Genomic DNA, 72,089 nt, shown 5'->3' with positions numbered 1-72,089 from the left:
TCTCATTGTGTTTTTACTTAATATTTCTCTTATGGCTAATGTTGTTGACCATATTTTCATATGCTTATTTATCATTTGTGTATCTTCTTTGAGGTATTTCTATTCAGATCCTTTACTAATGTTTAAGCTGGATCATATGTGTTTTTTTAAATTATTGAGTTGTTGGGCTGGGTTGTAGCTCCGTGGTAGAGCACTCACCTAACATGTGTGAGACACTGGGTTCCATTCTCTGCACCACACATAAATAAATAAATGAAAATAAAGATACATGGACAACTAAAAAAAATTTTTAAGAATTATTGAGTTGTTATTTATACATTCTAGGTACAACTTTCTTATCAGATCCATGATGTGCAAATATCTTTTTCCGTTCTACTGTTTTTCACTTGTGTGTTTGTGTCCTTTGGAGCACAAGGTGGCACCTACTTTTACAAGTTGTATATCATACCTGATTCATATACAAATAAAAGATGCCAGGGGCATGAAATAGGCTGGATTCTTCCCATAGAATTCAGAGGTGTGTTAGTCAGTTTTTCATCTGAAAACACTGGACAAGAAAAACTTAGAGAAGGAAAGATTCATTTTGTCTCATTGTTTCAAAGGTTCAGGACCTGGTTGACTGACTCCAAGATGGAGACATCTTGGCAAAAGGGCATGAGGAAAACTGCTCAGCTTATGGCAGTTGGGAAGCAGACATAGAGAGAAAGAGAAAAAAAGTAGAAAGAAATAAAAGAAAACAAGAGGGGCAGAAAGAAGATATACCCTCGCAGGGTACACCCCCACGTGACCTACTTCTTCCAACTAGGGTCCACCCTCTATCCATTCATTCAGCTACCAATGGATTACTCCAACAATGCCAAAGCCCTCATGATCCAATAAATGCCTAAAAGTCACAGATCTGAACTTTGCTGCATTGGAGACCATACTTTTAATATAAGAACTTTTGAGGGGACATTTTAGATCCAAACCAAAACAAAGTGAAAACTAAGAATTTCATGGCATTTAGAGCAGGATCAAAAGCTTAATAGTCATAGAACATAAATGTAATGACCTTAAAAATTAATTTAGTATAGTCATATATATATATATATATATATATATATATATATATATACACACACACACACACACCATAGAGACTCGCATAGTATGAATTAAGAATTAACTGACACAGGTAGATAAAATGATTAATAGTACACAGCAAGGTGCCCCATGTGTCTCTGATAGAGATATTTTTACTAGGCATCCTTTCCAAGACCAACCACGATTTTAGGAAGTCAAGAAATAAGAGCCCACTCATTTGCTTGTTTTCTAGGTTTAAGTAACACTTCCTCCCCCAGCTTTCATTTATTTAAATGCAGAGACTTCAACATTCAATTTGAAGGAGTGAAAATAAACCAGAAAAGAATGATGGCAAGAAATCCTTGATTACCTACAGTTTTATGATGCCTCAGTTTATCCAGCTTTATTATTGTTTTGAGGCATGTGGATGTGAATTTAACTGATGACATGGTTAGATGCTGTCAAATACTTTTTTTTTGAACTAATAACTTCCTAATTTTGTTTGATACTCAGCTTAGAGAAAGAAGTATTTGAAGGAAATGACATGAAGTTATGTGTCCATTACTTTTTCCATAGAATCTAGCATCCATACTTTGATGACTTCTTATCAGCTAAGATGAGACTATCCAGATTACAATGTATTGGCACTCTATTTTTTAACTGAATTATCTTTGATACATCTTGCCTATATTGAGGGATATGGTAAGGTGTCCCTAATGTGTTTATGTGCATGCGTCTCAAAAAGATCTTTCAGCAGTGATATGCTGGTGAGCATTTTACAACCAACAGGATACAAAAGTCCTGTTTTGTAGCATATGCTGATTGCTATGGTGTAAATTCACAGTGAATGATTTCAAAATACCACTGTGACATCACCAGACTTAGCATTGGAAAGAGATGACCACAACTGTACCCCTTTAGGTGGTGTTAGCTAGAACAAAGCAGAGTTCTTGAATACCAGCTGCAGAAATAAGCATATTTCTCTAGAATATTTCACCTTGTGGATACAGCAAATTTCATACTAGATCGAATTTTAATTTTTCCATAAAGCCAATATTAATCTTGCTTATTACTTTATCTTTTATTAGTAAATTATAATTATACATAACAGTGGAATTCACTGTGATATATATTGCTATATGCACAGAGCATAATTTGGATGAATTGACTATTTGTGCCACACACCAAAGGGTCATATTGAAAGATAATTTAAGGTATTACACGTAGGTTTTCATGACATGCTTTTTGTTGTCTCATTCTGTGTTAGTTTTTCATTACTTCAATAAATAACTGAGATAGATCAATTTATAAAGAGAAAAGGTTGGTTTTGGCTCATAGTTCAAGAGGTTTCATTCCATGTTCTCTTTATCCTATCATTTTGGGCTTGTGGTAGCATAGTACATCATGGCTTACGGAGACCAGGAAGAGACCTGTGTTCGCATATCCCTTTAAAGGGCACGTCACAAATGACCTAACCTCTGTCTATTAGGCTCTACCTTCTAAAGATTCCACCACCTCCCAGTAATACCAAAGGCTGGTGACCAAGCATTCAACACAAGGGCCTTTGTGAACACTCAAGGTATGAACTATTGTACATTCCTAGGTCAATTTGATCTTAATTCAACTTTTGTTTTTATTTCTTCATTACTACTATTTTTAGTTTATTCCATCTTTTAAAATTTCATATGCAAGCTGCCTCAACTATTTTCTGGATTAAGTTACAATAAATTTAAATAAATAGAGATTATCCCTTGGACAACATCATGCACAAAGTGAGAATTATAGATGAAATACTGGAAAATTCCCTTGGCTGAAAGTACAAGAAAAGAAATTGCAGATGAATTCCACCTCTACCCAGGCATGAGCAATTCACTTTTTTCTCTGGCCCTCAGAGTCCTTACCTTTGTAATTAGGGATGTCAGGATGAACTCTAATGTTATTCAAATTATCCATAATTTTGTGACTCCAAAAGCCTCTGGTTCATTGTAAAACTAAATTCTATTGATATTTAACACAATTTGAGTAAACTGTAATTTCATGCCTATGTTCAAGTGATTGTAATATTATATTCAATTTTAACTTTTTCAGATTGCTATTGGCTCATTGATGTTGACAGGCAAACTTATGGGTGCATATTATTAGCTTTTTATAAAATGACATTTCATCTGTAGGCAGAGTAACAAATTTTGAATTTTATGCATGAAAAGATTGATAGCTGGCACAATTATTAATTTCTGCAAGCTTCCTGTTAGTGGTATATGATTTGGAAAAGACATTTGCATTTACACTCTAATAAAAGAAGACTCTATTTTCTCCTTTAATTTTGGGAAGCAAAATCCTTAAAGCAATTCTAATTTAATAGTCCTAATACCCAGGGATTTGTTAGCAATTCATATGAGCAGGTAACTATGACATGGTAGAGAGTGTTCTGGGAGTGTCAGAACTTGAATTGAATTCTACCTATGCTCTGATATCCACTTGACCTTGGAGAAGGTGTGTAACAATCTAAACCTGAACTTCATGCTATACAATGGGTAAATCCATTTGCTTTTCAGGTCTGATTTGAGGATCAAATGGAATAATAGACTAATTATCCTTAGCTAGGCAAATGCAAACATTTTTGAAAATCCTTTCCTTGGTCTTTTATATGTTCTGCATTGCAGAATGCTTAGTCATATGCAAGGAATTAGCTTAAATTGAAAGACCTGGGGATCTTTCTTACCAAATTCCTTAAGGCAGCTATATTCTTTTGTGACTTTTCTCACTAGACCAAATTTAGGTAAAATCTTCTAGTAGTGAATATCCCAAAGGGGGGAAAAAATCCAAATCATGCTAAAAGGCAAGACCTTTGTGCTACAAATATTTGAAATAAAAAGAGCTGTGTAGTTCTGTGGTTTTTTGTTTGTTTGTTTGTTTTTCCTTCTGGTCAACTATAAGCATCTCACACATGGAAAACACATTGACCTATTGAACTTTTGAGATTAATTACCTGACATTCTGATTCCATATTATAAACAAATCATAATATAGTTGTTATAAATCAGAATTAAGAAAAATGAATAGGAGAGAATCTTTTTAAAATACTATGCATGCTCAAAATAAATCTTACTGTGGAAAATATTGTTCTTGCCTCATTTTTAAAAGGTGTTGACAACAGAAAGTGTCAGTGAACTTATAAGAGTATCATGTAATGCATTTATGCAATACAAAATATACCTTATTAAAAAAAATAAAACTAAAGCTATTATACTATTACTTTCAATGAGAAAAAGTTGAATCTAAATTTCAAGTAGAGAAGGTATTAATGATGTAATGTTTGTCTGCAGATTGGCCAAAACAATTATGAAATCCATGACTCATGTCTGTTTCATAAATACAACATGAAAACATGCATCATGAACTTTAGTGTGCATAGTGGGGGAAGAAAACTTGGGAACAGGATAGATTGTGGAATATTATTACTCTATAAAGTACATCTAAAGAGACATAAAAGGAATACATAAATCTAATTGCCACTTTATCTTTTGGTAGAGCATATATAAACACAATTAGATAATATTAACATATGGGCTTAAGAGTCATGGTCGTTATTACTAGTAATATATACATAGTAACATCTATAAAATTATATGCAAAATACATGGGTTTGAAGGGTTCAATAGCCACACTGTCTACTCTTAAATAAACGTTCACCTATTTCATTCTGATTTTTCAACCCCAGTGTTTTGAGTACTTTCCAATATACATAGAAAAAAACCAGATTGCTCCCTTTTCTCCCATGTTCTTAGGTTTACTCGAGTTTCGGGTCAGATAGCAGTCTACTAGTGCTCCAGGTAATGGAGCGCCTGGGATACAACCTCATTTATTGCAACTAAGAGAGAATATAGCTCTGTCTTCCCATGGACCAGGCATCACAGTAACAAATGTAAATATTATTTGTTCTCTTAGGTATCTTGTACATAAGCTCTCTAACCTTTCAACATAGTATGTACTGGACACATTCATTCCTAGGATTGTTAGTTATTCCTATTAATGTTTAATTTTCATTCTCTTCTACATTGACTATACCTAATACATAGTAGTGTCCCCCAGTTATTTGTCTTTTTTTAAAAGACTTGGGAAGATAGCATATTCCCTTTGTTATCTGTATCCTCTGTGAGATCCGTGTAGTAAGTTGTACGAATACGAAAAGACATTGTTACTAAATGGTCATATCACAGAGCCCCGAATCTGTACATGGCTTCATACAAAAGCATGTTTATTATTTTATGAGCTTGTCTCATTGCCAGCTGTCACTAAAAGGTTGAAGAAAGAGGAAATTGTGGGTAGGAGATGATTGAGAGTTTTCACACTTAACGATGGTCTCCATCTGCTTTTGGAACAAATTTTCTCAGAGAGTGTGGAGATTAGAAAATGACTGGCGAAACTATCCCTGCAAGTGATAGATAGACGAGCCCGCCTCGTCAAACCCAGTGACACCTGCGTGATTTCCTCCTGGGCCTGTGTGGAGGCAGTCTCCTGCTTTTCCTGGATGTCTTGTGAATACTGTAGACTTACCATTACCATGGACTTTCTTTGTAGGTAACTGAAATGCATTTACTATTTCATTTTTGTCTACTCAGGTGGCCAGAAACAAGAGCCTGGCATATGAATTATGTTCTACCAGTTGTTAGATTATTCGATGATTAACTAATCAATTAAAAATAACAAGGGATGTTAATTTAAAAGACTTTTCTTCAGGCACTGTTATACTTGCTGGGGACATTGAGATGAACAAGGCAGACATGTGTCCTGTTCCCAGGAAGTTAACCTTCTAGTGGGACAACCAGTCATTCAAAAGAACTTCAGATGAGACAACCTTTCCACACATACTGCATGCAAGGACCCTGTGTCTCCAGAGTCAGTTTGATTAGAAGTGTGATGTTTCCATTTATTGCTTGATTTTAAGGGAATTACATATTGAATGTATTTATTCAACACAAAATTTTTATGCAGACAGATACATTAGAGGTTATCAGGCCACATCTTTCGTGTGATATGTGATGACACTGATGATCAGAAAGGCTAACTGACTTGCCTAAAGTCACACAGCTCATTTCTCTATAGTCATACTGAATTTTCTCTGGTCCTCGTATTAGTATGTTGAGTTCCAAAGAGGTACCCGCCCTTTCTTATGCTGCTGGCATTAGAATGGGCCGTTGTATGCCAACTTCATCTCTTTCAAATGACTAAGACAATATGACAGAGATGAAAAAAAAATAGGCTCATGACACTAATTCCCTGGGTTTAGTTTTGACCATTCACGTCTTCGAACAAATTACTTAAACTCAACCTATCTCTGTTTTCTTATCTGAAAGAAGTAATAATATAAAGATGAAATAAATTAAAACTCTTAAACACATACAGTAGTGTCTGGCACAAGTAAATGATTTATAAATGCTTTCTTTTATTATTGCTATTACTTTAGGGTAATGTATAGTGTTTAATATTTGACTAGTTTTCCATTATTTATAAAAGTTGTGTTTTATAGAATGGAAGAGGGACCTGGATTCATTATCATCTTGTGCAGTTTGACACTCGGAGTATAACATGCTAAGATAGATAGCCATAGACTCTACCTGGGACTCCCATTTGTTATAATTGAATAAATAATGATATTCACTAGACTAGAGAAGACACAGCAGGTAGAGAAGACATTTACAGATGATGAGATGATCTGGGAAAGTTGACTGCTCTTTAGTTACCCGAGGCACTGCAAACAATTTTGATAGTTGGTGTGTAGATCTTTAATTTAGGAGGGAGAGACTTAGGATGGAGGAGTAGAAACATTAGCCTCACCGTTTGCCAACTGTCTGACCTAGGATTTGACTTTCAGTTTAATCTGTTTACTACTTTGTTAAAAATAGATGAAACTTTCCTATAAACATAGACGAATATACCACAGTGAATCACCACATCACATACAACCAAGACTGGGATCCTAATTAGAATAAGATGTATCCCATGTTTGTATAAATATGTTAAAATATACTCTCATGTATAACTAAAAAGAACAAATCAAAAATAAATGGAACTGATGATATCAAATTAAGTTGTAGATATTTATGAATAATGAAATACTCTGTGAAACTGGCTGGCAGGGCACATATAGTTTCAATTTTAACCTTTCTCTGTCTTCTTTTCCCTTGCATTCCCCCTTCTCTCAGTCCCATACTGCAGAGGGGAAACATCTTAGATGTTCAAAATGGAAAGATCTTGTTTTGAATCCTGATTCAATCACTTATAAATAATATGACCTAAACATGATACTTTTGCCATGAAATCCAGTTCTATCACCATCTATGACATAAGCACATAACTGTGTTGGTTTTACCAGGTGTTTTGTTATGGGGCACAACTTAAGAACAAACTGATCACTACTGAGAAGTCCAAATTTGAGAGTCTTTATTAAGCCAGCCGGCTGACTGTCTCACACGATGCCTCAAAAAATGGCTATTGGGAGAACAGCCCCGACCTTAGGGTTGTAGGGGTTCTTATACCAAAAATCACATCCATCATAAGTGTCTGCTGCTATGATTCAAAATTACAAACTAACATCATGAGATCATCAACAGAGGGGGTCAAAATGACCTTTACCTAGGTACAAACTAAAGAATGGTTACTAACATCCACGCAATCACTGTTCATATGGTACATTGTTGAGGAGCAACAGGAATCAAAAGAGAGCAATGTTTCTTTACATAGGAATTATCATTCTGTATTGTTAAACATGTCACACTAAGCAACTGATGATGGGCACAGAGGTGGGGTGTTCCCATGGGAGAAGCTTATTTCCTACATAACATGGAGTCTCAGAGCAAAATGGAGTCTGTTTAGGCATTTCCCTTAGAGTCTGGCCTATAACATTCTCATGGAGCCAGATCTATCAGCCCATCACATTCCCCACTGGTTTTTTGTACATAATCAAATCATTGATTAGTTAACATTTTTTCAGTCTTATCTTTAGATGGTGGTTGGGGTCTCTGAGGGCTGTCCATTTTTCTGTTGTCTTAACTCAGATGTGATGAGTCCATATTGTGAGTAAGGTCTCTTCCATTTCAGGCAGGTGTTAGTCCTTTCTGGAACAATTTGATGTAAACATAGTCTTCTGACTGAATTGGGTATTGGAAATCAGTGGTCTCTTGGGGCTGGTTCTCTCATAAGTTGAACCTGTTAGAGAGACTTAACAACAGGTTAGAACAGGAGCAGGTTCTTGGTAAGGGTGGAGGAAGGGCTCTGGAAGCATTAACATTTTAATCTCTCAAAGGTCATATGCCTCCAACTTTCTGGACCCAAACTGACCCTTATTTTGGGGATTTAACCCAATTTACCTATGTATATTGACTGTCTTTTTAAAATTTTTATTATTACCCCTCTAATTTTAGGGACTTTTCTGCTGTAAAGAAAAAGAACGATGACCGCTCTTGCTGCTTCAAGCTGAGAGGGGGCGATGTGGGGTGGGGCAAGCAGTAAAACGTTCCTTTTTAGAAATTGGGTCTTTCTAGGGGTTAAAAGTCTTGTTTTATGAAAGAAACAAAAAATCATGAGTACAAAATAAATAGCATCTGGAACATGTCAATGAATATCATGAAGATGATAGAAATCAATAATCTCTTACCAGGAGGTGGAAAAGCTGAGATGTTTACATAAAAAGGCCTAACAAAGTCTAACAAGGCTGGAGAGAATAAGGCTTTAATTGTAAATGTTAACACTGTTGGAGTTATCAGAAATGTAAACACAACATTTAGTTAAGTTACTTGCTGTCACCTGATTTTTTAAAAATATCTTTTTATTGGCATGATCTCTTTGTTTAGTAGAGATCCCTTTATTTTTGTTACTTAGGGTTAGAGAATCATACTAGCAAACATTGATTAAGTCTACCTGTATCAGAGGTTAGGATTATCTGTAGACCTTAAACTGACTAAAAACTTACAACTCTAACAGTTTCTCTTGATAGTTATCAGGCATTTTTGTCTAAGAATCTTTTTTGTTCTCTCTAGTTTTACTTATTTTGGGGGAGCTAACACAAGCGTACATCTCAAGTTACATTAAAATAACTATTGTTTTATTTTTAAAATGTCCAGGAATGACTGTGTTTTGGTTTTAACTGTTTTGCTAGGTGTTTAAGATCAAGCTGGTCAAATTGACCTTGTTCTTACCTGCTGTTAAGAGTCAGCTGAGTTCATACAGGGGTCACTCCTGGGAAATCTGAGAACAGCTTTAGAGCTCCTTTAGTGCTAGGTAGGGTCTCCTTGATGAGGTGGCTTCCTTTGGAAGCATTAGGGATGTCTCCCTTTTCCAAGGATCCTCCTCTGCAGCAGGTGCACTGATTGACTTCTTATCCTCTAGTGGCCTCATCAGTCTCCTTGATCTGAAGTTTGTGTGGCCCAGAGTTGCAAAGCTCCTTAGAGACGTTCTCTTATTCCCTGGGTTTAGGCTGACTTTGAGGACAAGAACCAAATATTGATTCTCTTGACCCCTTTATTTTAATCTCAATCTTTAAGTTTTGATCTTAAACATCCAGCAAGTCAGTTTCATCAGTCATATAGTAAGAGTACTGGGTTTAACTTTAATGTCTATGACTTTATAGTTATTTACCAACTTTTATTAAACTGGGGTCTGTATTATCTGTCCTATAGGTGATGGCTTATTATCTCTAATTTTGATTGTTCTTGAAGCGGTACCTCTGTAAAATATTAGTCAGTTAACAGTTACAGAGTTTACAAGGAATATACAAAATGGAATTAACAACAGTAAAAACATATTTAGTTGTGTAATAGCTATCTTAAATTTTGACTGAGCTATATATTATATCCCCTGTTTGAGATTACAGTAATTTTACAACAAAAAAACAATCTTTTGAATATAACTTTAAGTGAACTGAAGTCTGACTTATTTTGGAGCCACTGTAACATGTAGTAAGGTGGGAGGCAGAACCTTATCTCAGGTAAGGCAGAGCTCTTCAAAAATCTTAGGTAAGTGGTCTAGTTCTGAAGCTGATCTTTATATTTTTTTAATATAATTTTATAAAGTTTATATATATTATTTTCTAAGTTTATATGAATGTTAGTTAACACAGTATGATAATTACACCCAAAGTATGAATCAAAGAGAGCTGAGAGAGCTTTCTTTTTGTGTAGGAAAGTGGCAAAATGTTTTCCTGTTTCATGATATTAACCTTTAAACAGATCAGACTCTCATTATCTTTTAGAAATACATTTACATTTTTATCCCAGTGCAGAAGGTAACATAAGATTCAGGTCCAGTTGCAGTACACTAAATGATATAAATAAATCCCCAATAAAATTTCTTATTTTGATAAGTTTAAATTTACCATTACAACTTTAGGTTGGAGAACATGAAACACCCTTATATAGTTGAAACTTTTGGACCCTTTATAGAGAATAATACCTGTTACGATTTTTAGTAACCATGTTTTCAGTGATAACACAAAGTAAATTTAAATCCTCTTTTTATTTACCATTTTATGAAAACACCAAAAATGTTTTAAGTATGTTACCCTGTGGAATTTAAGGAGTTAAGAGTACTTGATGTTATATTTAAGAGTTAGCATTTTAACTCTCTAAACCAATCAGATGTCTCTAACAAACACATCCATGATCAATCCCATATATGTTAAATCTAATTTAGTTATTTTTTTAAAAACCAAGATATCAGAGAATTGTATTGAGCTGTATCAGTCATTTCTTTCCTGTTGAAGAAAAACCTAGAAACAATGGATATTAGACATTTTATAAAATTAACATTTTATTTATTTTTTGACCACCTGGAAACAAAACTGTGTTAGTAACTTGAAAGCCATATTTTTGTTTACTCAATTTAAAAACCTTTTAAATCATGTAAATCAAAAGCATTTGGATTCATTTTTTAAAATTAATTTTTGAGCTCATATGTCAATTTTGGTACCAAATATGTGTAGACATGACAATACACTGGTGTACATATATATAAAATAAACAGATGAGCAAAGACCTTATAGCTTATTTTTTAAAACCCATTAGATTGAGAGTTAACCCTTGTAAACTGGCCTCTGAATGAAACAGAGCATTAAGAAAACTTTATAGTTGGATAAAATAGGTCTGATAAAAAATTAACCTAGGCACACCAGATCAAAATCATAAACTCAAAAAATAGAATTTTTAAAAGTCTTTGACCTCCATCCTGATGTGGTCCCTCTCATTGGAGATGAAAAGGAATTAAGAGAATCTAGACAAAGATGGTGCCCCATCCCTCCCTGAAGGAGTTTCCCAAAGAGACAGCAAAGGAGCTGCTTCCATTGGTCTCCTTGGGAGAGCCCCCTCAGGTTGGGGTCTTGTTCTAAACTGTTTTCCTGGTCTCTTGGACAGCAGCCATCAGAATTTTAGCCTGGCATTTTGGTGGACCAACTCCAGTAGTTGTAAGTTCCAATTGCCAGCAGTTTATATTTTAATGTAAGCTTTAGTGAACATGGTGAAAAACCTTTTTAACCATTTTTTTCCAAATTTGACTATAAAACATTTGATCGGATTGTTCAGGCTGCCCAAAGACAATTTGGTGGTCCCCTGAGGGGGCCATCTGACCTCGAAAGTCGGTCATTCTCTCTCACAGAATTTAGAGAGAGAAAAGATGTCACAGTGGGTCCTGTCATCAGTGGCCCTTCTCTGGAATTCCTGGAAATTTGTCAGTATGTATTGAAGGGTGTATATGACAAATATGAGGGAGACTGACCCTCGTCTACACTCAAGGGCAACAAAAAACAGGAAGAGATGAACACAGAACAGATAAGACACCAAAGACACTGACAAGTGGACACTCCAGATTCCTGACCAGAGGGACTGAGCAAGGTCTTGCCAGTCCCAGACTCGGGAAGTAATGCTGTGCCCAACCTTCCTCAGAGTCCCCAGATGTGGATCCACCAGAACAGACTTACGGGTCCCCCAGGGGTGCAGAAACAGGTGACTCTCTCCGAGAATTTAGTTCAGTCCTGGGGCGGGGCTCCACGGACCGTGAAGCCTGGGCCTGAGGAACACCTCTCAGAGGCTCTCCCCTAGGAGCAACGCTGTGGCCTCTCCCCTCCTCAGGAGTTCCCAGGTCAGTGGTGAGCGGTGGTTGCCCACCAGGCAGCAAGGATCTCGCTGGGGCCTCCAAATGTTATGGGACGCAACTTAAGAACAGACTGATCACCACTGAGAAGTCCAAATTTGAGAGTCTTTATTAAGCCGGCCAACTGACTGTCTCACACGATGCCCCAAAAAATGACTATTGGGAGAACAGCCCCAACCACAGGGTTGTAGGGGTTCTTATACCAAAAATCATATCCATCATAAGTGTCTGCTGCTATGATTCAAAATTACAAACTAACATCATGAGATCATCAACAGAGGGGGAAGTGGGTCAAAATGACCCTTACCTAGGTACAAACTAAAGAATGGTTACTAACATTCACGCAATCACTGTTCACATGGTACATTGTTTAGGAGCAACAGGAATCAAAAGAGAGCAATGTTTCTTTACATAGGAATTATCATTCTGTATTGTTAAACATGTCACACTAAGTAACTGATGATGGGCACAGAGGTGGGGTGTTCCCATGGGAGAAGCTTATTTCCTACATAACATGGAGTCTCAGAGCAAAATGGAGTCTGTTTAGGCATTTCCCTTAGAGTCTGGCCTATAACATTCTCATGGAGCCAGATCTGCCAGCCCATCACAGTTTTAGTCAACTTTCTCTCTACTGTGGCTGAAAAACCCCACCAGAAGAACTGAAGAAGGGGAAAAGTTTATTTGGGGGCTCACAGTTTCAGAGTTCTCAGGCCATAGACAGCAGGCTGTATTCCTTGAGGCTCAAGGTGAGGCAGAACATCATGGTGGAAGAGTGTGGTGGAGGGAAGCAGCTCACATGAGGATCAGAAAGCAGAGAGAGAGATCTCCACTTGCTGGATACAAATATATACCCCAAAGGCATGTTCCAATGCCTACCTCCTCCTGCCACACCCTACCTACCATCAGTTACCACTCAATTAATCCCACCAGGTGATAATGCACTCATTCATTTAAGGCTCTTGTAACCCAGTCATTTCTTCTCTTTGTCTCACATGTGAGACAAAACCTTCTTGCTTTGTCTCACATGTGAGTTTTGTGGGGAACACTACATCCAAACCATAATAACAGGACTAAATGAAGTTATAATTTATTATTGTTATTTAAATTATTTGTATTATTTAGATAATATGCCAGGAACTAACAAGATGTTTGTGCTATGGTAGCTTTCATTATTATTTCTTTTTATCATTTCTATTTTCTATACTCATTTTTTCCTTAATTTTTTCTAAATTACTTTTAAAAAGATCTAGAAGAAGTGCACCCTTCAGGACTCTACATAAGATCTTGATGTGGTGTTCTATTCTTTACTTTTGTGTGGGCTTTCTATTATGGGCACAGCAAAACTTGTGTCTAAATAAGGCCTTCTATTAGTAAATGAAGGCAACATAAAATGTTATGTATGACTCACTTGGCTGACACATTTTCTTATTTGTTCAAATAAAAGGGAAAAGAAACCTGAGAGAGATTAAACTGTTGATTAGGTTGAAATCTAAGAATTTCTGAACTCCAATTTGTTTTACCCTTTCTTAATACAGTTTTCAGCTGTCTCTAAGCTTTGTGTACCACGGAATGTATTTTAGAAAGCAAACAATAAAAAATAATCATTTTATTTTAGAAATTATTAATGCAGATGTTTCTGAGATTCAATAAATCAGAAGCATCAGTCTTTATTTTCATTCAACAACTCATTCTTTAAAGATAGACATTATTTTAATCTATAAAGCATAAAGAGCAACTGCTATGGTTAACCTCTTGGAGTTTCAAAAATGATAAAAGAATCTTTAAATAATTTGAAAAACTCATAAATTATTCAGGTGTTGATAATAATACTTTAGAGAAATATTAACATAAAACAATTAATACATTAAAAATAATAAGTTTATTCTGTTATATAGCTGGCAAAACATATTGCTAAACAATGTATACAATCTGACAGATTTCTATCCTATTTTTCTTGAACGCAAAGTAATATTTACAGAAAAGAAATACAAATTGAGGAAGCTTTAGAAGGTTAAATATATTGTTTTAAGGAAAAATGTGATGGCTTGTTTTAAAAACAAGATTTTGAGTAGTTCACTTTCAAAGGAAACACGTAAAATTCCAAAATGCCTACCAGTTGCATAGAACTAAAATAAAGCTATCCTTGTTTTTCCAAATTTTATCAATAACCATGCAGCTGTGAACTACACATGCTAAATTCAGTCAACATGTTGGAAGAAAAGGAGTTGATGATGGCACTAATCACTGAGTATTTAAATGATATAAGAGCTGTGAAGACAAAAAAAGAGGAAGGAAAAAATAAATCGTAGAGAACAGACAGTTTGTAACTAGGGCAAGCCAGTGGCTTTAATGGACATATTCTATAAAATACCACAAAGAGTGAAGCTTAAAATACTGTGCCTACAATTAGTTATTGCTGCTTCTCTTCTTACCCAGTGAATAACATTGAATTCACATTTTTATGATTCCAAACAGTGTTTTTGTACCTAATGTTGACAAATTATTTTAAGGTCTTCATGAGAGCTCAGTAGTAGATATGATCAAGTACTGCACATGACTAGGAAATAGGTTAACTGTACATAATTAGAGTACTAAAATATCATTGTTTTTAAGAATACTCCATTATTTAAATCCTAAGTTAAATACCTGTAAAAACATGGTGATTTAAAAATTAAAAACAAATAATCTACCTATTCAGTAAGTTAAAGAAGAGAGTTTTTAATGAAGATATTAAGAAAAAATAAACAACATATTTCTAAGTTATCTATAAATGCAATAAGGAAGTTATAAGATAAATGAGAAAATACTTTTAATTAAATGGAAGTAAAAATACAATTTCAAAGTTTCTAGGATACAAAAATAGCATTGCTATTGTGGTAAGCGTATTTATCTTTAAACCTAAAATGACTTTAAAATGCTTTTAAATGGTTTAACGTTTGAAATTTAACCTTTGCAATTTACTATAGAGAATAAAACTATGTGATCATTTCAATAGATACCAAAGTATTCAACAAAATTGAATAGGTAAAACAAAAAACTTTCAGCAAACTAAAAATATAAAAAGTTTCCTAAATTCGATATAAAACATTGATCAAAATTCTACAACCAAAATAACTAACATTTAAATATTGAATATTCCTTAATAAAATCAGGAAAAAGGAATATCATGTCCATTTTTACCATTTCTTTTATGCATTGTAGTGGATAAAGCAACAAGTATAAAAAGAAATGAATAAAGAAAAAATGTCATTTAAAATATCATCCTTAAACATAAAATGTCTTTGAATAAATATAACAGATATAGGATACCTCAACTTAAAATATACAAAACATTGCTGAATTAAATGAAAGACCACTTAAATAGAGAGTTTTATATGATTCATGGATTGAAAGATTTGGTATGGTAAGTTATCAGTTTTGCCCAAATTGATTCATAGATTCAGTACAACCCAAATGAAAATGCCCAAAGAATTTTTGCATAAGTTTAGAGGTTGAGTCTGAACTTTATATGCAAATGCAAACATTAAAATAACCAAAATTATTTTGAAAAAGTAAACAAACTTGAAAGATTTACATTATGTAACTTCATTATCTAATTCAAAGCTATGCTAATTAATGCAATGCAGTACAGATGTAAATGTCAGCAAAAAGATTGAGGTAACAAAATAGGCAAAACATACATCTACCTTTACATAGACATTTGACTTGAAAAGGGCATCAAGTTTGCTAAATGTGGGAAAAAAAAGTTTCTTTCAACAAATTGTGCTAGACAAACTGGTTATTCATGTGGGAAAAAAAAGCAGAACAAATTTAACTCTGATCTTTTGTGAAGCACAAAAAATGATTAAATATAGATCAAAGATTTAAAGATAACAAACAAGAGTTTTTAGAATAAAATATAAGCAAGTATCTTCATGATTCAGGAGACAATTTTTCTCTATTATGTCCCATAAAGCAATAAATTTGGAATGTAATATATAATAATAAACTAGACTTCCTCAAAAAAGTCCTCAATACCATTAATCATCAGCGAAATACAATTAAAACCAGCATGAGATAAAACCTCACATCTGTTAGAATGACTATTTTATCAAAAGACAAAAAGTGACAAATATTGGCAAAGATGTGAAGAAAAGGTATATTAACCTCCTGTTACTATAACAATTTACCTGATATAATCAACTTAGTAAAGTAAAAGTTAATTTTGCTTATAGTTTGCAGGGATTCCAGCCCTTGCACAAGTAAACACATTGCTTTGGGCCTCTGGTGAATGTGCTAGATAATAATTATAATAGAGATTGTATGACTAAGCAATACCCTATATCATAGAGAGGAAGCAAAAGATAGGAAGAAAGTAAGAGAAAGAAGAAACCAGGATCCAACAATTTCCTTTAAAGAAATACCTCATATGAACTAAGGTCCTCCCATTAGTTCTCACCTCCTAAAAGTTCTACCACCTCTCAACACAGGCATTCTGGAGACAAAGCATTTAACACACGCACTTTTGAGGATCAGCAAACCAAAACATAGCAAAAGAGAACTCTTGTGCACTCTTGGTAGGAGAATAAACTTGTGCAGTTATTGTGGAAAATAGTATGACAATTCCTGAAAATTAGAAATAGAACTACATGTGATCCAGCAATCCTATTCTGGGTATATATTCAAATAATGAAATCATCATTTCAAAGAAATATCTGCACTCCCATGTGCATTGCATCATTATTCATAATAGCCAAGATATTTAATTAACCTAAGTTTTCATCCATGGATTAATTCATGAAGAACATGTGGTATGTGTACACAAGTAAACATTGTTCAACTATAAAAAAGAGGAAAATTCTGTCATTGGTGACTACCTTGGAGAATATTATATTATATTAAGTGAAATAAGTCAAAACAGACTGCATGATCTCACTTATGTATGGAATCTCAAAGGTTGAACTTACAGGAACAGAGAGTAAAACGGTGGTTATCAGGGATGGGGTGGAATGGGAGTTGGAAAGATATTATTCAAAACATACAAAATTTTAATTAGCAAGGGTTAGTTCAAAAGATTTCTTGTATCACTTGGTGACTACAGTTAATAACAAGGTATTATACACTTGAAAATAGCTGAGAGTAGATTTTAATTGTTTCCACCATAAAAAAAGAATAACCATATAAAATAATGGACATAGGTTTAGCTTAATTTAGCCATTTTATAGTGTATACATATTTCAAAACACCATGTTGTACACCACGTTTAAAAATATATTTTTAAAAAATTTGTTCAACATTCCCAAATGCATTCTATGAAACCAGTATAACCCTGATATCAAAACCAGACAAAGCCACATCAAGGAAAGAAAACTACAGTCCAATATCCATGATGAACAAGAATCTGATGCAAAAATCCTTAAAATATTAGCAAAACACATTCAAATACATATAAAGAAGATAAGAAGATAATACCCCATGATCAGAGGGGGGGTTATCTGAGGGATGCAAGGTTGGTTCAACATGCCCAAATCAAAAAATATAATTGACTACTTAAATAGAATTAAGGATAAGAATCAAATGATCATCTCAATAGATGTAATAAAGGCCTTTGAAAAAAATCAAAACTCACATTGAAAATACTGGAGAAACTAGGGATGGAAGAACTTACCTTAATGTTATGAAGAATACATGACAAACCTAAAGCCAACATCAAACTGAATGGAAAAAAAACTTTTTGAAATCATTTCCTTTAAAATTAAAATCAGGAAAATGATGCCCACTCTCAACACTCCTATTCAATATAGTTCTTGAAATTTATCCCCTGGAACTAAGGGGATACAAATAGGAAAAGAAGCCAAAGTATCTCTGCTTGCTGATCATATGATTCTATATCTAGAAGACCCAAAATCTCCAAGCGAAGACATGTAGAGCTGATGAATGAATTCAACGAAGTAGCAGAATATAAGATCAACATTCATAAGTTAATAGCTTTCCTATTCTCCAAGAGTTGTTCTGGTGAGAAAGAAATCAGGAGTATTATTCCATTCATGATAATCCCCCCAAAATTGGGAGGTTAAAGATCCTATAACATGAAAACTATAGAACACTAAAGAAAGAAATTGAACAAGACCTTTAAAGATGGTAGGACCTCTCATGTTCTTAGATAGGCAGAACTGATATCGTCAAAATGTCCTTATTACCCAAAGTGTTTTGCAGATTCAATTCAATTCCCATCAAAATACCAATGACATTCTTCAGAGAACTAGAAAAAATAATATTCCTAAAATTCACTTGGAGGAATAAAAGATCCAGAATAGCCAAAGCAATCTTAACAAAAAGACATCACAATACCTGATTTCCAATTATACCAGAGACAGAGCTATAATAATGAAAACAGTATGTTATTGCCATCAAAATAGATATGGAGACCAATGGAATACAACAGAAGACACAGAGATAACCCCCTGCCTAGTTGCAGTCACCTGACACTAGACAAAGGTGCTAAAAATGTATGTTGGATAAATGATAGCCTTTTAACAAATGGTGCTAGAAAAACTGGATATCCGCATGTAGAAGAATAAAATTATATCACTGTCATCCTGTGCAAAAGTCAAATCAAAGTGAATCAAAGACAGGAATTGTCAGAAACTGAAACTCCTAGAAGAAAATATAGGCTCCACATGTTAGCATCTTGGCACAGGCACTGACTTCTTCAATAAGACTGCTAAAGCACACACAACAAAACCAAGAATTAATAAATAGGAGGGTATCAAATTAAAAAGCTTCTGCACATCAGAGGAAATGATTAAGAGTATGAAGAGAGAACCTACAGAGTGAAAGAAAATCTTTGCCAACCACTCTTCTGAAAGGAGATTAATAGTCAGACATCGAGAATATATAAAAACAGACAAGCAAAAATAAAAAATAACCCAACAAATAAATGGGCAACAAAAACCCCCACTAAAGAAACATTTCTCAAGAGAAGAAATACAAATAGCCAACAAATATACCAAAAAAATTCAGCAATCAGGAAAATGCAAATCAAAACTACATTGAGATTTCCCATCTCACCCCACTCAGAATGACAGTTATTAAGAACACAAATAATAAACATTTCTGAGAATGTGATTGAAAAGGCACACCCACTTATAATTGGTGGGACTTTGAATTAGTACAATCACTCTGGAAAACAGTATGGATATTCCTCAAAAACTAGAAACCACCAGATGACCTAACTTTCTTACTCCTTGATATTTATACATAAGAAGGAAAATCAGCATACTATAGTGATACAGCCACATCAGTGTTTATAGCAGTGCAACCCACAATAGCCCAGGCACCTGTCAATAGATGAAAGGATTAAGAAAACATGGTACATATGCACAATGGAAGTTTATTCTGCCATAAAGATGAATAAAATTATAACATTTGTTGGTAAATGGAGAGAACAGGAGAACATCATGCTAAGTGAAGAAAGCCAGACTCAGAAAATCAAGGGTTGAATGTTTTCTCTCCTACTTGGAAGCTAGAGCAAAGTAAGGAGAAAACATGGGACAGTCAGATTTCATATAGATAGAGGGAAGATCAATGGAATAGAAGGAGATTAAGGGAGAGAGTGGGCATAGGAAAGAGGAGGAAAAGTGGAATAAATTTGACAAAATTATACTATGTGTATGTTTAAATATACCACAGTGAATTCCACCTCTATGAATATCTATAAAACGCCAATTAAAAATAAATACATAAATAAAGGAAGTCCCATGGAGTAGAGGAAGGGGAATAGAGAGAGGGAAGAGGAGGAGAAGGGAAGAGGAAGCACTGGGGATTGAAATGAAGCAAATTAAATTCTGTGCATGCATGATTATGTCAAAATCAACCTAAATATTATGAATAATTGTAATGCACTAACAAAGGCACAGAAATGTAATCAAGTCACAAATTAAAAGAAATATTCACAGAAAAAATATTTAAACAAATTTTGATCTCAAGAACTGATAAGAAACTCCAACAACTCAAAACAAACCAAAAAATTGAAAAAAAAAAAAAAAAAGAAGAAGAAGGGGGAGTCACTATTGGGAAACTTAATCCAAAATAAGAAGAAGTTAAAAATGTATAAAAAATTTTAAAAACTAGGCTTTTTAATTTGCTTGTTGTTTGATAGATTCAAAATTATTTAAAGTTAGGGTTGGGGAGATAACTCAGTCGGTAGAGTGCTTGCGTTACAAGCACAAGTCCCTGGGTTCGATCCCCAGCACTTCAAAAAAAAAAACAATCAAAATTATTTAAAGTTAGATGTTTCCTAATTATTATTTTTGTCTAATCAATGAACTGTTTCCTTCAACATAACTCATTTATGTTGGTCATTTGTCCCTATATATTTTATTCAGCAGGTATTTTCAGTGGACTCTTGATACATTTTTATTATCTCCTCTCAAGGTATTAGTTGAGAAACATAGACAAATGGTGGTGTGTATTTGTTTTTTAGCAGAGGGTGTGGTGCTGAGGGTTCAACCCAGATCCCTAAGCATGCCAAGCAAGGGCTCCACCAAGGCATCCCTACACGCCTCTGTAGTTTCAGAGATTAATTTGCCAACAGACCCTTTGCTGAGTCACTGGCTGGCCAAACACCCAATCTGTGCTGGGCTGTCTCATGGGCAGGCAGGTGTGTTTTTGTAGTAAGTGGTGATTTGTGGGCAGACTGCCTAGTCAGACGTTGCAACCTATAAACAAAGGATTAATCCAGGCATGCACATTTTATGTGTTTCATAAAGATATACCCTTTAGAAAATAAGAAGGAATATTTTGTATTTGGGAAATGTCACATAAAGTCAAAGAACAAAGTGAATTTTTTTTCTTATTTGCATATCAACTGTTTTTTCCAAGTAGCATTTCTCCTGATCCTCAGCCTAACCCTCTCCCACTGATGTGAATAAGGCTTTCCCATCAATCCTGGAGAAGCAGATTCCTCAGTATTAAATTTAAAAGACCTAATATTATTCAATAAACACAGGGTAAGATTTAGTCAAATGAAATTTCATTCCTTCTAAAAAACAGTTAATTTTGCTAAAACTTCTTTCATTTAAATGTAATTTGATTTAAATAAATAAGGCAACAAGAGGGAGAACAAACATGGTAACAGCTTAGCAAGTTCAATTTTTACCAGACTGGTAATGTGGGGCTCCTTCTTGGAAACTAACACAGTGATGCCTTTGGAGAGGATAAGGTGCCACCTGATGTCCCTACATCATCCCAATCCCTTTGACTAGAAATGCATCATTTTTTTCTCTCCATTTATTCAAACTTTCACTATTACTCAAAACCTAACAATTTGTGCTCTTATTGACTATGGTTTACTAATCCTCTCAATTTCTCTCTTTCCATCTTGTATCTCCCATCAAGTTAAATTGAAAGTTTGACACTTTATATTACATAGAGAATGTATAATACACTCATACATGGAGAATCTTAAGAAAAAAGGTTTTGAATTATTAAAGGTAAACAGATTGTATCTGTAAACAACTGGAATTAATGTTCAACTGAACATTATCAAATGATCTCATAGGTACCTATGTTTTCGTAGTCATAGAGTAATTTTACTTCTTTAGTGTTTGATCTTCCAAGCCTTGCTAATCAAGAAAGCAATTGTGGATTTAAAGTAACATCATTTCTTGCTGAATACTCATCATTATCTTTGATGTGCCATAATTGTTAGAATAGGTACATATTTTATCTTGATAAAATATTCATTTCCATTTCAAAGTAAAATGAATAAAAAACAAAAGGTTTCCAGCATTTGAGAAGAGCATACAATGATGAAAACAGTATGCCTTTTAGGAAAAAAAAATCATGAATGAAAGTCACCATGTATATCATCAACATTTTTTATAACCAGATTATATACAGAACTCCTGGCATCTCTTTGAAAGCAGGCACTTCATAGTCTAGAATAGAAGAATTTTGCTAAAATTATGCAAACACTACTCAAAATTCAGATCTGTAGACAAAGCATAATTTACTTTTTATTTCCTAACTCAAGAGAAGATGGATGAGTCATACTTATGAACAGTTTTAACAATTAGCATGTAAACCAGGCCTGGAAGACATTTTGACCAATATAGTAAGGGACTGTTCTGATAAATAATAATTTGAACAAGAAAATACTATACCTAATTCTTTAAATCATCAAATGCACAACCATTATGGAACAGTGATGGATGGAGATAACAAATGAAAATCCTGGCCATGACTCACCCTGCACAAAACTCAACTCAAAATGAATCAAGGACCTCGGAATCAGACCAGAGACCCTTCATCTTATAGAAGAAAAAGTAGGTACACATCTTCAACATGTCAGCCTAGGATCAGATTTCCTTAACAGGATTCCCATAGCGCAAGAATCAACAACTGGGATAGATTCAAACTAAACAGCTTTCTCTCAGCAAAGGAAATTATCAGCAATGTGAAGAGAGAGCCTACAGAGTGGGAGAAAATCTTTACCACTCATACTTCAGATAGAGCACTAATTTCCAGAATCTATAAAGAACTCAAAAAACTCCACACCAAGAATAAAAATAATCCAATCAACAAATGGGCTAAGGAAATGAACAGACATAAGAAGAAGATCTACAAGCAATCAACAGATATATGAAAAATGTTCAACATCTCTAGTAATAAGAGAAATGCAAATCAAAACTACCCTAAGATTCCATCTCACCCCAATTAGAATGGCAATAATCAAGAATACAAGCAACAATAGGTGTTGGTGAGGATGTGGGGAGAAAGGCACACTCATACAGTGCTGGTGGGGTTGCAAATTAGTGCAGCCACTCTGGAAAGCAATATGGAGATTCCTCAGAAAACTTGGAATGGAACCACCGTTTGACCCAGCTATCCCACTCCTCAGCCTATACCTAAAGGACTTAAAATCAGCATACTACAGAGATACAGCCACATCAATGTTCATAGCTGCTCAATTCACAATAGCCAGATTGTGGAACCAACCTAGATGTCCTTCAATTGATGAATGGATAAAGAAACGTGGTATATATATATATATACAATGGAATATTACTCAGCCATAAAGAATGATAAAATTATGGCATTTGCAGGCAAATGGATGAAATTGGAGAATATCATGCTAAGTGAGATAAGCCAATCTCAAAAAACCAAAGGATGAATGATCTCGCTGATAAGCGAATGATGACACATAATGGGGGGTGGGAGAGATTAGTGTTAGGGCTAGGGTTAGGTTTAGGGTTAGGGTTAGGGAGGGTGGCAAGAATGGAAGAAGGAAGGACTGTATAGAGGGAAAAGAGGGGTGGGAGGGCTGGGGGGAAGGGAAAAAATAACAATGAATCAAACAACATTACCCTATGTAAATTTATGATTACACAAATGGTATGCCTTTACTCCATGTACAGAGAGACAACATGTATCCCATTTGTTTACAATAAAAAAAGTTGAAAAAAAAGAAAAAAAATAGAAATGTTTTGAATTATTTAATAATTTATATTCACATGTATACAGCATATGATTTATAGCTAAATTACTTTTTCATAATCATGTTTCAGAAAATAAGAGTATGTTATTTATATATATGATTGAATGCCTCATATGCAATTTATTATCTGCAATTGTTGTGGACTGAGTATTTGTGTCCCCTCAAATTCATATGCTCAGATCTTAACCCCCAAAGTGGTGGTTTTAGGATGTGGGGCATTCACACTGAAGTATAATCAGAAGTAGATTTTTCTCTTCTACTATAAAATTAAATGAGCTGTCTGAACTTAAGCCTTCAAGAGTTCTTTTTTTTTTTCTGGAATATTCTCAAATGTCATATCCTCAATGTATCCCCCACTTTCCTTTTTAGAACTCTGTTTAGAGGAATATTAAATGGTCTCATTTAAAAAATATATGTCATTAACTCTCCTCCATACTTCCCATCTCCTTATAACTCTATACTACCTTATGTAAAACTTCATGAGGATATCTTGTGTTTCAATAACATTTAATCAATTATGAAATCTACCACATTATTCATCCAGTAATCATTTTCATTATTATGTTTTGATTAAAATATTTTCAACTATTTTTGATAACCATTTTATCATCATTGTTTTATTTCATATTTGTTTTGTAATTTCTTACATAATTATTTTTTAATAATTTCTTCACAAAATCTCAAGTTTTTCTACATTCATTCATAGTGTGTTGTTAATTTTTAACTTTGAGTTCATTTACTTAAACCTTAGCTTGAGTCTTTTCTTGAATAGGTTTATGTCCTCAAAATATTCGACCTTACCTCTGTGTATATCACAGAACACATTAATTCTTAGTTAAGAGTTCACCAGCCCTATGGATACTAAGAATTTAAATGAGGTAGGCCTCCACTACAAAATATTAAGAAAGATAATTCTAAATTACACCTTGGAACTAAAAAATGAGTTTCTTTGGGGTCTATTTGCTCACAATTGTTTTTAAATTCCTTTACTTGAAATCTTTCTCTGAGGTAGTAGTTCTTCCTTGTTTAATCTATTAAATTATTTGTAAGTAATTAAATTCTTCCTTCTTTTACCAAATAAAACAAAAGCATGTTGTTATTTTGACCTAACACTGTTTCTGTTTATTATTTCTTTTTTTTTTTTTTTTGGGTGGTTGGTATTGTTTCTTAAAGATTATTCTTAATATTTTGAGAAACATTGAAGACATTTAAAGTTATATATTTTTTCTAGCTTATAGCTAGATGTTTTTTAACAAAATATACAGTCTAAAATTCTGACAGCAGAAGTTAATTAAGTAATATTGTCATTATTTGAGATTTTTGATAAAGTACCCTAATTTGATAATGCATTAAAATTAATATTTTTCATCTTTTTTTTACAAGGATTCTAAAGAAAAACATCTATTAATATAAGTGGTACCGTCTTTAAAACCAGTTTATACAAAAATGACATTATTCCTCTCATATAACATCAAATTAAGTAAGACTTTCTTTTTTCATCTTACAGTCATTCAAAAGCACACAACTGACATTTTAGAGAAAACATTTAGTCATTTGTTTTACAGGGAGACATTGGGCTTCTTCATGAAATTGAAATAAATGTGAAGAGTAAGGCAAAAACCTGCTTTGGGTAAGAAAGGCTGAGACAAATTATTTTTTTCAAACAGTCTCATTAATTGGGGCTCAAGTGAAGCTATGGGAGAGGCAAACATTTTCTTTGATAGGATAGGCAGAATGAAAAATGAGAATTTTCATTTCATATGTAACTGACTGATGGGGATTAGAAATGACAGCTGGGCAAAATAAAAGATTAATTTTTAGATATCTTCCAAAATAAATTCCTGCTTCAATTTGAGCAGAAATATATTTAAAATTAAAGGAAAATGATCAACTATTTTAAGTAACTTTTAAATTTTGTTCTGCTGACTTAAAACTAAGAACTGGTTGGGCAGATTGAAATTTATGCAGTGTCATTCATAAACACCCTCATTTTGAGTGTGCATCACACTTTTTACATTTAAAATATAACTTCCCCAAGACTTTCATCAACATGGTCTAAGAAAAAATCCATGCCTTGTATGACATGTAATTTATAGATGTTTTTCTCTTGTTATGATAAACCTGAAAGACAATTTTTATTTGTATTGCCTTCATGGGTGCACTCTGAAAGCTATTGAATAGTGGATTGATGTTATTGCAGTGACCAGTGGATTATTGAGAAAAACAGTTGAATTTTGCCATTTAATAAGCAAAGTATTGACAACTAGAGCACAATTGATTCCAGGGGCCAAACCTCAGCAAAATGTCACACTCTTAACTACTTTGCCTACCAACTGCCCTGAGTTTCACTGTCTCTGGTGCTGAGAACTGACTTTGTCCTAGAGACATCACCTGCTGTGTGATCATTTACTCATTTCTGGCTCTAGACTGTATGGGTAATCAGGTTTGGTGATTGTCAAAGCTTCTGATATATACCTTTAAAGAAGTCGAAGATACTGTGGTAAATATTATTTAAGTTCCCAGTACCCATAGATCCAACTATGTAGACTGCCTAAGAATATGTATTTTCTTTTTGTTTTTGAGAAGCCAATTTTTTTAATTCAACATATTTTCACGGATACATTAGAAACATAAAAAGTAAATGTATTATGAAGTGGCCTGATGTTTTTGTACATGCACTTATTGTATAATGTTTAAATTAGGTTATAAAACTATCTCCTCAAACATTTATCACTTCTATTCAGTATGAAAGTCTCAAAATGCATTTTTTTTAGCTTTTACAAATATAAAATATATGATGATAGTCACCCATAACTTTAGAGATGCTTCATTAGATGCCCAAATTTCGAAGTCTCTACAATTAGGTCATTTTCTTTAGTTATTTTAAAATTGAAATGAATCATTCAAGATTTTCTTTTTTCTTTCTCCCAAAAGATTTGTCTTTTCAAAGAAATAGTATTGAGATCTTACTTTCCCCCCAAAGATTTGCCTTTTCACAGTCTCAGTAGATTTTAAATAACATTTTGATTCAGAAGTTAAATTAAGCACATCAGTCATCCATATATGTGGATTCTACATCTGTGGATTCAACCAACCACAAATCCAAAATATTCTGCAAAATATACTGCATCTGAACTACACATCTACATTTTTTGTTATTATCTCCTAAATAACCAAACATAGCAACTCTTTACATAGATTTTTATATGCTAAAGTAATTAACGTTCTTGTGTAAGTCATCTAGAAACAATTTAAACTACAGGTGTACCTCTTTCTATTGCACTCTGATTAATTGTGCCTCACAGATTTTTTTTTTTAACAAATTGAATGTTTGTGAATACCCTGGGTCAAGTAAGTTTATCAGTGCCATTTTTTTCTAGCAGCTCTTATCATTACTATTTTTAGCAATAAAATATTTTTAATTAAGTTATGTACAGTGTCTGTTTCAAACAAAATGCCATAGCATGCTTAGATTATGGGATGTGTAACCATAACTTTTATATTCCCTGGGAAACCAAAAAAAAAAATTGTGTAATATTCCATTTATTACAGTAGGCTACAAGAAAACGTTCAATAGATTCAAGGTATGCCTGAATATGGGAGGGTGTGTATAGTTTATATGAAAGTACTATGTCATTTCACGCAAGGGATTTGAGGAGTCTTAGACTTGGTTATTTATGGGGGTCTTGGAAGCAATCCTCTGAATATGAAGGATGACTGACTGCATGTGTTCACGTGATATAGACACCAGCGAAACTTCCTCAGAAGATGGAGCACAGGCTTTTTAAGATTCTGGAATAAAATAACAAAAACACTTGGGAAAGATGTCAAATCAAGCTATACTTCCCATCTTTTCGTTAACCCAGAGTCAGATTGAAATATAGAGAGATGTGTAAGTGTGTGTATGTTTTTGTGTGGACACATAGATATATATTATGTGTGTGTGTAAAAATATACATGCATATATTTATGAGGTGTTCATTTGAGTTTATGCATGGTTGGTCGGTATGTGCACAGCTGTAAAATAAGTTGTTCATGAGATTTACAGTGGAAACCATTGAAAGTAATTGACTAATAATAAAGAAACTATGTTCAGAGTTCAGAAATAGTATTGTCTTTTCAGTCACCAAGGTAAATCATAATAATAAATTATTATTATAATAAATAAATAACATTAAAAATTATAATGATAAATAATAAATTCTTTTACATGTATGTGCCTACCAATGACTACTTACAACATTCTAATTTAACTGACATTTATTAGCAAATATTAATGCTAAATAAATATATATATATATACATATAGATCTAAACACATATGTGTCCTATATGTATATGGCATTTCTGGATATAATACTTGGAAAATTGCAAAGCTTCTCAACTATGTCTCATAAGAAACAGTATCCTTGACTCAGAGAATTCAGAGAAAGTACTTCAATCGTGTATTTTTTTATTCTTTTTTTTTCAAACAAATACCTTGTTAGAAAAATATCCTAGGAGCTGGAAATACTCTAGTGAAAAAGATTAATAAGGTACCTGCTTGGGGAGTAAGCAAGGGGAAACAAGTAAATGCTCAGTTAATTTCAGATGGTGAAAGCTTCTTCCTAAGAGATTAAGGCAGTGGAAGGAAATGGCAAACATGGTGATTTAGGGATTGGCCAGTGAGCTGGGGGTTGAAGCACAGAAGGCATTTTAGAAGAAAGTCCAGTAAAGCAGAGGTTGAATAAAGTGAAGGAGGACAGCATACAGCCTTGAGGAGGGGTTTTTCTTGAGGAGGAGAAAGTACGGATTGAGTGTTGGAGGCACCCAGTGTGGTAAGAAGGCATGTGAGGAGTCAAGGGATCTTGGCCACTGTTTTAATATGCTTAGTTTAGAAAGAGAGCAGAATCATTAATTGCTGTATTGCTTGTGAATTGTATATGGCAACTTTAGTATTTTAATCACTGTTTTATTTTTATCTGTATTATCATTATTATTTTAGTTGTGCATATTTGGGGGGTACGCTATGATCATTTGAAGTAAAATCAAATCAAATTAATTAGCATTCCATTTCCTTATCAATACTTCGTGTTTGGATGATTCAAGCTCCTCTCTTCTAGATATTCATAAAATATATAGTAGTTTATTATGAACAGTAACCACTCCATTGGGCTGTAGAGCACTAGAACTTGTTACTTCTGTCTTACTCAGTTTGAGTAGCCATTACCCAGCTCCCTTTTGTCTCTTCTCACCCTCTCCCACCTCTAGTCATCACAATTCAACATTTAGATTAACATTTTAGCATCCACACGTGAGAGAGAACATGTGGTATTTTCCTTTATGTGTCAGACATTTCACTTAACATAATATCATCCAGTTCCATCCATTTTACTGCAGATGATAGGAAATCATTCTGTTTGTGGCTGAATGGTATTGCATTGTGTATATGTGACACATTTTCTTCATTCATCCTTTGATTGGCACCCACCTTGATTTCATATCTTAGCTGTTGTGAATAGTGCAACAATGAATATGAGCTTCATGCAGTTTTCTCTTTGATATGTTTGTTTCACTAAATAATAAATTCTGAAAGGATTGTGGAAAAAAGGGAACACTTATACACTGTTTTATGGAGGTTCCTCAAAAAACTTAAAGAAGTTGCCATAAGATCCAGCTATCCCACTTCTGGGTTGGTCACTGTTTTAAGCCCATAGAAAAACAAACTAATACATAGACTGAAAGTTCCACTTCCTCGGGTGGAGCAGAAACTGGTCCAAGAGCTGATCACATTTCCACTCAAGTAACTGAAGAGGCACTTCCCAGTGTACCCAGTTATTTGGAAATTATTACTAAAGATAAATTGTATCCACCATACATGATATTGTAAAGTATAAGTGAGTATTGTACTTTTCTCTTGTATTTAGAATCTTTTGGCTATTTGCTTCAGTTTGGGAAGAATTACACATATTTTATCAGATAACTGATAGTTTAATTTGTAAATATTGTAAGCATATAAGAGATTATTTTTAGCAATTAATAAATATAAAATTCCTTCAGAAAATATTGAGAAGATCCACATATTCTCAAATGAAAATTTCAAAATACGTATCCACTTTCTATCTGAAGGACAGGATTATTTTGTTTTAAGAGACTGATTAATTATTCAACTATTATTGTGTTTGAAGGCATTTGAGAACTGACAGGGCAAACTAGACCTGTGGGTAAAAATTTCAGGAGAAAGAGCAATACAAGTCATCATCTCCGCAGTCTTCTAACTTCAGGACATCTTCAAATTTTGAAGATTCTTAGCCAGGAACTAAGATCCAGACAGATGCTTAGTCTGAGTGGTACTAGCAAAAGACAGAAACAGAGTGTGTTTGGCAGCTACCAGAGATATATAAAGGAAAACTGAAAATTGTAAGACCAGACTTTTGGAGAGAAGAGAGTGTCCAAGATATGAACAATACATTACTTTTCCTGTATAAGTATTTATTAAATTTTGAAACTGCATTAAAAATTAGGATAAAAGTGAAGAATTACATTTTCCAAACACTCTGCATGAGGAAGAGGGAGACTAATTTTAGAAACAGACATGAGGAAGACAGGTGAGCACCCCAAGTTTTTGAATAGAGATTATGGTAGATTATGCCCCAGAAGCAGAGACAATACAGAGAAAAATGGAACATGGTCACTATCATAATGCAGAATTCAGACAGCTCTGCCCTGGGTTTTATTGAAGTGATCAGCCCCAATCTATCTTCCTGAAGTACATATACTCTAGAAGAAGAAAATGCCATGTAGACCCCAGTATACAGTACCCAACATCCAATCCTCAAGTTTTAGCTATGCCAAGGAAAAAAACCTCTGAATCACTGATTAATTAATAAACTCAACCAAGTCACTAAATACATGTTCAGCTGATAAAGTTCTTATAATTTAATATTCCAACATAGGATATAGAGAAAGGAAAATTTTTTAAAGGAAATCATATTATCATAAAAAGAACTTTATTAATTAGCAATAATTTTAAAAACAGTTGTAAATTAACTCTATAGTGAAAAATCCAGACCATTCTTTTTCATTTATTGTATAAAAATTCAACAAATGGAGAAAACCATATAAATTTCAATATTCATTTTTAAATATAATTTTTTCATGTTCATCTACACATTCAATGCAAACTCTGTAAAATCTCAAGAAGTTTGTAATATGAATGTAAATGTAATGTGAATGTAAAATAACTGACAGACTGCTTAAAATTAATTTGGGAAGATCACAAAAGTTCAAATAAATACAAAAAAAGTTGAAGAACAAAGCTACAGATTTTTCCCTATTTGATATTAAGAAACACACAAAGAATAATTCACAGTTAAGACAATGCATGTGGACAAGCAGACTCATGGAATGAACAGAAGATCTAAATACATCCATACAAGGCAATTTGATTTGTCATAAATGTCATAGATACAATGAGGGAAAGGACAGTCTTATAAATCAGTGTTTGGGGATAACCACATAACTGCATACTTACAAATTAAACTTGCCCCATAACACAGTCCATTTGAAAAATCAGTCCTAGATTGACAGATGTCTATCTGAAAAGTAGCTACATAAAACCGTAGAAAAATATGAAATCTCTTCATAATACTGAGGTAAAGTTTTCTTCCATGGGCACTAAAACACTAACTATACAAAAATCAATAAATTGCTAAATCCATTAAAATTAAGAGTCTATGTTTATAAAACAAATATCATAAAGTGTGTGGGGGAAAAAGGAATTGAGGAAGGTTATCAGCTGCACATGTATCTAGCAGAAGTCTGACATCTAAAATATGTAACTGTAAGTCAGTAAAGGAAAGGATGAATGACTGAATAGAAAAACAGGCAAAAGACTTTTACAATGTTAAAACTTGACAATGTCATTAAGGTAATAAAAATGAAATTTGTTTAAGAAATTAATTTGCTCTAGGGAAATGGAAAACAAAGTGAAAATTACTATTTCTACATACTAACAAGTTTAGCTAAAATTTAAAAATATAATATCAAGTGTTGGCTATAATGTGGGACTCTCAGACACTAACAAAATGCATTGGTAACCATTTCTAAAAACTGTTTAACAGTATTTAATATAACTGAGTTCACAATGATTCCTCCCCTATGTTTATCCCAATAAAATTTGCTCATTAATAAACATGTTTATAGCAGTATTACTAATAATAGTTAATGTTTTGAAATGCAAATATAACGAAAAAAGTTACTACTCATAAAAAGGGATAAATCTCAAAACTACAATTTTCAGCAGAATAAAGTGCAAATGAATATTGGTACTACATGATTCTATTAAGAAAATGTCATTAAGTGGCAAAATACATGGAATGAGGTGTTAGAATAATCATGACCCTTTTTAGGAAATAGTGACTGGGATGTATGTAGGCTTTTGGATAGTGATAGTGATCTCTTTTTATAGCAGTGTAAATTGCTGATTCTATTTGTTAAAGTAGTTTGTGGACACCTGCAATTTGTATGCTTTTGGTCTGTATATTTTATTTTCACAAAATGTTTAAACAATATGATTTAAAAATATTTTAAAATGAATTAGGCCTATTTTTATCTCACACATCTGACTGGTAAAAAGTTCATTTCTCCTTCAAAAAATGAAAATCGTAAGAATATTGTGTTATTAAATACAGATGACTTTTTCCTAATAAAAACATGAAATGTGTTGTATAACTGCAGAGTGTTATGTTAAGTGCACCTATTCTAAAATCTGAAAAGAATTTCATGGTTGATAATGAGATTAGCTTTTCTTAAATGTGTACATATACTGGTTTATATATTCCTCATCATTTCCCCATAGGAACAATAATACTTTGCTCACTTATAAGAAGACTTTAATTTATAAGTCTTAAGTGAAATACAACTGGTTGACTTACTAGCACCTTGGAATCAACTTGTAGTGCAGGATGATCTATTTTAAAGTAAACTCACACAGTCTACTTGGCTTCTGTAGAGCATCCCAACCTAGGGACTATCACTTGAATTGGTTCTTTTCATTGTACGTGAATACATTATTGAATGCTCCCTTTTTATTCTCCAGGTTTTGAAAAAAATATTATGCACACGACAGTGCACATTCTTTAATTTATAAGAATATAAAAAAGAATTATTTTAATAGCACAAAAGTAAGAGCAGGATGATTACTGCAGATGCACAGTTTTCTACTTTTTATTTCTGGAGCCCTCTTAAAATTGTTTTTCTGCAGAGAAATCATCATCCTTTCACTCTTACTGCAATCAGAATGAAATGTTAGGGCCTTTTTCAGAAAATATTAAGTAGCGTTTGAATTTTTTTAAGCATGGGTGCATGACATAATTAGAACCGGAGAAAACTAGCCTGGAAGCAGATTGTAGGCTGGATTAAAGAAAAAAATGACTGGAAGAGGGAAGGCCAGACAAGTTATAATTAGTAAAACTTCAGCAAGAAGTAAATAGAACTTCAACTAGGCTGCCGGTGGTAAAATTAGAAGGTAAGAAGTAAAAATTGAGAAATAATGGTGCAATATAATCAGCAAATATGCAAACTGATTGGATGTTGGGAATTAGGCAGCAGGGTGCATCTGGGATTTGGGGCTTGGCTCACTAGGAGAGTGAGGCTCTTTCTGTTTACATCATAAGTCATGTGTGGATTTGGAGTCTACATTCAGATTTCTGTTCTTTTTATTAGCTCACGCCTTATAAACCTATTTCAGCCCCATTAACTTTCTAAAATTTGTTCACATGTTCCAAGATACCTGAGGCACAGAACCTAAATCAGGTTGAGGCAAGTGGAAGGTTTCCTAGGGAAGCTGGAAGTTTCCTACTTAAGCAATGAGAGGGAGAGGGAAAGGGAGAGAGAGAGGGAGAGAAAGATTGAAGTTGGAAAAATTCATTTCATGTGAACTGACAATTCAAGGGCCCCCCTCTTCTCACACCTGTAATTATAATGCCACAGGGTGAGTATTGCTGATTGGAGCAGGTGGAACTACCTATGAGGATCCTTAGGAAACATTGACTGTAGATTTATGACCTTCCCCAAGTCCACTGGAACCCTAATGCAGTTGTACAGAGCATAGCAAGAATGCTACTGAAAGTTGTTTAAAGAATAAGAACATTACACCTTTCCCCCAAATCTGTTCCTTCTCTCTTTTTCACAAACCAAGATTTCTGGCTCTATTAACATGATATAAATTCTCTTATACTGAATCTGACATTTCATGTTGAAAGGCTTTAAAATGTGTGATTCATAGATTGTATATTCAGGAGAATCAAAATTAGAATGTGTACCTGAGATAAGAAAAATATTAATCCAAGTGCCTGTCCAAATTATATTGTTAATTGAGCATTTGAAATGAAGAATTTAATTGTGGATAAAGTCAAGGCTCTTTACTGCAAAAATGTATATTTTATAGAATTGTGACACAGGAAGAGTGAAGCCATAGTGCCAGGAATTTGGGAAAATTATATCCACTCAGTACAAAACAGCATTATTATTAAGAACACTGTGAAATTTATGACCCTGATTTCATCCGGAAGTGTGGTTTTAATGAAGTTGTGGACAAAAGCCATGCCTCAAATGGTCTGCAGAGAGGTGACACGCTTAATAGTAGGAGAACAATACCAAATGCAGTGACTGTATCTGCTAAAGATCATAAGAGATTGAGCACAATTCAGTCTCTTAGAATTACAGGATTTTTATGGCATAGGGAGTTCTGAGTTGTCCAGCAGCAATTCTTTGCAAAGCAAATATTGCTTGCTTGCATGATAGTTTCCTCATTTTCCAGTGCCCCATTCCTGACAGGAAGATTTATAAGTATATATTGGTAGGCTTTTACATAGAAACTCATCTACTTCCTTATTTGCCTATGGATGGAACCTTGATGTGATTAATCTGATGCAAAAATTAAAAAAAGAAAGATAAAAACAAAACAAAACACACACACACACACACACACACAAACCTATAATCTCTTTGTACTAACTTTTATACTCATACACAAATATTGATTTAAAAAAAGCACAATGAAAGTTTATAAATCTTATCCATCAAAAGACATCATAAACCAAAAACAAGAATATATATATATGTGTGTGTGTGTATATATATATATATATATATATCCATGAAGTATTAGCATATAGAATATAAAGAACTCCTAAAAATTAATAAAAAAAAAATGTGAGATAGTCCAAATGAAGAAAAGACCAAACAAGACAAAAGAAGAGGAGGTAAGGCTAGCACCTAAAGAGCTGCCACTAACCAGTGTTAATCTAAGATACATAAATAAAATTGAGAAAAATTTCATATACACTCGAGGTTTTCAAAATTAAGAAGTCAAATAATACAACCATGATTTTTTTCCATTTCTAGGGAAGATGTAAGATGGTGCTGCCATTTTAATCGGCACCATCCTCTAAAGCTAAATATTCGCATACTCCTTTACCCAATAACTTCATTCATTGCCCTCCACTCAAACTCTGGCCTGGGTGCACCATGCCCAAGATCATATTCCCACCAATAACTTGCTTAGAAGAAAAAACAAAAACAACCCTAGTTCACAAATTGTAGTATATTGGCACAATACATGTTATACAGCAGAGAAATAAATTAATTACAGTTTCACAGAAAAATATGAATGAACCTTGAAAATATTGTGTTGAGGAAAAGTAGTAACTCTAAGACCACCTATAACATGTCATCATTTATTCATTAATTTAACAAGAAAAACCAAACAACTCATTGCAAATATGCACACTAGAGTATATAAAATATATAGGGAGATAAGAGAAACTGCATAAATAGGTAATATAAGTAATATAATTACATTAAAATAGGTAATATAATTATATTCCAGTTCTTGAACTGGTAGGTAGATGTGTAGTTGTTTCTTATATCATTAGCTTATCAGTTACATTTATAATATTTTTGTACTTATATTTGTTGGGAATTTGATATAGCACAGAAAAATTTGAAGTTATATATTACTATTGTTTTCTTAATAATGGGACAACATCTGCTTGCTTCATGTATTTCATATTGTGTATAAGTTGATACTCCAATATTGTTTTGACAGACTTATTTTGCAGTTTCTAATTATTTTTATTAATCAAATAGTAAAACAAATAAGAATGCTTTCATTCTAGGTCTAGAGTTCATTACTTACTATGAACTTCATATCTTTAATAATAGTTTGAAAAATCAGGCATTTATTTTTTTGGGAAGAGGAAAAGATAGTTGATTGTTTTTAACACATTCTTACAGGCATGGAAAGAAAGAAGCACTTTTAGCATATGCCTACAATTACATGTAGATTTTTATAAACCTAAAGAATACATTGTTAAATATCAAAATTGGTCAGGTGTGGTGGCACATGTCTATAATCCCAGCAGCTCAGGAGGCTAAGGCAAGAGGATCACAAATTCAAAGTCAGCCTCAACAGCTTAGTGAGGCCCTAAGCAACTTAGTGATACCCTGTCTCAAAATGAGAAATAAAAAGGGCTCAGAATGTGGCTTAGTGTTGAATGCTCCTGGGTTTAATACCTGGTCCAAAAAAAAAAAAGGCAAAAACAAAAACAAAAGAACAAAAATAAAATGTCAAACTTGAAAGTTCCTCAAATTTCCAAATAATTTTTATAGTCTCAGAAAAGATTAATAAAAGATCTCTTTTATGTACCTCAGTAAGCCTGGAAATTGAATATTGCTTCCATGACTTAATTGGTTTCCTCAGTCATGTATTTATACCATCTAGAAATTGATTGTTTTCCTTAGGAAATTTTACCTTGCCACTTTGATGTAGGAAATCTATACTATTTCCAAAATTGTTGGCCAGGCTTTTTAAAGAAATTTGTCTTTGTTATAAAAGGTATTGCTCTGTCAATTTGGGGTGGATTCTGCTGAAAAGAGGTAGAGAAGTTCCAACTATGTGAACAGAACTGACATGATTTTAAAAGAATGAAGTTCAACAGCAAGACTAACATGAGCATTAGACTATTTTACATGTGGAAAAGGGACTTAATGGCAGAATTTAACAGCAATCTCTAAGTAATCCATCTAAGCAAGAGATTTTGTCTTTCATCATATTAAAGTTTTTCATTTGTTTACCAAACTAATATTTCTGTTCAACAGTTCGAACATATTTTTTCTTAAATGTAATACAGGGATATATGAGCCAAGTAACTAAAATTAGGTTGTATTTTTAATATGCATATCAAATGTGACCTCAATTTTCATGTGATTCACTCTAAGGTAAAATTTAACTATGTTACAACATGCATATAAATTGTTCTGACTTTTTTTGTTTAGAATAACTGCAGCAAAGAAAGTAATTATTAGTTACAAATGATGAATATTTGTAATTCATCAGAAAAAGCATTGCTTCAACTCAATCTAATCAGATGCTAGCAATTTTCTGCTTCCTGCTCTGTTCATTTTCTTGTTTTTTTTTATGTTTTCATATGTGTTCATGGTTTATTACTAAGGATAATAGGAAATATTTCCCTGCTTAACAGCACAACAAAACAGATCTTACAAACATCCAGAAGATGGGCTCTAAGCCATAGTTACACACAAAACCAGTATATAACTGGTTAAATTATACTGGGAGGATAGTAATACTGAAAAATACTCATATAACGGATATTAATAATTGATATTTGATCATGTAACAGAAGTAAAACACTTAGTACCTAACACATATTAAGATCAAAACTATATAACTAAATAGAAACCTAAGTAACTAAAGAAATATTTGTTTTTATTGCTCTTGCTACATTTTTGCCTTTGGAAGTAGAAGAAGGGAAGTTGGGTTTAGAATTCTGGGAAAGAAAGGAATCCCCATAAATAAGAACAGAATTAAAGGATGAGGCTGAATCCAACTTAGCAAGTTTGCATAGGGAGATGAGTGAACTGGCAGATGGGAGTGTTTCAGGCACTTTGTTGTACCCTAAACTAGCAATACCCAATTTCAGTCTGTGGTATTTTATAAATTATTTATAATTCACTATTGCAATCTCAAAATCATTTTCTAATACTTTCAAATTCTAAAACCACACATTTTGGAATTACACAAATGGAAAATATGTGTGTTCACGTGCACTCGCATACAACTGAAGTTAACTGAGATAAGTCAGTATCCATCAGAGAAGGACATTTTAAGTAACAAGTTTAATTCATATATCAGAGCAACATATATCTACTAAATAGCTTTGTAATGTTATACATGTTGATCTATACATCAGGTCTAAGTTGAATTAAGGGAAAACAGAATTTCAATTAATCCAATAAAAGTGATTGAATCAAAGGTTGTGCATATGTAATAGAAAAGAAGCAAGGGGGATAAACAAAAAAATACTATATTTGAAAAAGCAATATAAAAATATTTATGTTCCAAATTTTTATTGAAAATTGCCTCAATTTTTGTTCAAAAAATAGTCACACATACACTATATCATGATTTGTCTTACAAGAAGGGTATTAAAATGAGTATATTGTGATGTTCTCCCTGTAGATTCTAATTGTGAAGGTGTTCTGTTAAGTATTCAGCAAAACAGGTTTAAACAATGTAATCGGTACTCTTCTAGTTGCACATAATTTAAAATTCACAATGCTCCAGAGGTGATTAATTACATATAAATTATATCTTTCTTTGTGTGCAATTCAATAGATAATTACACTTAATTGCCTTGTGAGGGAATAGGAGCTGCATGTCAGAGAATAGGAGTTCCTATTATACGAAATTAAGAATTTAAAGAGGTTTCAAAAATAATTTTAAAACAATATTTGACTCGTTAAGATTCCTAATTAGTCGCAAAATTTTGTAATGTCTCTGTCCACATTTTAATAACACATATCTGTTCTTTAATGTAATATTCCTGAATATTTTTATGTTAGCAAAACTGGAATTTGCATAATGTAAATGTATTCACTTAACCTCTCTAACCTTCCCCACCTGTTCCAGGGAAGAAAAAAAAAAAAAAAAAAAACCGCATGGGTATTGAATGTATAAATTGATACTTAATTATCTCAATGTTTTCTCTCTCTCTCTCTCTCTCTCTCTTTTTTTTTTTTTTCCCAGTACTAGGGATCTAGGGATTGAACCCAGGGACACTTACCACCAAACCATATCCCCAGTTCTTTTTTTTATATTTCTTTAGAGACAGGGTCTCACTGAGTTGCTCAGGGCCTCGCTAAGTTGAACACTCTATCCTCCTACCTCAGCCTCCCGAGTTGCTAAAATTATTTATTTCCTTGAGGCCCTCCATGAATTATAGATCTCTATCTTCTAGACCTATAGACAAGTTTTGTTTAGATGCTTTAAGTCTTGGTGACATTTTAACAAGGGACTGAGATAAAGTGAGTCTCTAGCATTCATGTAATATGGAGAATTAGTTTTTCTGCTTCAGTGTCAGAACTCTGGGGTGCTGTGGAGTAGTCACTGTTTACGCTGTAAGTGTTCACCTGCAACCCAGCTCTACCTTTAGCAGGCAACATATATGAATTAATTTGGTAGTGGGGTGACAAGGATAAAGCAGAATGTGAAGTGGTTATTTTCACCTATAAAAAAAAAAATCTTGGTGAACACCTAATATATTTTGGTTTTTGAATTAAATAGCCAATCCCAAATTACATAGAGGAAGCAACTTTGTTATGCAATTAATATTTTCCCTGAAATTGCCAGTTATTATGGCACATACATCTTTACCATTGAAGCTTTTCTCATGCAGGGTTGAACAGGGTAATATCTGTCCCATTATCCCATTGTCTTTATAAAATATATGCAGCCTGCTACCTAGGAAACTTGAGTGTAGGAGGAGCTGTTCTGAGAGATTGCACATGGCTCCCGTTACCAAGGAAACTCAGGCCTTTTCTTCCTGTAAATGTGCAGAGCAGTTTCCCTATTAGGAATTGGGTTAACGGTGTTCTCAAAGGAAAAGCTGAGTGAGGAAGGTAGTAAGTTCTTGTCATACATATAAACTGAATTGTAAACTCTGCATAAGTCACAATGCAATTTTTTTCAATAATAAAAGTAAAAACTAGTGTATTGTCACATTTTTTTACATAATTAAAATAGCAGGAAATGAAAAATCATGATTTTAAAAAAGAATATTATGTGATGACAGAAGAAATAAATTTTCTGAAAATAAATGACAGTCTGACAATATATATGGGTCTAAATCCATATGTTTTGAATGTGTACTTTTGAATAATTTACATAAAAATTTTCCCTTAATATTTTCATACCTACCAATTCTAATTAATTCTTTAAATTTTGCCCTCTTTCTTTATATTATTCTATTACTATTGTGTCCCAAATCACTAATTACATATTCTAACATTTTATTTATTTGTCTTTCTGGTATAATTAAAATACACTTAAATATAAATTATCAAATATGCATTATACATGTTACTTTAGCATGGTTTAATACCACATATCATTTAGTGTTTCACTTATCAACCATATGAAATGTTAGCTACAATCTCCTGGTAATATCTTCAAAAGACCTTTTAAGAATCATGAACTATGGATGGAAAAATATTTGAGACTGGGGTTTTAGCTCCATGGCACAAAACTTGCCTGAGTTCCTGGGTTCTATCTACAGAACCATAAAAACAGGTGAGGGGAGGGGAATGTTTGCATGCAAGAAGACCTTTACTTGGAAACTTTAGCCCTCTTCTCTGTGGCAAAAAGGCATCAAACTTAAATGTAGACAGTTATCTGTAACCATTTTGTTGCAAAAAGAAGTGGAAAGTGTTAAGACTGTTACTCTTGGGAAATGAGGAAGAATTATAATTCAGTGACTATACTATTGAGCAATGCAGGTGGTTCAAGCATGCAACCTCATGCATCACTGACGAATGTGTTGTTAACAGCCTGTTTAGAGTGCAATTTGGAAAAATGTCTTAAATGCCTTAAAATATCATTAGCTTTCATTGGATCCAACAATATAATTTTAAACATTTTTCTAAAATAAACTACATGTATAATAAAGCTAATAATCCCACTTTGTCAAAAATAGCCTACATTCCAAGACTCAGTCATTGATTAAGTCATGGGAAATGCGTAGGATACAATACTGCGATGATATACAGCCATTAAAGCTAATCATACTGAGGAAAAATACGTAATCAAGTGGAAAATGTTCACTATAAAATGAGAATTGAAAAAAAGCTCATACCAAAGATATGAAAAATAGAAGAAAATGCTGAAAACTATGTACACTAAATTATTAAGAATAGATGCCATTGTGTTACATTTTCTTGATCTTCTTTAATTCTTCCAAATTGTTTGTATTGAATGTTTATTACATTTAGAAAATGTTCCAAAGTGTTTTAAAGACTGAAGTTTAAGTGACATAGAGGGTACTTATTATACGATCCAAATGAAGAAAAGTAAATTTACAAAATAGTTTCCAAAGTCATAATGACAGCCCCATTGTGGGCTCGTTCTTGACATTGCTTCAGCGGTCTAGCCTCAGCCCTTGCCCAGAATGAACAGGACCATCTTCAGGAGGAGGATGCAGCTCTTAATACCACTTGTAAAGCTGTGAGCAGAAGCAGCTACAGGGAGCTGCAAAGATGGAAGTGATGGAAGTATAGAACACAGAATTTAAGCCCAAGTACCAACCAAACTTTCCAAAGCTTTCACTTGAGAACAAGGTGTTACTGAATGAGCAACACTCAAAGATTTTTACTTACGTGTTTCTGTAAAAGGGATAACTGAATGGAAAATTCAAAAAATAGGAAGGCAGTTTTGTGCCTAAGAACAAAGGGGCAGGGGTGCTGTTCAATGATTTATTCTGATTTAATAGGTTATTTTACATTTATATGATTTACATATAAATAAATGCATTTAACTAAGATCTGACTACCTAAAGTATTTTCCTGATAAAATAGCACCAAAATATGAGATTTGTGACTCAGCAGAGTTTGAAACCTAGAGTGTTTACAAGGCTAACTGATATATAATCTCTGAACATAGATCAGATGATTTTCCACAAATGCTGCCTTTATAAGTCATATATGAATTTTGTGTTTACAAGATACCTCCCCACCAAATATGCTGGCAAATATTCTTGACTAGAAACATCACATTATTAAACACTAGCTGGTAGTCTATTGACTGGAAACCCAAAGGAAATATTCTCTCAGAGATACCTTCTATGGTTTATATGACACAAAATGTCAAATATTTGTTTTTGAAGTCTACAGAATTAAACACTAGCGTATAATTATTTAAAAATCAATCTCAAATTCAAATGTGCAGTCCAGTGATTCTGAAAACAGTAGCAAAACACTACATCATTATTTTTCAGAGGTTCTAAACAAGCAATTTGGTTAGCACAATATTTACTGTAAGATACTATGGATATCATCCTCCCCAAAATACTTCTCTAATAGAAAACATTCAGGAAGTAACACATGAAAGAACAGCATTAGGAAAAAATCAGCAATAACTTGCTGTATAGGAGGAACAAAGAAAGGACAGTTTAATTCAGTTTGACAGATAGAGGCACCTCAACAAATCTCATTAGCTCTGAAAGAAGTGTGTTTTCTGTATAAAGTAGGAGGACCCAGCTTCAGGCTAACTACTACTCCCAGCCTGGCAATAGGTTGCCACACACTCTTGCTCTGAAACCAATGACAAAGCTTGGGCAACCCTCATGCAAGTTTCTGATAAATCAATTGTAGGTATGGAAGAATAACTAGTGCTAACAACAGGCTCTCTGGAGGAGAAAAATGCTCTATAGCAGTTCTCAATGTCAGTAATCTCAGTTCTCCCACCATAGCCAGGATGACTCTGAGTACATCTGCATGTAGAAAGGAAGGAAATGTGCACAGTTGATTCTTTCCAGGTAGCGTTAAGAGTTGAATCCATCCCACTACTAAGAGTCATTTGTCCTTAGATCTCTTCATTAAGGCATTAGTGATAAACTTAAAAAAATAAGTAGGAAAAACAAAACTAAAAATTAAAAATAGAAAACCCACAGGGTAAAGTCAATTCCCAGATGAATAACCTCAAAGATTCTTACCCAAAAGCAAGTTGAAAGTCTTTACCCAAATGGAACTAATAAGTTTAGTAGACCTTAGTGTTCTCAAGTGTCAGTAATCTACTCGTAGATGCAACAATAACAGAAATGAATCACCAATGATACAAAATTATATCATAGGTGAACCACCAATGTCTGCAAACCATTTGAGGAATATGATAACTTTAAAATGTGCAACACTGAGTGAGAAAAAGGAGAGAAATGAATAAAGCAGCTCTAGGAGAGATATCTCCAACTCTTTTTCAGGTTGTGTAGTTAGAAAATACCCCAAATACCACAGCAGGGACAGTACAGTCTGCCTCATGTGTATTTTAGATACAACTTTGTTCAAGGTACTTGTATGACAGAGTTCCATGTGTATGTCCATTCTCTTCTCAACTGAACAATCCAATATGATAGGAAAAGTTATACAAAATGATAGGAATTCTCTGGCACAGTTATAAAGGACTCTAAAGAGGACCTAGTTTGACCTCCCTGGCCTCCTCTGCCTACTGCTCATCTCGATGGACTCTCGCCCACAGTCAGAATGTCTGCAGGTGCCCCCTGCAGTTTCTAGTGCTGCCACTGGCAGTATTCGGAGAAGTCAGCAGACACAAAATCAAGTAGATGAGGTTGTGGACCTATGAGAGTAAACGTGGACAAGGTGTTAGAAAGAGACCAGAAGCTTCCTGAGCTAGATGACCGTGCAGATGTATCGCAGGCAGGAGCTTCTCAATTTGGGACAAGTGCTGCCAAGTTGAAGAGAAAATATTGGTGGAAGAATTGGAAGATGTGGTCAAGTGGGATCAGAGTTCCGATCATTATCATCATCATCATCATCGTATGAAGCATCTCTTAATGAAGAGCCAGGGAAACTCGAGCCTGCTGTCCAGGAAACCTCTTGGAGACTTTCGACTTTCGACTTAGAACCTGCTATATTTATTATCCAACTTACCTACTATTATTTCCAAAATGATTTTTTTTTTTTTTGTTAGTTCATGTAAAGTTTGTTTTCTAGGCTGTGTGCCCTTGTTTTTTAATGTGCACTCCAGAGGGTCAGCCTGCCCACGCTTGCACAGTGCCTTCACAGATCTTCCTATGGGCAATAGGGGACATCTGGACTCCAGAGGGCTACAAATTAGACTTAATGTTGTCACCCATTCATTGCCATTGACTCCAGTTAAGGGAATCTATTGCAAGTTCACCATGCTGGGCATTTGACATTATCTTCAGAGCCACATTTTAAACTGGGTAATCAGATTTCCAACTTGTGCCTTTCAGGAAGAACACTACTGCCTAATACTGATCTGTGACAATAGCAGGCTGTGCCTTATTTTGATACTTTCCTGGTTCCCTGTAAACCCTCCTCTTTCTGTAAGTACTGACTCTCGCTGTATTTAAACTAAGATGCTGATAAAGAACTTTTGCTCTTTTGTTAGATATGAAGATGTGTACTTTCTTGCTATTGTTATATATCACTTGCGAAAATATTCAGCAGAAATAACCCCTTTAAAAAGTTTTTATAGAACTATGAACATGACCAAAGTTCCCAGTTTGCTAAAAAGTTAAAATGAATAAATTGTCATTAAGTCTGTCCCTGACAGATAAATTCAGAAAAATGCCAAATGGGACTCAAGGTGCCCTTCAAAAGGAAAATGGTAATGTTTTTTGTGAACCTTCTATATCCTGAGAGATCTGCCATGCCTCTGAAATGCTGTGGAAGATGTCCATTCCTTCTGATTTGGTCTTTATCACTGGGGTCGAAGTTGGAGCTAGACTCTCATTGTTTGACCTCATACCTACAGACCGAATTTTCCTAGCATTTTGCAGACCATCAGCTGTGGGCTCCAGGGTCTTTCTAACAATTACTTAAGAAACAGTTTTGTGACCCTTAAGTAAGACTATCTGTGAAGTCAATCATTACCTAGTCAAGTCCTTAGAAGTAATAGCTTTTTGAAGTTTCTTTCCTATTTTTATTTGTATTCTGCTTCCTAAATCAGTCTTGTAGATTATGCTTGTGGTGAGGCATTAGTCAGGGGTGGGTGACTATCTTCACAGAGGATAGCTGACCGAGATGCCTGCTTTCTTCAGTGCCAAACTGTCTGCACAGGATGCTGCTGTGGAAATAGCTAGTCTCCTCTGAGAGACTTTTGTTATGTACATGAGACTTTTAACATCAGGATATGTGACTGAAGCCACGTAAGGTGGGAATTCCGCTGTGAATGAAAGCAGGGAAGGAGGCACTGAAAGAGAAACACATGAGCTTTATCGTCCTGTGGCCCATTGTTACTAGAATGTTCTAAAATGCTTGTTCACACGCTAGTATGACTTAAAAGCAGCAATAGCTGAGCTGCACCAGGAAATGGTTCTGTTTCTTTAATATCTATTTCCCTGATATCACTGAGATGATTTAATGTTGGAGACATGCCTTGCAGTATGCCCAGCTGTGAAAGAGCAGCTGTTGGCTTGGAGACATCAGCACACCCTCCCCACAGGAGACCTGACCGGGTCTCTGAATCCTTGATGCTGGCCCCTCGGCCTCAATACTCGGTCCCATGTAACCCACTGGCTCCTGCATTGATCCAGGAATACCTTCCATGTATCCGTGCATTTAGCTGGGAACTCACCTGTGATGATGACCTGAATAAAGTGTTTATAAACATGAAAAAAAAGAGGATGCAGTTTAATGCTGCTATAATTCAAAGGTATACTCTCCAAAATCCAGGTGTGGCCAGTGTGGTAGTATTAAAAGGGGGACTTTTTAAGAGGTGATTAGACCGTGCTGGCTTCTTTCTCATGAATGGGACAAAAGCCCCTCTAAAAGGGGTTCCATGCTGCGTTTTACTGGCTTGCCCTTACTTTCTGCCATGTGAGGACCCAGCATTCCTCCCCGTGGAGAATGCAGCTACAAGGTACCATCTTGAAAGCAGAGCTCATTCCTCATCAGACAACCAAACTTGCCATGGCCTTGATCTTGAACTTCCCAGACTCCAGAGCTATGAGAAAATAAATTTGTTTTGTCTAAATTACCCACTCTCCGGCATTTTATTATAGCAGCAGAAAAAGATTCAAATAAATGCAGGATATACGAATCCCACAACAAAATTTAACATATATCAGAAAACAACTGGGACATCCTGATATGATGTAAGTAGCAAGAAATACTTTTAAGCAATCATAAAATTTTAGATTTTGTGCTAAGATGTTTCCAGAAATCATTCAGTCAAGGCACTATTGATGTTTTTGACCAGATAATTCTTTATGGCAAAGGTCTGTCCTATCCATTTTGTGATGTTCATCAGCATTCAAGCCCTCTATCTACAAGATCCCCATAGCACCCCACTGCCCATAATATCTGAAAATTTAAAATGTCTCCTAACATTGGCGAGAATCTTCTAAAGGGCAGAATAATCCCTGCTTGAGAACCACTGACTTTTATCTAATGGAAATGATTTTTGTCTGTTTTTATTTTGTTACAAGAATTGTTTTTATAAGAACATAAGAGGCTAATAACCATTTAATTTGTAAAGATTTCTCTAAAATTTTTGTTGTGAATTTTGTCTGGAATCAACATGATAATGAATTAATGTTTACCTAGCATTTTATGATGTGTTAAGCACTATAACAAGTTCTATAATTTATGTTTCCTCAGTATCCATTTTGAATACAGATCTGTATTTAATATTTTTTCATACCAAAAGTAGGACTTGGTCATCCTTGTAATAATTTCCAGTTCTCTACCTCCTCCCAGTTCCTCACTGCTGGGAGGTCCAGCAATGTTGGTCCAGCTCCTGAGGCAACCACCCCTGGTGACCACCTGTCTATGGGACAGCTGGGTCCAACCTACTTGACTTGGCCCACTGACCCTTACACCACACATTGACTGCCTGGACACACTTCAGTGACCACCTCTCCATCACAACTTGAGTCTAGATCTTATTCCCACTCTCTGCAAATGCACCAATTCGAACTCCCAGAGGGGAAATTGCTTGGTTAATTTCCTGCACCCCAGTCAAGGTTTCTCTCTCTCTCTCTCTCTCTCTCTCTCTCTCTCGATGCTCCCTCCTCCCCACTGACTCTGCCAGGTCTGCTGTTTTCTTCTCTCTGGATCTATAAGTAATACACTGTTTTTGTTATGTGATGTGTTTTATAGAGTTGCCTTCTCAAAGTCTCACCTGGTCAATGCAATCAAACCTAACTTATGTCCTGGTCAGGGCTCTCCTAGTGAACGGTTACCTGTGTAGGAATAAACAGGTTGGAAAAGAGCCAGGAAGGTATTTGCCTGTATAAACAAGTTTCCTGTGAGAGGGATACCTGGTCATTGTCAGACACTTAGACATTAGTCTGTCCACTAGCATAAAAAGTTTCCCATGAAAGGCACAATATAAAGCTGCATGACCAATCACCTGGAGCCCTGTAAGGTCAGAGACAGAGTTCATAACAACTATCTCAAGACCAAATTTAAAATAAAATACAACAGGTACTATTGTAAGCACTTTGCATAGATCAATCATTTAATCCTCATGATAAACCCATGGAGGCGTTGATAAACTAACTTATGCATATCACATAGTTAATAATGGTAGTGCAGAACACATGCATTGTGCTTTCAGGGTTGTTACATTTACACAGTATCTATAAAGAACAGAGATCAACAGATCTCTGAAATGTATGCCTTCTCATTTAAAAAATTAGAATTGTTCAGTTACTGTGAGCCCTGGTCATTCTTTACCTGGACTATAGCAACTTGAGTAGTCTGCTAGGTGGTCTCCCTTATTTTACCTCTCTTCTTCCCTCTCTAATCTCTTCTCTACAAAATAGTAAAGCAGTACTTTTAAAAATAAGTCAAATTATGCCACTGCTCATTCCCACTCAGAGCACAAGCCCAAGTCCCTGTTGTGATCATATGGTCCTAGGTAATCCAGAGTGCCAACTATATGTGTTCCTGAACTTCTGTCTTAATTTGTGCAGCTACCCAGTCTCCACGTTCATCCCTAGCCCTGCCTCTGTCTTGTCACTCACCACTGGTTCTGCCTGTAGGTGCCTTTCTCCCCAGACTCACAACTCACCTTTTTCAGGCTACAGTTCAAAACTCACCCTGGCGGGAACCCCACCCTGGCCATGACAAACAGCAGTATAGCAGCACATACTTCTCTTCATCTCCCTCTCCCTCTCACTCCTTCCCCTTGATTTATCATTTCCATAATACTTAGACCTATATGTAATAGTATATATTTATTTGTGTGTAGGCTTTCTTGTCAGGTCCACTCACAGAATGTATGTCGCATGAGAGTAGACTGTTTTATCCCAGGTAAATAGACCAAAGTTATTATTCCACAAGTATTGTTGAATGAATAGAGTATGTAAGCAAGATCATAGTCTGAAATTTATAGAACTCATGTGAGATAATAAATACTAAGGGGATTGAAAAATTTAAAAAGGCCCTCACTTCCTTCAGGAATAGAGTTGCTAATCAACATAATGGTGTAGCAATTTGGTATTTTTAATTTAGGCAGAAGATATTTAATTTAATTGCTCTCCTTGACATTCAACTAGGTGATTTAGAAATGTTAATTTTAATAGTAGATTTTATAGTTGGTCTAGTTACCCATGGATATTAATCTCCTGACCTCTGGGGACCTGATAGACTTCTTGCTCCTAAACACTCTATCACTTAAACATTTTCTAATCTTTCGTTTCTGCAACAAATACTATGTACAATTTCAAATTGAAAGGTTGCACAAACAAGAGAGAGAGAAAATATGTTGGGTGAGATCATCAAGAATCAACAGTATTTCAAAAATTATTCATATCATGAATTTAAATAAAAACTTAATACCCTCAGTATAAAAGTAGTCCCTAAAGTTAATTGAATACAGATAATTGAATACAGACATATGCTAAACTTTTTATTAGGAATCTCAATGTATTTGAAGTAAATGTAAAGATGTTGATTCTAACTAATAAGGGAAATCCACATTGTAACACGATAATTTTCACTTCTTGTCATATTGGCAGTAGTTTAAAAGTTAGTTGTTTGGGGTACTTATTGGGCAAAAGAATATTCTCTACCCGAAATGGAAATGAAAATTGGTACAATTTATTTAGAATAAAACTTGATGATATTTATTAAAATTGAAAACACATGTATATTTTGAGTCACTTGCTTATAATCCCTCAATGTCTGCATAAGTTTCTTAATTTGGGGAAACCCAGGTCCACAGCTCCCACACAGGAGCTATAAAGAATAGAGGTTCATCTTCAAAGGCCTTGACAGCACAGTCAAGCCTCAGCAAGCTTAAAACTTGTGCCCAAGAAGAGCAGGGAGAGGTCATTCTGGAGGCAGTGATGGGATTAAAAGTCTAGTACTACCATGGAGGTTGTTCTTTGTCACTGAATCCCGATGTCCATAACATTTTATGTTCAGAGTGGTAATGAGATGTGTATCATGTATGTCTCAAGAGATGCATCTGGTAGATGGGACATTAGCTATTCCTTGCCTTTCTTAGTTATCTTTCTATACTTGGTTACATTTATATGTAATTCTAAAGGTGCTCTGAACCACAGAATAGTCTTTTGTTGAAGTATTTTTCTACCACATTAGCTGAATTGTCTGCTATCCTGGCTATCTCAAACTGTGGCTAGTGCAGTGTTCCTCCCTTTCAATGAGCAATCTTGCATCCCCTAATCTACTGCCCAGAAATGATAAAATACACAAAAGTCAAAGTGTTAGGAAGTTCAATGCTATCTTGGTTATAATCAAGACAATGTGAGACAAGCACCACAGGGGAACTGTGAAATCACCTATAACTTTCTGATACAATGGAATGAAATACAGATATATTAGAAAGGAGTTCATTTGTATCTATATTATCTCATATGAAAATCTAGAAGGCAGAATGTAAAATGATCTCATTTTATTAAAAAAAATCTACATGTGTGGACATGTTTATGACTGCTTAGAGAAAAAAAGTGTATGTGCTTATTTGTTTAGGATAAATATATAGAAAGATATTACTAATATACTATTTTATTAAAAGAAGCTATTCCTTTAACTACATACTGAGGTACTCTGATGATCTACTGTGCAACACAGATCCTACATCAGAAATAGAGGACTTATTCTCTCTGTCAGCTGCTAGAAGACCTGCAAGTTGACGATCCTTACCTGTCAATCTCCTCTGAAAATTGTCTCAATAGAAAAAAATCTAATCTAAGATGTACTCCTTCCCTGAAGTAGTCCCTATTTACTAAGTAATTAATAAACCCAGGAGCATAGATAATACTACATTTCCTATGGATTTCCCTGACACAGGAATCTAGGACAATCATCAATTCTCAACTTTTTAGAAATACTTATAATGTAAATTGTCCCCTGTTTTATTACTACAATAGAAGTACCTTCATTTTCATTACTAAAATGTGTTGTTTTGTTTTATATTGCCTATAGACCTCCTAAATATTTATCATACAGTCCTCCAAATTATTTTATGAATAAATGAAACTAAGAAAAGTTGAGAAAATAGATTAATATTAAAAGATGTAACCACTATTAGAGAAAATTAGATTTTTCCACTTATAAATTTTTATAAAATTTAAAAACCATAGGTTTATATGAGTAGATGACAAACAGATGTTTAATAATTTCTATCTATATTCCCTAGATACCTGTCTGCTGTTTGAGAGGTTAGTTAAAATTGACATTGGATTAATTTTTATTTTGAATAGCTCATATCACATGTATCTGCTTTTGTTTTACAGTTATTAAAGTTTTATTCACTTAAAGATCTATAAAATATAAATTTCATGTGCTCCTGTATTAGCTTTCTGTTACAGTAACAAATACTCCATATAATCAACTATAAAGATAAAAGGTTATTTTGATTCATAGGTTGGAGGTTTCAGTTCAAAATCAGTTCAAGCTGCTGCTTTGGGGACAGCAGTGTGCAGTGCATCACTGTTAGAGCAAATAGTTAACCTCAAGACAGGGAGGGAGGGGGAAAAGAGATAGAGGAAGGAACCAATGTCCTTTTTAAGAGCATGCCTTGATGACAGAAAGACCTCCAATTAGGTACAAATTCAAAAATTTGTACTACATCCCAAGAATAACAAGATGGAAATTAAACCTTGAACATATAAGCCTTTGGGAGACATTTAATATCCACAATACAATAAACAAAATTTGTAAATACATAAAAGTAGATGGCATATATTCAATTTAATATACTGACAGTGTATGAATTAGTATTATTCTTCTGCTGTGGTAGACACAATTATAAGACCCAGACCAATAAATGGCTGAAGATATACTTCAGGGTTAGGGTACATGCCTGAAAAGTGTGAGGCCCTGCAATTAATCAACAGAATGCCCTGTCTGCCTCCTAAAAAAGAAAAAAAAAAAGTGCTTGAGGAATTGAGTTCCATCCTTCTTCCCCTTGCGTCAAGTGAGGATAGGGCAACGAAATGCTTTGGTCTTCAACTGGGGTAAGTTAAGTCCCTCTAACATATTACCCAGTCCAAGGTATTTTGTTACAGCAGCGAGAAGGAACACATTCATCTGGGAATGCCTCCATTTCTTCTCCCTTACAGGAGGACACTTTGGCAAGTTCTGGGATCCTTGCTTTCCACATTTTGTCCCTTATCACTCTGAATATATCAAGCAGTTTTGTTTAGAAATCCACGGCTTGTAATGATACATCCCTGAGAGGACTGTGTGTGGAAATTATGGTGAAGCCTTCCTCCCTCTTGACCCCATAGGTTTTGAGAATGTCCTCTACAGTGCCTTACAGAACAGGGCATTTGGTGAGAGTACCACAGTGGGAGTGAGGTGCCATTTCTTTCTTTTGGAAGAAAAAACAATTGAATACCTTCAGTGTAGTGATGATAGGGTGTTTCAAAATGCAGAATTATTAGAAATATATTACTAGAAATGGCAAGTCCTTTGGAGTACTGGACACATTTTAAATTGTAAAGAGTCTCAAAACAACAAAAGGAAAAAAGTTCTTTTAAATTCATTCTGTTTCTGATGGTGGAAACCCTGTGGAGGCCCAGAAGGGAGCTGACCACTGGGGCTCATGGCCAGGCATGACTCTGCCATTTCTTGCTCTGACCTCACAAGGAGCCATTGTGAGGCAGTTTGAAAGGGCAGGTATATAAGAGAGTGGGCTGCAGCTGGGCTTTTGTCCACAAGTACAGGAAGCTCTTGGTGGTGACCTGTCGGACTCCCAGCTAGTTAGTGCGTTTGGTGGTTGGCGGTTGGCGGTTGGTGACTGTGGTCTTGGGACATTGGTTCTTTGATTTGGGTTTGTTGTTTTGTCTTGTTTTGGTTTTTGATTTGGGTTTGTTGTTTTGTCTTGTTTTGGTTTTTGATTTGGGTTTGTTGTTTTGGCTTGTTGTTTTTTTTTAAGCTAGCATCCTTAGGTGGTGCTCCTGCTTAGGATGTTTAGCCAGAGTAGTGAGAGTGAGAGTAGGTCAGCCTCACGGCCGGGGCCCAGCACCTGGCGTGAGTGCGCCTTCACGGACCACTACGAGTTCGTGAGGGCCATTGGGCATGGCTCCTATGGCCAGGTGGCCCTGGCCCGCCATCGCCCCACCCGGGGCAGAGGTGGCAGTGAAAGTCCAGGAACTGGTGCCGGAGAACATCCCGGTCCTCTCCGAGCCCAGAGTGCTGATGAGCCTGGAGCACCCGGGTGTGGCCCAGCTCTTCCAGGTCATTGGCACCGACAAGCACATCTACATGGTGATGGAGCACGCAGGTGGGGGACAGCTGCTGATGCGCGTGGCATGTGGCATGCAGGAGGAGGAGGCCCGCAGGGTCTTCAGGCAGGTAGTGTGTGCCGTGGGCTACTGCCACGCCAGGGGCATCGTGCACCGGGACCTGAAGCCAGAGAACATCCTGCTGGACGCCAGAGGCCGCATCAAGCTCATCGACTTTGGCGCCGCCACCAGGTTCCGGGCCGGCCAGAAGGTCAGGAGGTTCTGGGGGACTGTCCCATACCTGGCCCCCGAAACCATCCTGCAGGAAGAGTACGAGGGCCCCCCAGTGGACGTCTGGAGCCTGGGGGTCATCCTCTACTTCATGTTGACACACACCCTGCCGTTTATGGCACCCAGCTCCAGCAAGATACTCGAGCTCATCGTCCTGGCGATGTACGACGTCCCTCAGTCTGTGCCTGTCAAAGCCCAAAGGCTCATCCACCGCATGCTGACTGGTGCAGCCCAAGAAGCGGCCCACGGTCAAGCAAATCTCCCAGCACCCATGGCTGAAGCAGGGTGGGGACGACTCACCCCCTCCGTGGAGGGAGGTAGTCCCCAAACGCCCAGACCCTGAAATCATGACGCTCCTGCTGGACATGGGTTTGGATCCATACCAGACCTGGTTATCGCTGCTCCAGAGAAAGTTTGATGCGCCCATGGCCACCTACTTGATTGTCCAGCACCAGAAAAGGCAGGGGGTAGGGTGCGTGCTCCCGAGGAAGCCTGGGACTCCCAGGTTTGTGCCTCGCCCACGGGTCACCCACCTTTCTGCTTCCCTGGCCTCCCAAGGAGGAGCAAGAGTGAGCCTGCTCCTCACCACTGCCCCTCACCCTGTGAGACTCAGCTGCCCAAAGAGGACAAACAGCCTGCCAAGGAGGCCTACAGAAGGGCCAGCCTGCCCACTATTCCTCTCAGCTGCCTGCCTGCAAAGGACCCCACTCCCAGCAGAGCCGCCCACTCTGACTCTGTGTCGTCCTTGCCCAAACGCTGGAGGATGCTACTGAGGCTGCTCGGAAGAGGCCACAGAAACTCCTCCCAAGATTCATCCACAGACAACAGGAAGCGCTGGACTGGGAGGATCGCCACCTGTGTCCGAAAACTCTGCTGCCTGCCACGTGCCACCAATGCGGTTGTTCCAATGGCAGAGAGAAGAGACTCCCTGGACCCATAGACAGCGTGGCCACGAGCAAGTGGAGAGCTGAGCCACACAGAACCAGCACCCAGCGTGAGTCCCCTCTGTCCCCACCTGCCAAAGACACCAGAGACTCTTCTGCCCAGGATACTTTCACCTGCCCTGCCCATCTCTCTGCTTCCTCCCATTCTTCTGAGATGTTGCTAATAAATTGGTGTCAGATATACTGTATCATAACATTTCTGTTCCAAGAGTTACAAGAAACAAAAAAGGGGGTGGTTTGAATCAAAGAATGAATGGACCTCAGGTTGAGCGTCACCCATGCCTGTGAGGCCTGGAATGCTGTTGTGCCCAAAGGCTTGAGACCCCACAAGGACCACCAGAGACCACGATCAATGTAAGCAGCAAAGAGTCATTTATTAGCGAGTTCGAACCCGGTCCTCTGCGTCCTTAATCAACGACGCTAGGAGAGGCCCCGAGCCCTCATCAGCAGGGTTTTTATAAGGAAAAGCAAGCAGTTTTACAGTATTCTTCTAATTGGCTAACATTCGAACAGCTAAACCTCCCCTGGTTGGGTCCGGTCAATCTATTTGATTTTTATTGGGTCCGGACAGAACTGGACGGTCCTAGAGGAAGAAGGGAGGAGGGAAGGGGTGAACTATTCAGGAGCTGAGTCGGGGCTAGGCCCTGCTCTCGTCCTTGACGGATAAGGTCTCCAGGCAACTGCACATTCCTCGGACAAATGTCTCTTAACAACCTTGGTAAGCACAGGGGCCCAGCAGTCCTGTTTGTCCTTGAGACAGTTAGCAGCACAGATACCACCCTGCTCTCAACAATGCTATGTCACCAGTGTAGGTAGATTCCCCAGTAGAGAATCCCTGGAGCCTCACTCACATCCATCTAGTGTAGAACAGTCCCTTGCTTTGACCTGGTGCACACAGACTTGCTCCCCTTGACCTGGGGCAGATAGAGTCACACTCGTTGAGCCAGTGTAGACATGACCTCTATCTGGTGACCATGGTCAGAGGAATCTCCCCTGAGGTGTGTGGGCATGTGGGTGGCAAGTGTGGGAGAAATCCCACATGAGAAGGCACGGGAGGCCTCAGGGTGTTCTGTGGCATCATCTCCATGAGGCTGTGTGTAGGGAGGGAATAGAAGGGCCAGTGGGCAGGGCCAGGTCTGCCTGCCGCTGTTGCTGGGGGCCTCCTTCCCACAACAATCATAGCTCATGACTGTTGCTAATGGTATTGGACAGGGAACACACAGGATTTCAGGAGTGCAGGTGTCCATCCACCTGTTGAATTCAATTTCACATGAAGACAAAGTGCACCAACGTGGACTTGCTCTCACCTTTGGCTTCTATTAATGCAGTTTCGTCAATCCAAGTGGGCAGAAAAGACATGGTCAGGGCGGTCAAAGAGGATGGCCTTGGACACCGTCCCTCTGACATCTCCTCAGGCCTGTCACCTGCAGGTCCTCTGACTGAAGTATCTTGCTCTTACCCTTTGTGGTCAGAAATGGATCCATCCCTTGTTACAGAGTGCATGACACTGTGGTGTAGTTTTCAGTGTAGACATCTTTCACCTCCTTGGTTTGGTTTAATGCTACTTTATTGGAAGCTATTGTGAAGCAGAGTGTTCATTTCCTCTGTAGCGGATTCATTATTGGAGTAAAGGAAATGGACTATTTTATTTGTAGATCTTTCATTCTTCTTCCTTGGTAAATTTTATCAGTTGTAGAAGTCTTCTGGTGAGTTTTAGGGGATTCGTTCACATAGAGGATTATGTATTCCTCTTTGTATCCCTTTAATTTCCTCCTCTATCCTGATCCCCTATCCATGCCTTAAAGTTCTGTGTGGAATAGCAGTGTGGGGAGTGTGGACAGGCTCACTTTGTTCCTGCTTTAGAGGAAATGCTTTCGGTTTTTCTCCACTGAGAATGATGTTGTCCTTTGTTTCGTCATGAAGATGTTGAAGGAAGTTCCTTCTCTCCTTGGTTTCCCTAAGTCTTATAAAAATGAATGAGTGCTGTCTTTGGCAAAGGCATTTCCTGCATCTGTCCATGGTATCCTCTGATTCTTGTCCAGAACTCTGTTTAGATGGTGAACTACACTGATTGATTTGCACATATCTTCTACTGATATTTCCATTATTACTTTTGTGTATGACCTTGAGGTGTATGACATTAGTTCATTTATTTGACACCTAGGTATTTTACAAGTTTTTACAAATTGAGACCAGCCCCTTGGTAGAAAAGTTTATCTTAGAACTACCTTCACACGGTCCCATAGATTCTTATTCATTGTACTTTTGTCCTGATTTGTTTCTAGGTTTTTAAAAAATTTCTCTAGTGATTTCTTTCTTCAGGTCTTTTCTCTTGTAAGTGTGTGGTGTTTAATGTCCTGTTGTAGGTGCTATAATTTTTTTCTTGTTGACTTCTAATCGCAATCCATTTTTTTCTAACAAATTCAAAGAGGTCCCTGTACTTATTTGTTTTGGCTAACATGTGCTTCATCCCATAACCTGTGATATCTTTTATGAATATCCAAAGTGCTGTAAGTAAAAAGCAAATTGTCCAGTCAATACATGAAAACTTTTATGAATACTTTTAAGGAACTTTCAATTAATAATCAGTTATTTTTTCTACTGAGATTTTAATCCAATTTGTTGATTTAATTCTCATTTTCCAGAATTTCCTGTGGTTCCTTTTCAGAATCTTTATCTCTTCATTAAAAACAATCAAATTTAAAAGAATTGAAAATATACTCGGAGTTTAATGAACTTAAACTAGAAAACAGTGAGATGCCGAAAATATCAAGGACCTGAGAAAGTAAGCACACTTCCATGTAATCTTTGGATGAAGGAAGTTTAACAGGTGGAAGAAGTGAATGTTTCTTGGGTCACTGGGCATGAGGAATTTGGAGGACCATATATGCTCTAAGGATATGCACTTCACCAACCAGCCAGGAAGTCCCATGTTTGCATGGATGGTGTAGTGTTATCACATGACAAAATCCAACACCAATGGATAAAAACGCCCCATGTGGGGTGAGAGAGTGCTATGAGTTGAATTATATCCCCCAGATCATTTGCTGAAGTCCTAAATCCACCCTAGGTATAAGTGGCTATTTTATTTTCTTGAAATGTCTATACTATGATGTAATTACCTTAGATGGTGTCATAAAGGAGTAGGTCAAGTTCATGCTTCAGTATGACTTGTGTCCTTATAAGGCAACCAAGATATGCTGCTCATTGAGTGACCCTTTTTTTCTTGTGAGGAGAGCAGGATGACCTGCTGGTTCAATGGGGTCCTCATAGGGAGAACAGGTCAAGCCGCTCATTCACTCCATCTTATGTCCTGTTAAGGAGAGCCATGCATGCTTATCTTTCCTCCTAGTTGATTTTTCAAGTGAAATATTGGACTTTCCAATGCTCTCATTTTAGGAAAATTCTACATCTATTTCTGTGCAGTTCCCCAAAACAATCCCTTTAACATGAGCAAGAGAAACAACTGTGTTGTGAACCTGTAGCAGCCTAACTGCAGCTACATGGAGAACGCTCTTCTTGAACATCTCTAACCCCACCTCCCTGAGTTAATGACTTCACAATGGAGCACATATGCACTGTGTGCATAATCAAGGTGCAGGTGGCCTCTGTGGGCCTGTGTGCCTCAGCATGGAGAACAAGCTTTTAGACATACCTGGGGCCATCAGTGTCCCACAGTCTCTTTTCAAAGAAATATTCTCTGCTGAATCCGAAGTCCGTACTGGCAATGGTCTTGCAAATTCCTGAGATGCTGTCAGGTCTTGTTCTTGCTGCGTTTGTGCAAAGTTTCTGGCATCCCTTTAGGAACTCTACTCTCTTCAACAAGCACATCTTCCTGAGGCTCAGCTTCTAAGTACAAGTTGGACAAACTGCAAGCATTTGCAATCATTCTGCTCTCTTTTTTTCCTTTTCTCCCTTATCTATGGACAACTTGGCAATATCTGTGCCAGTGACTGTATGCTGTGCTGTGTTGAAATTTCCTCCAACATATTCATTAGCCATGGCTTTAACATTCAGCCTCAGTAGACTCTCTGGACATGGATAAAATGTAATCAAAGCTTGCCAGATTAGAACACAATTGGTGTAGAGTCCAACTCCAGTTAGGTTCCTCGTTTCCTTCTAAAAGCTCAGGTCTGCATATCTGTTTGGTACTCTGGTCTACTGAGTACCAGAGAACCTGTTAAACTCTTCTAACTAGAATCTAAAGTTTTCCAGCTTTCCTCTCTGTAGCATTAAACATTCTTACTCAAAACCAGACTCAAGCTTTCTGATGCAAATGATGAGTTTATTCTCACTATACTGATTTCTGTTTCAGTTAGTTTTCATGTTACTCGGAGTAAATCAACTGAAAGGATGGACACATGATCCCAGCAGGCTCATTCCTTACATGGCCAACTCCATTTCTCTGGGCCCAAGGTGAGTCAGCACATCATGAGTGGAGGGCCCAGTGGAGGCAAGCTACTCCCCTAACAGCAATAAGGAGTCAGAGAGAGAGTAAGTTGTCACAGGAAAGGAGCAGCCTTCCAGGGCTTGACAACAGAGACCCACTACCTCCAGCCACACCTGACATACCTACACTTAACACCCAGTTATTCCACTGAAATATAGATGGTATAGTGAGGTGACAGCTCCCACAATCCAATAGCTTTAAGCACTGACTACTTCTGCATGAACACAGGAGTTTGGGGGATCCCCTTTTATTCAGAGGATAACAGAGAATAGGCTACCTCCTCTGTTTACTGAGGCAGGACAATCACATTTTTATGCCCAGAGTGAGCAACTTAGCAAAAATGTGCCTCAGAATAAATTAATTTATAGATCACTAGATCAATAAATGGCTGGAGATGTACATCAGGATTAGAGTACTTGCCTGAGACCTGTGAGACGCTGCAATTAAGCACCACAATGCCCTCTCTTCCCCCCAAAAAATAAAGTGCTTGAGGAATTGAGTTCCATCCTTCTTCCCCTTGCGTCAAGTGAGGATAGGGCAACGAAATGCTTTGGTCTTCAACTGGGGTAAGTTAAGTCCCTCTAACATATTACCCAGTCCAAGGTATTTTGTTAAAGCAGCGAGAAGGGACACATTCATCTGGGAATGCCTCCATTTCTTCTCCCTTACAGGAGGACACTTTGGCAAGATCTGGGATCCTTGCTTTCCACATTTTGTCCCTTATCACTCTGAATATAACAACCATTCTTTTTGGATATCCAGAGCTTGTAATGATACATCCCTGAGAAGACTGTGTGTGTAGAAATTATGGTGAAGCCTTCCTCCCTCTTGACCCCATAGGTATTGAGAAGGTCCTCTACAGTGTCTTAGGGAACAGGGCATTTGGTGAGAGTACCACAGTGGGAGGGAGGTTCCATCACTTTCTTTTGCAAGAAAAACCAATTGAATACCTTGAGAGTAGTGATGACAGGGTGTTTCAAAATGCAGAATTATTAGAAATATTTGACTTGAAATGGCAAGTCCTTTGGAGTATTGTACATGTTTTAATTTGAATAGAGTCTCCATAACCCACAGAAGATAAAAGACAACATCTGCAGTCCTTTTTAATTCTTTCTTTTTCTGGTGATGGAAAACCTTGTGGAGGCCCAGAAGGGAGCTGACCACTGGGGCTCATGGCCAGGCATGACTCTGCCATTTCTTGCTCTGACCTCACAAGGAGCCATTGTGAGGCAGTTTGAAAGGGCAGGTATATAAGAGAGTGGGCTGCAGCTGGGCTTTTGTCCACAAGTACAGGAAGCTCTTGGTGGTGACCTGTCGGACTCCCAGCTAGTTAGTGCGTTTGGTGGTTGGCGGTTGGCGGTTGGTGACTGTGGTCTTGGGATATTGGTTCTTTGATTTGGGTTTGTTGTTTTCTTGTTTTGGTTTTTGATTTGGGTTTGTTGTTTTGGCTTGTTGTTTTTTTTTAAGCTAGCATCCTTAGGTGGTGTTCCTGCTTAGGATGTTTAGCCAGAGTAGTGAGAGTGAGAGTAGGTCAGCCTCACGGCCGGGGCCCAGCACCTGGCGTGAGTGCGCCTTCACGGACCACTACGAGTTTGTGAGGGCCATTGGGCATGGCTCCTATGGCCAGGTGGCCCTGGCCTGCCATCGCCCCACCGGGGCAGAGGTGGCAGTGAAAGTCCTGGAACTGGTGCCAGAGAACATCCAGGTCCTCTCCGAGCCCAGCGTGCTGATGAGCCTGGAGCACCCTGGTGTGGCCCAGCTCTTCCAGGTCATTGGCACCGAGAAGCACATCTACATGGTGATGGAGCACGCAGGTGGGGGACAGCTGCTGATGCACGTGGCATGTGGCATGCAGGAGGAGGAGGCCCGCAGGGTCTTCAGGCAGGTAGTGTGTGCCGTGGGCTACTGCCACGCCAGGGGCATCGTGCACCGGGACCTGAAGCCAGAGAACATCCTGCTGGACGCCAGAGGCCGCATCAAGCTCATCGACTTTGGCGCCGCCACCAGGTTCCGGGCCGGCCAGAAGGTCAGGAGGTTCTGGGGGACTGTCCCATACCTGGCCCCCGAAACCATCCTGCAGGAAGAGTACGAGGGTCCCCCAGTGGACGTCTGGAGCCTGGGGGTCATCCTCTACTTCATGTTGACACACACCCTGCCGTTTATGGCACCCAGCTCCAGCAAGATACTGGAGCTCATCGTCCTGGCGATGTACGACATCCCTCAGTCTGTGCCCATCAAAGCCCGAAGGCTCATCCGCCGCATGCTGACGGTGCAGCCTAAGAAGCGGCCCACGGCCAAGCAAATCTCCCAGCACCCGTGGCTGAAGCAGGGTGGGGGGACGACTCACCCCCTCCGTGGAGGGAGGTAGTCCCCAAACACCCAGACCCTGAAATCATGACGCTCCTGCTGGACATGGGTTTGGATCCATACCAGACCTGGTTATCACTGCTCCAGAGAAAGTTTGATGCGCCCATGGCCACCTACTTGATTGTCCAGCACCAGAAAAGGCAGGGGGTAGGGTGTGTGCTCCCGAGGAAGCCTGGGACTCCCAGGTTTGTGCCTCGCCCACGGGTCACCCACCTTTCTGCTTTCCCTGGCCTCCCACGGAGGAGCAAGAGTGAGCCTGCTCCTCACCACTGCCCCTCACCCTGTGAGCCTCAGCTGCCCAAGGAGGACAAACAGTCCGCCCAGGAGGCCACCAAAAGGGCCAGCCTGCCCGCTGTTCCTCTCGGCTGCCTGCCCTGCCAAGGACCCCACACCCAGCACAGCTGCCCACTCTGACTCTGTGTCCTCCTTGCCCAAACGCTGGAGGATGCTACTGAGGCTGCTCGGAAGAGGGCACAGAAACCCCTCCCAAGATTCATCCACAGACAGCAGGAAGCGCTGGACTGGGAGGATGGCCACCTGTGTCCGAAAACTCTGCTGCTGCCTGCCACGTGCCACCAATGTGGTTGTTCCAATGGCAGAGAGAAGAGACTCCCTGGACCCATAGACAGCGTGGCCACGAGCAAGTGGAGAGCTGAGCCACACAGAACCAGCACCCAGCGTGAGTCCCCTCTGTCCCCACCTGCCAAAGACACCAGAGACTCTTCTGCCCAGGACATTTCACCTGCCGTGCCCATCTCTCTGCTTCCTCCCATTCTTCTGAGATGTTGCTAATAAATTTGTTTCAGATATATTGAATTGTATCATTTTGTTCCAAGTGTTAGAAGAAGGAAAAAAACAAACAAAAAACAAAAGGCTGCTTCACAGAGAAAGGGGCCTCCGGTGTGACCTAATGCCATCTTATCTAGAGCTTCTAATCCTTTTGAATAGTTAGCAAAATTTCCTTCCTTCTCTTCTTAGGATTAAAATTCTATTTTCTTGCTGTTGTTTCATCACTTCATGGAGTCTCCCGAATTCTGTCAGAGGGCCCTGTTCACAACACAGCGGGTTCCTTTTTCCTTATCTGGAGGAAAGCATTTTTCTGAAACTCTTCCTGTAAAAGGCTCTTCTGGTACGATCTCCTTTAGAATTATACTTTGTAAATTACAGTCTTGGAGAATCACTTCATTTTTACCATGTGTTTGGAACTTAATTTCCAAATTTAAGTATATTTGACCTATCATGTAGCACATGACCTCATCAATATTTCATCTCTTATGTAAGCTTTATATTTCTACATTTTTCTTTAAGGTGAAAATAAATTTAAAATAATTTGACTGAAGCAAAATCCTAAGTATAGTTCAGTAAGTCCCCACGTACCCTTCACATAGTTTATTCCAGTGATAACCCTTACACAACCATAGTACATTATCAAATCAGTATTTTCTTCATTATTAGTTCTATAAAATTTATGAGCGACAGATAACACAAATTTTTCATAATCCTGTAGAAACTACCCCAAATTACCACCCATAGCCCTGGCAACCTGTGATCCATTATTCATTTTGATATTGTCACTTTTGTGGGAAGGGGGTTACTGGGGATTGATCTCAGGGGCATTAGACCACTAAGCCACATCCCAGTCCTGTTTTATATTTTATTCAGAGTCAGGGTCTCCCTGAGTTACTTAGCACCTCACTTTTATTGAGGCTGGATTTGACCTCAATATTCTCCTGCCTCAGTCTCCTGAGTTGCACAGGCATATGCCACTGTGTCCAGCTTGATTTTGTCATTTTGAAAATGCTCGGTACATCGATTCTTAGAATATGTAAACATTTAAGATTTTTTTGTATTGTCATTTTAAAATATTTATCTTTTGTATTGACTATGTGGACTGAGCTCATTATACTTTAGTTTACATTCCACTAATGGCCAAGAATGTCAAGTAGGTATTATAATACATTCCAATGTAAGACATATAAATTTATTTAATAAATTATCTCTTCAAGTCTTTTTATATTTTTATAAGCTTAATTCTTTTATTACATCTCAATTCTATACCTTAAACAATATAATGCTCCAAAACCCCAAACTAAAACACACACACACTGATCCAGAATTAAACAAAAATCTGCATATGCCTTTAACTATTTTATTCATTGTCAAATTTTAATTTATGATCAAAGAAATTAAATTAATGTCTAAAATACTTCTGATGAAATGTTTTTAGATTTGAATGATTTCATAGGTGAATTTTACCACATATTTAAGTAAGAAATATGAATTATTCTATGTAATTCTTCTGCAAAACAGTAGAGGAAGAAATACTTCCCACTTGTTTTACAGGTTCAGTTCTCCCTGAGATGAAAATCAAAGAGAATACTACCCTCCCAAAAAATGCAACTGAAGACTGTCATGAACATAAGTGAAAAATAAATGAATGTCCTCTGTGGACATAAATATAAAAATTCTCACCAAAATATTGGCAAATAGAATCAAGCATAAAATATCCCATAATTACATGGGTTTATTCAAATAATGCAAAACTGAATCAGTCTTCAAAAATCAGTTGGTGTAATCCATTGTATTTACAGTGTAAAGGAGAAAAACATTTATATTAAAGGATATATCAAACTCCATTTAACAAAATTTAACCACTACTTATGATAAAAAAGTAATAACTTTATACAATGGTTTATAGTAATAGATAATATAAGAAAACTACATATAAAAATCCATTTTGTTTAAATAGTTTCATTTCTTTAAAGTTTAAAAGAAAGAATTAAGGGAATGCAGATATAAATGTTTAATGATGTGTTTTTCTCCTCATATTTACAATTTCCAGTGCTTTGTATCCTTTTTATATATCCTTGATTTCTTCAATTTCAATTCTTTTATTCTTTCTTGTGTAAGTCAGCTAGTGGCAAAAATCTTGTCAGTCTTGTTTATATGATTGTATTTTACTCTCAATTTTGATGAATGTTTTCATTGTTTATAGAATTTTTGATTGATAATTCATTTTTATTATTTTAGCATTTTAGCACATAATTTTTATTCTCTGTTTTTTGCCTTTCTTTTTTTTATTTGTTGTTTTATTTATACAGGATAGTATGGTTTATTTTGACATATTATACATACATGGATTGTAACCCATTACAATTACAATTTTGATCCCCTTCTTGTGATTGTGCATAGAAAAGTTATGTCCTATTCATTCTACTGTCTTTCCCCTTCCCATTTCCCGTCCCTTCCCTTCATATCCCTTTGTCTAATGTAATGAACTTCTATACTTCCCCTCCCTACACTCCCTTGTTATGGGTTAGCATCAACGTATCAGAGAAAACATTTGAACTCTGATCTTTTGGCTCTGGCTTATTTAACTAGCATGATTTTCCCCACTTCCATCCATTTACCAACAAATGACATAATTTCATCCTTCTTTATAGCTAAGTTATATTCCATTGTGTGTATATACCATATTTTCTTTATCCATTTATCTGTTGAAGGGCACTAGGTTGTTCAAAAGTTTGGCTATTGTGAATTGAGCTACTATAAACATTGATGTGGCTGCAGCACTGTAGTATGCTGATTTTAAGTCCTTTGGGTATAAGCTGAGGAGTGGGATAACTGGGTCAAATAGTGATTCCATTCCAGGTTTTCTAAGCACTCTCCATATTGCTTTCCAGAGTGGGTGCACCAGTTTGCAATCCCACTGACAATGTATAAGTGAATCTTTTTCCCCACATCCTCAGCAACATTTATTGTTACTTGTATTCTTGATGACTGCCATTCTAACTAGTGTGAAATGGAATCTCAGTGTAGTTTTAATTTGCATGTCTCTAATTGCTAGAGATGTTGAACATTTTTTCATATTTTTTGGTCATTTGTATTTCTTCTGTGAAGTGCCTGTTCAGGTCCTTTGCCATTTATTGATTGGGTTATTTGTTTTTTTGGCATTGAGTTTTTTAGTTCTTTTTTATATCCTGGAGATTAATGCTCTATCTGAGGTGCAGGTGTTAAAGATTTTCTCCTATTCTGTAGGCTCTCTTTTCATGTTCTTGATTGTTTCCATTGCTGTGAAGAAGCTTTTTAGTTTGATGCCATCCCATTTATTGATTCTTAATTTTACATTTGTACTTTATGAGTCTTATTGAGGAAGTCTGTTCCTGAATGAATATGATGGAGTGTTGGGCCTACTTTTTCTTCTAGTATGAGCAGGGTCTCTGGTCTAATACCAAGGTGCACTTTGAGTTGAGTTTTGTGCAGGGTGAGATACAGGGTTCAATTTCAATCTACTATACATGGATTTCCAGTTTTCCCAGCACCAGTTGTTAAAGAGGCTTCTTTTCTCCAATGTTTATGACATCTTTGTCTAGTATAAGATAACTGTATTGATGTGAATTTGTCTCTTTGTCTTCTATTCTGTGCCATTGATCTTCAATTCTATTTGTGTACCAATACCATGCTGTTTTTGTTATTATAACTCTGTAGTATAATTAAAGGACTGGTATTATGATGCCTCTTGCTTCATTTTTCTCACTGAAGATTGCTTTGGCTATTCTGGGCCTCTTACTTTTCCAAATGAATTTCATTATTGCTTTTTCTATTTCTATGAAAAATGTCATTTGAATTGTAATGGGAATTGCATTAAATGTGAATAGCACTTTTGGTAATGTGAACATCTTGACAATATTAATTCTGTCTATCCAAGAATGGGGGGGGGGATCTTTCCATTTTCTAAGTTCTTCTTCAATTTCTTTCTTTAGTTTTCTGTACCTTTTATTGTAAAGGTCTTTCACCACTTTTGTTAGATCAATTTCTAAGTATTTTATTTTATTTTATTGAGGCTATTGTGAATGGAATAATTCTCTTGCTTTCTCTTTCAGTTGAATCATCACTGGTGTACAGGAATGCAATTGATTTGTGAGTGTTAATTTTATATTCTGCTATTTTGTTGAATTCATTTATAAGTTCAAGAAGCTTTTTGATGGAGTTTTTTGGTCCTTCTAAATATAGAATCATGTCATTGGAAAATAGTGATTGCTCGAGCTCTTTTTTTTTCCTATTCCTATTTAATTTCTTTCTTTTGTCTAATTGCTCTAGCTAGGGTTTCAAGGACTAAGCTGAATAGAAGTGGTAAAAGAGGTCATACTTGTTCTAGTTTTTAGAGAGAATGTTTCCAATTTTTCCTTCATTTAGAATGATATTGGTCTTGGGTTTAGCATACATAATTTTTACAATGTTGAGGTAAGTTCCTGCTATCTCTAGTTTTTCTAGTGTATTGACCACGAATAGGTGCTGAGTTTTGTCAAATGCTTTTCCTGCATCTATTGAGATAATTTTATGGTTCTTGTCTTTAAGTCTGTTGGTGTGATGAATTACATTTATTGATTTCTGTATGTTGAACCAAACTTGCATCCCTGGAATGAACCCCACTTGATGATGGTGCACTCGTTTTAATATGTTTTTGCATATGATTTGCCAGGATTTTACTAAGAATTTTTGTGTCATAGGGATATTGGTCTGAAATTTTCTTTCCTTGATGTGTTTTTGTCTGATTTTGTTATCAGGGTGATACTAGATTCATAGAATGAGTTTGGCAGGGTTCCCGCCCTTTCCATGTCACAGAATAATTTGAGGAATATTGGTATAAGTTCTTCTTTGAAGATCTGGTAGAACTCAGCTGAGAATTCGTCTGGTCCTGGGCTTTTCTTTGTTGGTAGACTTTTGATGATGTCTTCAATTTCATTGCTTGAAATTGACATGTTTAAATTTTCTATGTCTTCCTGGTTCACTTTGGGTAGGTCATATGTCTCTAGAAATTTGTTGATGTCTTCATGATTCTATGTTTTATTGGATTATAGATTTTCAAAATAGTTTCTGATTATCATCTGTCTTTCAGTAGTGTCTGTGATATTTCCTTATTCATCACGAGTTTTAGTGATTTGAGTTTTCTCTCTTTCTTCATTAGGTTGGCTAATGAATTTTATTTAATTTTTCAAAGAACCAACTTTTTGTTTTGTCTGTTTTTTGAATTGTGTTTTTTTTTTTTTTTTTGGTGGGGGGGCGATGGTGGTGGTGGTTGTTTCAGTTTCACTGATTTTGGCTCTGATTTTAATTTTTTCCTGTCTTCTCCTGAGTTGGTGCATTTTTCTTCTTTTCTGGGACTTTGGGATGTAATGTTAGGTTATTTATTTGGTGACTTTCTATTCTTTTATAGAAGCACTCAGTGCAATGAACTTTCTACTTAGAACTGCCTTCATAATTTCCCAGAGATTTTGATATCTAGTGTTAATTGGTATAATATGAGGAATAGGGGCATAAGTAATTTCCATCAGTAAAATCAGTACATTGTCATGCATTATGCCTGGCTTATAATCAAGCAATAGGTGTTGTTTATGATTTCCACTGTATTAATTATTGATGTGACACTGGTAGTAGGGGTAGATGTTATATATCTCAGTTAGTATTAAGAAGTGTTAAGGATCAAGTTGATTATGTGTAAAGAAGAAGAGAGGAGGGTAGAAAAGTGTTTACAATTTTCAAAGGGTGAATAGAGCAGATGAAGTGATAACTTAGGATATGTTGTTAGTTTGAATGGGGATAAAAAAAATTGAAGAATATAAATCAGGGAAGAAAGAATGGAATCTCAGTGTCAGGAATAGACAAATGAGAGAGGAAGACAGGGTGATAGAGTAGTGATAAAGATGATACAAAACAAAATCAAAATAAGCTAATCCTATGCCCTAACCTTCAAAAGACAGAGCATAGGAAAATAACACCTTCAAAAAAATAAACCAAGAAAACTACAACAACAAAATAATAGTGAAAAAAAGAAAAAGGAAAGCAAGAAGAAAAAAAGAAAAACAAGGCTATTAACGAGGAGAGAGAAACAGATGTGAATATGTGTAGGAGTCCTTGAATCATTCTGTTCACATTCAAGTAAAACAAGAATCCAATATGGAAACCCAAAATCAAAAAGCAAAACAGATCTACTGCCACAGCAAACAAGGAGCAATAACAACAACAAAGAAAAATCTTGGTGAAATGTTAGGAAATTAAGGTGTCATATCCACTGTTGTGGACAAGACAGTAAGTGTATGTGTTCACTAACTCTGCCCACCTGGTTTTCTTTTAGTTTCTTCTTGAGGTATAACCTAAGCTTGTGAGTATAGACTCTGGGTTGTGCATTCTTCCTTTTTATTGTGTTGTTCACCTTGTTGAAGGTTGGGGTTTAGGACTTCCTAACTTCCCTTCTTGGGAGATTAGTGTGTGTGTGCCAGCTTCCTGCCATGGAAACTGGGATTAGCGGGGAGGTGGGGATGGCAAAGCAGCTGGCCACATCCAGGTGGCAGGTGGATCAGGGCCTGGCACTGGATCCTGGGGCCAGTTGGGAGGTTGTGTGCTGGACCAGGTGGGTCTAGCCATGAAGCAGGGTGTGGGGCCCAGCCAGGTCAGAGGCTGGTCACAAAGCTGTGTGCTGGTCCTGGTGGATCTGGAGGTTAATCAGCATGTGGGCAAGTTGGGGCCCAGCCACATCAGGGGCCAAGCTGTTCTGCTTCAGGTGGATAAAGGCCATACTCTGAGACCTGCAGGCAGCCTTGAAGCTGCAATCAATATGCTGGGTAGGGAGCCAATTAGGGGTTGGGAGACTGGGGACTGGGGAGCTGGAGGGACATGATAGGTGCCAGACTGGTGTTAGACCTGGGGAGTCCTGAAACAAGTGGATGCTGAAGTGTGGAGAGAATTGGGGATCAGGCTTGTGCCAGGATGTGTCAAGTACCAACCCAGTTCTGCCCAGGTAACCTGTTGGCTACCTACCACCTGACTAGGTGAGCAGAAAGAAAAATGCCCTCATACCCTCTTTCCACCTTCCAAACCACTGTAGTGGGCTCTATCAGTCCTCCAGAGCCTCAGGACTCTGAGAGCTGAGGGGAGTTGGGGAGACCCCCACTTTCTCCAGAGTCTACCTTGTGTTCTCCTGGGTGAAATGGTCCTAGCTTCTGACTTTCAACAAGTTTTCTAGACTCAGACAGGCCCACACAGACTTAGCTGCAAATTCACAAATCTGTGTTTCAAGTTTTCATGGGCTCTGCCATCCTGCAGTCCCCAAGTGGCTCCTGGATGGGCTCTTGGGGGACAATTGATAAACTCTGGTCCACAGGATATTTTAATATCCATTTCATGAGTCAGTCTCTAGTTCAGCTAGGGCAGATTGCCCCTCCAGCGTCAGGATTTTTACTCTAAACCTCGGAGAGATGTGGTATTCCCACTGTTTGAGTTCTGGGTAGCAGAACTGAGAGAAATACTGCCTCATTCTAATCAGCCATCTTGCCACCAGATCTCCAACTTTCTGATAACAAAGTCATGATCATCCTTACTGGTTTTCCACTCTCTTCAACATATCTTTTTATGTTGGCCACTTTAACATTTTTCTGTTTATTTTTGGTCATTAACAGTTGTAGTATGATTCACTTAGTTTTGTTTTTTTGTATATTTGTCTTTTTTATGTTTATGGAAACTCTTAATGTGAAAAACATCTGGTCAATTATTTCTTCAACTCGTTTTTCTAGTCAGTTATCTCCTCTTTTGTTACATCAGTTATGTGTGTCCATGTGTATTTAGTCAGCTTTCTGTCTATGTGACCAGATGCCTAAAGAAAACAACTTAAAGAAAGAAAGATTTGTTTGGGCTCATGGTGTGAGAGGTTTTAGTTCAAGGTCAACTGACTCCATTGCTGTGGACTTATCATGAGGTGGAGCATAATGGCCCAGAAGATGTGGTAGAACAGAATTGCTCACCTCATGACCACTGGAAGCAGAGATTGAGAGAGAGAGAAAGAAAGTAAGAAGGGCCAGACTTGCCCCTTGTGGCCTACTTCCCCTGATTAGATTCCTTCTCCTAAAGTTTCTGCCACCTCCCAATAAAGCCCTTGGTTATGAACCCATCAATAGATTAAGCTATTGATGGAATCAGAACCCTCATGATCCAATCACTACCCAAGAACCCCACTTCTGAAAATTTCTGCATTGGGTACCAAGTCTTCCACATAGACCAAGTCATATATTATACACATGTGTATTAATATATGTTTGTATACATATATATGTATTATATATGTGTGTGTGTTTACGTGGTTTTGATCTAGACTGTTTATCAAAGACTCATGTGCATTCTTCCTTTTTATTGTGCTGTTTACCTTGTTGAAGGTTGGGGTTTAAGACTAATTTCAAGTGTTAAAGGCTTAGTTCCATTGAGCACAATCAGGAGGTGGTAAAACCTTTAAGAAGTGGGGCCTAGTGAGAGGTATTCATGTCATTGAGGGCATGTCCCCAAAAGGGATAGTGGGACTCCTGCCCCTTTCTCTTTTTCACTTTTGGACAACAGAGTGGTTTTGTTCTGCCACAGGTTCCTGTCATGATGTTCCACCATAGGCCCAAAGCAACAGGGTCAATAGGTCATGGACTGAAACCTCTAAATTAATGACTCCCAAAGACTCTTTTCTTTTTAAGTTGCTCATCTCAGGTATTTATTATAGTAATTGAAAGCTGATGAACACACACATGATACTTAATAATGTCTGATAATTTACTAAGGCTTTCTTTTCTTAATTCTTTTTATGTTATTCCTATCACAGCATTTCTTTTGATGTAATTTTAAGTTCACTGAACTGTTCTTTCATGATTCCCTATCTGATATTAATCTTATCTATTATTTTTTTTTCTTTTAGAAAATTACATTATGGTTTGAATACTATGATTTGAATGTTTTGTTTCCTTATAAAATTTATATTGAAACAACAATGTTAAGAAGGAGGAGCTATAGACAGAAGATAATTAATTTTGCCCCACTAAATGGAATCAGTTCCATATAAAGGGGTTATAAGGGGTTTCACTGTTTTTTTTTTTTTTTTTTTTTTTTTTTTTTTTTTTTAAGCATATTAAGCAGGTTTATTTAAAGGGAATAATACAGACTTCTCCCGGCAGGGAGAAGAGGGCCATGGCTGATGTTCTAAAAGTCCCAAGAAGTGAGCGCACCCTACATCTTTTATAGGTTAAAGTCTCTTTTGTTCTCCAGTTTTCTCCCCCCTTATCTCTCTCTCCTTCCTGCCTACGTGACTAGGCCTGATTTTGCATTAAGTGAGAACCCATGGGCAGGGGGAGGGCCAAGGTGATTCAGGCAGGCAAGGGCCCAGGGGGCATTAATTAGCATCTCCTTGCTTGCAGTCCTTGATAAAGGCAGGTAAATTTGGTAATCAATGGGCTCCGGAGATCCTTGACATTCCATTCTTCCAGGGGCAGTTTCCAACTTCCAAAGGCAGATGGCTTCATGGCTTCATTTCCTCGAATTGACCCGATTCCCTATTTCTACACTAACTACCTGTCCTTAATTCTGGCTTCATTCCCCCCTTTAGCTATAGGAACTCCTAACTGCTTTAAGGAAAAGGGGGCGCCGATCGTTCTGGCTGCTTCAAAGCTGAAAGGGGGCAAAGCAGTTTGGAGTTCCTTTTTTAACAATCGGGTCAATCGAGGGGTCCAAGGTAGAAGTCTGGTTGGGGAATAGCAGGTTGTAAAGTCAGCTGGGGTGGGTGCTTCTATGATAGAAGAACAAAAAGACATGAGTACTCAAATGAGATCAGTACAAAGTAAATGTTGCAGCATCTGGAACATGCCACTGAGTATCATGAAAATGACAGAAGTCAATCTCTCACCAGGAGGTGGAAGAACTGAGAAATTGTTCCCATAACTAGGCCTAGCAAAAGGCTGGAGAGGACAAGGCCTTTATTTGGGAACTTTAACATTGTCCAGGTTATCAGGAATGTAAACACAACATTTAACTCTTAATGTCATAGATGTCCCAAAAAAATATAGTTTAGCTACTTAATGTCATCTGATTTTTGTAAAATATCCCTTTATTGGTATAACCCGTGTTTAGTAGAGAGCTCTATACTTCTGTTACTTAGGGCTAGATAATCATACGAGCAAACAGATGAAGTCTACCTGTGTAGCTTAGGAAGGTCTGCAGGCCTTAAACTGACTAAAAACTTCTGACTCTGGCAGTTTCTCTTGATAGTTATCAGGCATATTTGCCTAAGAATCTTTCTTTCATCTGTAGCTTCCAGTCTTTATTCTAGTGGGCTAATACAAGTGTACATCTTAAGTTACATTTAACTATTATTTCTTTTAAATGCCCAAGAATGGTTATATTTTGGTTTTAACTGTTTTGCTGGGTGTCTAAGATCAAGCTGGTCAAATTGACCTGATTCCTGTCCTGTTAAAGAGTCATCCGAGTTCCCACAGGGGCCACTCGTAGAGAACTTAAGAGCAGCTTCTTAGCTCCACCAGTGCCATTGGTTAGGCAGGGTCTCCTTGATGAGGTGACTTCCTTTGGAAGCATTAAGGGATGTCTCCCTTTTTCCATGACCCTCCTTTGCAGCAGATGCACTGAGTGATTTTTCATCCTCTAGTCTCAACAATCTCCTTGATCAGGAGGTTGTGTGACCCAGAGTTGCAAAGCTCCTTAGAGAAGTTCTCTTGTTCATGGGTTCAGGCTGACTGAGGGCAAAAGATCCAAATACTGGTCAATCTTGCCTTCTGTACTTAATTCCAATCTCT

This window comes from Sciurus carolinensis, chromosome 5 (genome assembly GCF_902686445.1).
Source record: "Sciurus carolinensis chromosome 5, mSciCar1.2, whole genome shotgun sequence".
Classification (NCBI taxonomy): Eukaryota; Metazoa; Chordata; class Mammalia; order Rodentia; family Sciuridae; genus Sciurus; species Sciurus carolinensis.
Note: the sequence above shows the minus strand (reverse complement) of the source record.